The sequence below is a fragment of the Suricata suricatta genome, chromosome X (genome assembly GCF_006229205.1).
Source record: "Suricata suricatta isolate VVHF042 chromosome X, meerkat_22Aug2017_6uvM2_HiC, whole genome shotgun sequence".
NCBI lineage: Eukaryota > Metazoa > Chordata > Mammalia > Carnivora > Herpestidae > Suricata > Suricata suricatta.
Window position 1 is genome coordinate 86,555,054 of NC_043717.1, and position 71,849 is coordinate 86,626,902.

The following is a 71,849-nucleotide window of genomic DNA, read 5'->3' on the forward strand; positions in this document are numbered from 1 at the left end:
GAGGGGTGGAGCACTGTGGTTTCCTATTCTGACATTTTTGATGATGTCACTATCCTGTCCATTTGTTTTTAAAGAAGAATTACTGAGTAACTGATGTGAGTTTTCTCTTTGCTGTTTTGGAAAGCAGATCTGTTTTCTGTATAAAGAAGGTCTGTTTTCCAGGTAGTTCTCTCCTCTAGTGGCTGACTGGGAATTCTGACAGGGAGGTCTTTATGAAGGCAGGGCAGGAGGGACTGGTTGCTTGGCAAGGTTTGTTTTAGGGTGGGTAGGCTGGGAATTGACTGTCTGGCTAGGAGTCCTCTAAATGCCCAGTGAGAAGGGTATTTCTCTGAGAAGCCAATATCTAAAATAAAAGTCATAACTTTCCCCCTGGCATTCTAGTTCTTTAAGTTAAAAGCCCTCTAATTTTTTGTTTTAAAAATGATTTTTTTGCTTATTGGCAAATGCCAGTAACTAGTACTCTGGGCAAAGGACTTGGGGAGGAATATGGTGGTAGAGACTGATGCAGCTGTTCTGTCTTACAAATCTTCAATTAACTCCCCAGTTTAAATCCCTGTCTCTCATTTTTGCTCCCTTCTGTACTTGCTGACTCAGAGCCCAGAGTATCTCCAGGGTTCTGCCAAGCACGCTGGCTTCCATCTCCTCTGTAGCTTCCTCATAACATATTCTAGACTGTACTTTCATCCATCGCTTTTACCTGCCAACTTGTTCACATCCACTTTCATTCTTCCAGAAATGTGTGAGGATCTCTTTTGTTGGCAATACCTTCATCTTTATCTTATTATTTTTCCTGTTAGAGGTTTATTCCTTTATATACTGCTCTACTTATATTTTAATGGACTCTAGGAAGGATTTTGAGGATGTACCTAGTCCAATACCTTGAATTGGAGTCAATGAGGAGTTTTGAACACCTTCCCTGTCCCCAGTATTATGCTAGGTGCTAATGGTAGACAAATGAGTGAAACTTATTTCCTGGTGTCAAGAAGCTCATGGTGTAGTAATGGATACAATTTTATGCAACAGATATTAAGATGAGACTTTTCCTATTGCAGTTATGGATAAGAATCCAAAGCTTAAAACAAAAGGAGTCACCTGTTCTAAAGAGAGGGGACATATCGTGTTTATAGAATTTGCTAAAGGATGATTTCCATAATATGATCTGTCTTCCCCTGAGGCTATTATTTACCCCAAAGGTATATAAAGAGAAGTTAAGGGATTGAGACTGAGAGGAAGGTGGTAGAGAAGATGGTTTTGAAGAGAGTTGTGAGAATGCCTTGGAGTTTCTCCTTGTGGGAGTGTGAAGGAGACACTTTCTACTCACTTAAGTGGAAGTGGGGCTACAAGAGAGCGACTCCAAGGGCTTGACATGTATTCCCTGAAGACTGACATTTGCAGGGACTGGCAGCTGAATTACATTTGAAAATAAAGTCTTAAGGTGAGAGAGGCTATGGCTAGAGCAGCCTGTGACAATGGAGGGAAGAGAGAGGGCGACATAGTGGGGAGCTATACTTCTACCAACACATGGGCAAAGATGTCTGTTTGCCAGGGGCCGGAAGGAGTTGCCCTGGTGGGGATTTAGAGTTAGGTCATCTTATAAGGGACATACTCTAGGAAGATTGCTCATAGGTGAGAAGTGAGCTCAAGAGAGGAAGGGACTGATAGAAACCAGGCACAGAGGTGTTAAAAGAGGCCAGCCAGAGTAGGTATTGCCCAAGTTAAGGAAACTGCAGGTGAGAGATCCCCAGTGACAGGAGAGTTCCAAGTAACCCTCCAGAGAGAGTGTCAGCTCCGGACGTCTGTGACACTCTCGGATGCCAAGTGAAAACAGAACCAGTAAAGGAAAGCTTGTTTTCTTTCTTCCTTCCAGTCTTTCCCTATGCTTCAACCTTAGACGCAGGGTTTGAGGCAGCATGGTGATCAGGGAAGGAGGGACAGAAGAGAAAATGGGTGACAGGGAAGCCAACCATGCTTCCTACCTTTCCCACACTGCAAGTCTCCTGGCTGAGCTGAGGGAGGGGAGAGGCTTGGAAATCAGTAATGGGTTAAAGCTGTGATATATTAGACTAGACCTGGAATTTTTAATGCCTAAAAAACAAAACCATTTTTTAATATCTGAGAGTGACTGAAAAAGGTATGAGTTCTGTCTGAAATTTCATGCAGGGGTGGGGAAAAATGATTCCACAGAGCTTGTGGTGTGAAGCAGTCGTGTGAAAAATTTATATTGCTTTCTGCTTACACCCTACTGTGTCTAGCTCATTCAATAAACTAGTTTATATAAGTGCCACACTATATGTATAGTCAAGGTTCAGTGAGTAGTAGCACATAAGAGAAAGTAATAAACTCTTCCCAGGGAGGCTAGAAAAGGCCTGACACTTTCTCTCAGAGGAGTTAGTGCTTGAGCTGGATTTTAAAAACCAAGAAGGAATTTGCCAGGTAAGGATTGGGTTGGGAAGACATTCCAGGAAAAGGGAATAGCTTGTGCAAATGTAGGTGTATATGGACAAGTGCATGTACTTTGGTGATTCTGAATAATTGTAGTGTAAACCACCGTTGGATAAGGGAAGGAGGCAGGATAACATTTAGGAACCTGCTTATGAAATGCCTCTTTTTCTGAAAGTGACGGGGCCAGTTGAGCCTAGTATTTTAAGCAAGGGAGTGGCACGATCATATTTGCATTTTAAAAGATCACTCTGGTCACAGTGTGGTGGGTGGATTGGTGGGGATTGTGGGGATTGGGAAGCAATGCCAGGTTAAAACGGAGTCAATGAGATCTTTTGATTATCTAGAAATATCTTAACAATAGACTCATCTTGGGGCGCCTGGCTGGCTCAGTTGGTTAAGTGTCCAATTCTTGATTTTGGCTTGGGTCATGATCTCATAGTTCGTGAGTTCTAACATCTCATTGGGCTCTGAGCTGGCAGTGGTTTAACTGACTGAGCCACCCCTATCGGAGCTGGAATTGGGATTCTCTGTTTTCCACCCTCTCTCTCTGTTGCTCCCCTGCTTATGTTCTCTCTCTCTCTCAAAATAAATAAATAAACTTAAAAATAATTTTAATAATAGGCTCATCTATTAAAAAAAACATTTTATCTAAATATAGTAGGGCTCCCAGCTTGAGTCCTGGCTGAGATTTGACTTTGTCTGGGCTTATGCAATGAGCTGCAAGGATGGGCAGCTATTAAGTCTTTTAGTATAAAACCATGTAAGGACTTGTGGGCGCCAAGGCAGGCATCCCCAAGAGGGCCACTTTGGCATATCGATGATTTTAAATAAAAGTTACTTAATGTTAGAGGCAGTTAGTTAGGTTCTAATGGAATACCTGGAGGCCAGCAAAGAGGAAGTCAAGGCCAGCTATGGGGAAAGTCTGGGGGCTGGCGTGGCAGCATTCCACAAGCAACCGCATCAAACCAGACAGGCCCAAGATGGCAGGTGCCATGACAGGAAAACATTGACCAAATAAGGAAGAAAAGGCTTGAAACCCTGCTTCCAAGAAATCCTTGCCCCAAGGAGTGAATACTCTACCCTTTAGTTAACCACCATCAATAAAAGGTAGAAACCCAAACCCTACTGTTGGCAGCTCTCTCTTGAGCTTCCTGCTCTCACATCTCAAGAGTGTACTTTTGCTTTAATAAACCACCTGCTCATGTTGCTTGTCTACTGTGTTGCATCCATCTTTGAATTCTTTCTTATGAGGAAACCAAGAACCTTTGGAAACATCTTTGGGAAGGGCTGGGTCACGGTCCCAGGGACTGGGGTCTTCCCAGTTCACCTGGCAACATTAAGAGACAGTCTGTTGAAGAAGGACTCACAGACCGTCCTCTTTCCCGCTGAAAGCAAGAAATAAATCTCTCAATGTGAAAGGTCCCTTTCCTGTGCTGAGGATAGAGACATCCTTAATACCAGAGATGGGAAATTTAGGGCCAAGAAGGGTATAGAAACAACTCTTGATATTTTTTACTAATTTACTATCCCAGCCCAAATTCTGTTTAGAATTCCTTACCAGTTGAAGCTCCCAGTTTTCTTTGTCCTGTCAGTTCCTCACAATGTATTATTTCTTTGTCTGGAAATTATAAAAATTGTCTGCCTTGGTCATTTTTTAAAATTAAAATATTTTTAATGTTTATTTGAGAGAGAAAGAGGGAGAGAGAGAGAAAGACAGGGAAAGAGAAAGAGAGTGCGTGCATGCATGTGTACGGGGAAAGGGCAGAGAAAGAGGGAGACATAGAATCTGAAGCAGGCTCCAGGCTCTGAGTTGTTAGCACAGAACCCAACGTGGGGCTCGAACTTGTGAACTGAGAGATCATGACCTGACTTGGACGCTTAACCAACTGAGCCACTTAGGTGCCCCTTGGTCATTTCCTTAGGTCTCAATTTCGTAATTGGGCTTCTGTGCACGTATAATAAAACTTGACTTTTTCCCCCTCCTATTAGTCTGTCTCCTGTTAATTGAATTCTTATTCCAGTTGGAAGACCTTGAGGGTAAAGACGAATTTTTTCTTCCCTTCAGACTCCTTAATGAGAACGTCTTCTAAGGCAATGATTTATTTTCTTTTAGTAAGTTCTATGCCCAATGTGGGGCTTGAACTTATGACCTTGAGAATAAGAGGGCCATACTCTGCCAACTGAGCCAGCCAGGAGCCTCAAGGCAATGATGCTTAACCTGGGGTCTACAAACAAAATTCATGGGGGTCTGTGAACTTAGAAGAGAAAACAGTTACATCTCAGAAATTTAGCATTTCCCCCCATTATAAACATAAGAAACAAACCAGAATAGTAGTAGCAGTGTCCAGGACTCTGTCATGGATAGAAGTCACATATACTTTTATATCACATTGCAATTTTATTCAGAATTCTCAAAATATTATTTATTCATTCACTACTGTGAATTATTGTGGTGTTAGACTTGCTGCTTGATCATTTATTTAATGTGTTAATAAAAAGCAGCCACGTTACTATGTAAAATTTGTGTTAAAAATAGTTTGATAACTGTATTTCAATGTAATTGGTTTCCTTTGTAATCTGACGCATTTTATTTTACACATTTAAGAACATTATTCTGAGAAAGAGTTCATGCAGTTCAACAGACTGCCAAAGGCATGCGTGGCACATGAAAAGGTCAAGAACTCCTGCTTAAGGAAAAGAGAATCACTCAGATTTGTGTCCTTGTCCATTTACATGCAAGACTGAGTAGCATAGGCATGGAAAAATAATCCTTCTAGGTTCTTCACTGAGACTCCACCATAATAAAAGACAGGTTAACAGGAGAAAGATAAACATTAAGTTTAATAATATATATTCTATCTATCTATCTATCTATCTATCTATCTATCTATCTATCTATCTATCTATCTATCATCTATCATCTATCATCTATCTATATCTTGTATACATGGGACATACCCAGAAATATTGACTAACTTCCCGAAATGGCCCAAGCCAACATTTTATTTATTTTTAGTTTTAGTTTTTTCCAAGAGAACATTTTAAATACCAATACCAGCTAAAGACAAAAATAGATGTTGGGCATTGTTGGGTACACCAGTTTGGGGAGGTTGCCAGGAAAATCACAGTAAATGAAGGTATGGTTGGTATGTACATTTAAGTCTTCACCTTATCCTAGAGCTTATCCTTCACCTTATCTAGAGACTGATAAGAGTTTCTAGAATCTTCTTCTTGTTGGTATGGAGAGGGAGACAGCCGTACAATGAAAGGTTCCTTTTATAAATGTAAATTTCCCTCACAAAATGGTAACTTCTACTTAGTTTTCAGAGCTTCTCCTGTGTCTATTTATTAAAAATAACCAGGTGAAAATAATCCTTATGCCAAAGATGCATATTTTGTTTTTTGTTTTTTGTTTTTAAAATATACACGGAGTTCGTTTATATTCTTTGTTTTTAATTACAAGGGACATTTTGTTTTATTTTTTTCTTCCAAGATTTTATTTAAGTTTAATTTAGTTAACATATAGTGTAGTATTGGTTTCAGGAATAGAATTTAGTGCTGATCACAGCAAGTGTCCTCCTTAATGTCCATCACCCATTTAGCCCATCCCCCTACCCATCTCCCCTCCAGCAACCTCAGTTTGTTCTCTACAGTTAAGACTTTCTTGGGGCGCCTGGGTGGCTCAGTCGGTTAAGCCTCTGACTTCGGCTCAGGTCAGATCTCACGTTCGTGGGTTCGAGCCCCGCGTCAGGCTCTGTGCTGACAGCTAGCTCAGAGCCTGGAGCCTGCTTCCGGTTCTGTGTCTCCCTCTCTCTCTGCCCCTCCCCCTCTCATGCTGTGTCTCTCTCTGTATCAAAAATAAATAAAACATGTAAAAAAATTAAAAAAAAAGACTTTATGGTTTGCCTCCCTCTCTGTTTTTATCCTCCTTTATTTTTCCTTACCTTCCACTGTGTTCATCTGTTTTGTTTCTTAAGTTTGACATATGAGTGAAATCATATGGTATTTGTCTTTCTCTAACTGACTTATTTTGCCTGGCATAATACACTCTGGTTCCATCCATGTCATTGCAAATGGAAAGATTTTATTCTTTTTGATGGCTAAGTAATATTCCAGTGTGTGTATGTGTGTGCATGTGTGTGCATGTGTGTGTGTGTGTTACCACATTTTCTTTATCTATTCATCAGTCAATAGACGTTTGAGGTCTTTCCATAGTTTAGCTGTTGTTGATCGTGCTGCTATAAACATTGGGGTGCCTGTGCCCAGATTCGAATCAGTATTTTTGTATCTTTTGGATAAATACCTAGTAGTGCAATTGCTGGGTCACAAAGTACTTCTATTTTTAAAGTTTTGAGGAAACTCTGTCCTGTTTCCTGAAGTGGCTGCACCGTTTTGCATTCCCACCAACAGTGTACATCCTCAGCAGCATCTGTTGTTTCCTGAGTTGTTAATTTTAGCTATTCTGACAGGTGCAGGGTGGTATCACATTGTGATTTTGATTTGTATTTTCCTGATGATGAGTGAGGTTGAGCAGTTTTTCCTGTGTTTGTTAGTGATTTGTATGTCTTTTTTTTTGTAGAAATGTCTGTTCATATCTTCTATGCATTTCCTTAAAAATTTTTTTTAATGTTTATTTATTTTTGAGAGATAGAGTGTGAGTAGATGAGGGGCAGAGGGAGACACAGAATCTGAAGCAGGCTCCAGGCTCTGAGCTGTCAGCACAGAGCCCTATGTAGGGCTTCGAACCATGAGATCATGACCTGAGCTGAAGTTTGGCACTTAACCAACTGAGCCACTCAGGTGCCCCTCTACCCATTTCTTAACTGGGTTATTTATTTTTGGGGTGTTCAGTAAGTTCTTTATAGATGTTGGATACTAGCCCTTTATTTGATATGTCATTTACAAATATCTTTTCCCATTCTGTAGAATGCCTTTTAGTTTTGTTGATGGTGTCCTTTACTGTGTAGAAGCTTTTATCTTGATGAAGTCCCAATAGTTCATTTTTACTCTTGTTTCCCTTGCAAAGAGGCATATTTTGGAGTGGCAAATTCTGCTCTCCATCAGTAGTTCTATGATTAAAGTGATATTGCATGCTCCCAATAAGAATAATGAGGCTTTATGGGCACCTGTGTGGCTCAGTTAAGCATCCAACTTTGGCTCAGGTCATGATCTTATAAGTCTGTGAGTTCAAGCCCCATGTTGGGCTCTGTGTTGACAGCTCAGAGCCTGGAGCCTGCTTTGCATTCTCTCTCTTTCTCTGTCTCTCTCTGTCTCTGTCTCTCTCTCTCTGCTCTTCCCCTGCTCATTCTCTCTCTCTCTCTCTCTCTCTCTCTCTCTCTCTCTCTCTCAAAATAATAAATAAATGTTAAAAAATTAAAACAAGGATGAAGCTTTAGTTCACTTATACTACCCACTCTTCTATCTTTCACTAAAAAAGATAATAGAGCAAAAGCAGCCTCCTTCCCCATTTGTCCTGAGAGCACCCTACAGAGTTGACACCTCAAGGTTCTAGTGCTTTTGCTTCAGGGAGATATTGAGGAGTCTGGTGGTGTAGCTGGGGCCTCGGGGTGCAAAAGCACTTGGCTCCAGAGGGTCTTAAACAAACCAGACTTGACCACTCCAAAGGCCAAAGGCAGAGAGATGAGTGGTGGAGAAACAAGAAAGGAATTTATTTCAGAGAGGCCAACACTGGGAAGACAGTGGACTAACATTTCAAAGACTGTTGCCAAAGTGCTGAAAGTACTTCCAGGTTTATACAGAGAAAGTGTGGGACAGAGGTCAGTGCGTACATGTAGGTGGGCAGGAAAAGTCAGGGTGATAATTGTCTTGGGGTCAGTCACTCGAGGTCTTGCAGGCTCAGGGCAGCCCTCATTGCTTGAGGGGGTAGTTTTGGTTCCAATCAGAGGATGCTTTGCCTGCAGATTTTTTTTTTTTGCCTACAGTAAGAGATAAGCTGGAAAGAATCAGTACAAACGGAGGTCATAATGCAGGTAGTTGCAGTCTTCTTTCAGTAGGTAATAGGAGAAGATACCTGGTGAAGGACAGTGGTACCCGGCTGACGCCATGATGCCCAGTGGAGAGAGCGGGCAGGGGAGGTGGAAATAGGAGAGCAGAAACCCCTTGGTAGCTGATTAGATAGCTTGTTAGAGTCATTTGTGCTCATAGGAGCATATCCACTCCCCCAGGAGCACCTAGAAACACTCTGGAGGGCCCTTAATCAAAGAAACTAGGGTTTGGGGTGCACTGAATGGGAGAACTAGCAAAATTTGGTGATTTTGTTGAACAGGACCTCTAGTATCCACAGGCTAGAGAGGCCTGAAGAAATTTGGGTTCCAAAGCAATTTGTTGTGGGAGAGAAAGCCATCATATTGGCTTTTTAAAAGTAGTTTTTAATATAAAAGACAAAAAACCAAGTGAACTCTCCTTGTTGTGTTCAGCATTCCATTAGCTGAACATCCTCTATATGTGTTTACAGAAATATTTTTTAAGCTGAGAATAACTTCAAAAACTGAGAGCATATTTCCCCCAGCATTTGCTTTAGAGCTCATCAGAGTAATCAGTTCTCAGTTCTAGAACAACCTTTAGTTTTCTTGAACAGCAGCAGTATCATCAGTCACTCACTGGTGTATTTTTGAAGGAAAAAGTGCCAGGTATTTCGACTTCACCCCCAACAGGCTTACAATCAAGTTTACAAGTAGTTCACTATTGGTTTAGAAAGTTCATTTTTATTTTTATTTTTTTTGGTTTGTTTTATGCACATCAAAGAAATTCTATAACCCCTTTGGTGGAGATGTGCCAGTGTCAGTACTGCTACCCTGTGACGAAAAATGACAGCTTTACCATCAGCTGTGTCCACTGAGATTTATCAACCCTAAACTGAGGATCCTTGCATTAAAAATACAGGCCAGGGGCTCCTGGGTGGCTCAGTTGGTTAAGCTTCCGACTTTTGCTCAGGTAATGATCTCACAGTTGGTGAATTTGAGCCCCACATTGGGCTCTCTCCTGTCAGGACAGAGCCCACTTCAGGTCCTCTGCTCCCATCTCTATGCCCCTCTTCCTCTTGTGCTTTCTCTCTCTCAAAAATAATAAAGACACATTTTTAAAAATTCAGGGTATTCTTTAGAGTAGACCATGGTATTAAATAAAATTATATGTGACAAGTACTTGGAACAGTATTTATTGACACAGTACTTGTTAGCCACCGACACCATCACCACCACCGTCATTGTCCCGCCCAATGAGTGTGGATTGAATAATACTCCTTAGGCTGTTGTCCTATATAGAGCATGTATGTGAGCAGAGAGGCAGAGGAAAGGAAGAATTAGGCAAAGAAAGTTTTCTTACCTAGATGTGTGCTTGCACATATGGTTACATTTCAGTGGAAAAGGAGATACACTATTTTTCCCAAAACGTGTCCTGTGGAAAATTAGTCCTGAAAGATCCCTAGGAGAAAAGAGGTCCCTTGTCAAATAGGTTTGTAAAGTGATGCATACCTTAGCTATTCTTGAGCCCCCACCTTGGATGATTGCAATGTCCTTTAGCACCTTTAAGTGAGTAAAAAGTCCCTCTGAAAAAAAGCAATTTAAGTTTTGAAACTCAGTTTGACAAAGATCCTTGACTACATAACTCCTCTTTCTTGTAACACTTATTAATATCCCTAGGCACTAGTGTTCTGTATGTAGTAGGGTGTTGTGAGGTAATTATACTTTTTCCCCTTCAGAGAAATGACCTGTCAGTCACTCTCCATGCAGGCCGTCAGAAGGGCATCCTGGAGCAGGTCTTCAAGAGAACATATCAGTTATGAAGATGTTCACTAGACAGATGTACAGAAAGTCTGGAGCAGAAGTCCAAGGAAGAAACAGGAGTACATGTCCAACTCCTTTGTCCTGAGATCTGGTGTTAGGAGGATCTATTGAGGTAAAAAGGCTTAATGCCAGGAAAGGATAATAGGAGTCATGAAATAAAGTTACTATTTAATTTTTTAATGTTTATTTTTTTTGAGAGAGAGAGACAGAGACAGAGACAGAACGAGCAGGGGAGGGGCAGAGAGAGGGAGACATAGAATCTGAAGCAGGCTCCAGTCTCCAAGCTCCCAGCACAGAGCCTGATGTGGAGCTTGAACTCATGAAGCATGAGATCATGACCTGAGCTGAAGTTGGATGCTTAACCAACTGAGCCACCCAGGTGCCCCCAGATCAGTTTCTTTATTTTCTAGGCTGCTTTAACAAGTTACTGCAAACTAAGTGGTTTAAAACAACACAAATTTATTATCAGAAGTTTGAAAGGGGTCTCACAGGGCTAACATCAAGGTATTGGTAGGGCTAGTTCCTCCTGGAGCCTATAGGGGAAAATCCACATCCTTGCCTTTCCCAGCTTTTAGAGGTTGCCTGGGTTCCTTAGCTTGTGGTTCCCTTCCTCCTCCATCTTAAATTCCAGAGATGGTGCATTTTTCTGATCATTCTTCTGTAGTCATCTCTCCTTCTGACGCTAGTCTTCTGTCTCCTGTTTGCACTTTTAAGCACATGGGGCCCACCTGGATAATCTAGAATAATCTCCCTCTCTGCTGACTAGCAACCTTAATTTCATCTGCAACATTAATTGCCCCTTTCCAGGTAACCTATCATATTCTATATTAGATTTCAAGGATCAGGACTTCTTTGGGGGATTAGATGAAGGCTGTCCTATGCTCTTTCTGTCGGTATCCACCCACCAGAGAGAACCAGTAATCTGACTTCCAACACCCTATCAGTTTTATCTATTGCAAACCACTCTAAAATATAGTGGCTTCAAATAGCAACCGTTTTATGAGCTGCGCTCAGCTGGACAATTGTGCTCGTCTCACCTGTGATCACTCATGTGATTACAGTCATTTGGCAGCTTGACTGGGGCTGGATAACCCAAGACAGCTTCATACATGTGTCTGGTGTTTGGCATTGGCTGTCACCTGGGCCCCTCTCTCTCCATCTGCGTATTTAGTCCTTTAAGAGGTAAGACGGGGCTGCTTTACATGGACCTCTCAGGGCAGCAAGAAGGCCCCAGCAAATTGTCCAGAAGTTGTACACAGTCACCTCCACTGCATTCTTTGGTCAAAGCAAGTCACGAGGCCATCGTAGATTCCAGAAGTGGAGAAATAAACTCTGCCTCCTGATGGCAGGAGCTGCGAGAAAAGAGAAAAAAACTTGTGGCCGTTTTTTTCACCATGGTACGATATGATAATTAGGCCTGTTCTTGAACTTCATATAAATATGAAAGTACTCTTACTACCGGCTCCCTTTGTTCAATATTATGTATGAGAAATTCAACCGTGCTTTTATGGGTGGTAGTAAATTGTTCTCTTTTTATTGCTGCAGTTGATATTCTATTGTATGAACATACCACAACTTATTTATTCATTCTACCGTTGGTGAATATTTGACTGCTTTCTAGTGTCTGGCTATTATAAATAAAGCTGCTATTTTTGTGGATGTCTTTTATTTTTTTTTAATTTTTTAAAATGTTTATTTATGTTGAGAGAGAGAGAGAGAGAAACAGAGAGGGCAGGGGGAGGGGCAGAGAAAGAGGGGGACATAGAATTGGAAGCAGGCTCCAGGTTCTGAGCTGTCAGCACAGAGCCTGACATGGGGGCTTGAAATCACAAACTGTGAGATCATGACCTGAACAGAAGTCGGACACTTATCTGACTGAGCCACCCAGATGCCCCTCTTGTGCATGTCTTTTAAAGAATATATATACTCACTTATCTTGGGTATGTATCCAGTAATAGAATTGCTGGGTCAGAGGGTAGGCTAGTATTAAGCTTTAGAAGATATTGCCAAATAGTTTCCTGAAGTGATTGCACTAATTTACACACCCATAAGCATTGAAGATGGATAACATGGTAAGCAGTTGCCATGTCAAAAATATGGGAAAATGGTAAAGAGTATAGAAGCTCACTATTATTAACAGGCAATATACAATTTAAGGTAAAACTTATTACTAGAGATGAAAAAGGAATCTTCATACAAATAAATGTTTCTTTCTTTTCTTTTTTTTTTTTTACAAATAAATGTTTCAATTCACCAAGAGATATAATAATTAAAAATGTTTATGTTCCTAGCAACATAGCCTCAAAATTTAAGTCTTTAAAAATGTTTATTTACCTTTGAGAGAGTGAGAGCCAGAGCACAAGCGGGGGAGGGGAAGAGAGAGACAGAGACACAAAATCCGAAGCAGGCTCCAGGCTCTGAGCTGTCAGCACAGAGCCCAATGCAGGGCTCGAACCAACTAACTGTGAGATCATTACCGGAGCTAAAGTCAGACACTCAACCAACTGAGCCACCCAGGTGCCCCAAGCCTCAAAATGTAAAAGCAAACACTGAGCTTACTACAAGGAGAATCAAACCCACAATCATAGCAGTAGATTTCAACCTATTTCTCTCAATAATTGACAATCCAGACAGAAGAAAAACTCTTTCTCTCTGTCTCTGTGTGGACAGTGCAATGAATAAATGTGTCTTTAGTAAAATTTTAATTCTGGAATGTCTTTAAATATATATAAAAAAGTTGCAAAGATAGGACAGAGAGTTTCCATATCCTCTTCACCAAGGTGATATGGATATCTTTTTTTGTTTTTTGAGAGAGAGAGCACACAAGTCAGTGAGAGGCAGAAAGAGAGAGCACAGATCCCACGAGGGGCAGAGAGAGAGAGAGAGAGAGAGAAGCAGGGTTCACCTGAAATGGGGCTCAAGCTCACCCAAAGTGGGGCTTGTGCCTACCCACAGTGGGACTTGAACTCATGAACCATAAGATCATGACCTGAGCTGAAGTCAGATGCTTTAACTGAGCCACCCAAATGCCCAATATGAACATTTTAACTAACCATAGTACATTTGTAAAAACTAAGAAATTAACACTGGCACTTTTACTGTTAATGTGCAGAATTTATTCAGATGTCACCAAGTTTTCCATTAATGTCCTTTTTTAATTTATAGTATCGAGTCTAGAATAACACATTGCATTTAGGTGTCATATCTCCTTAGTCTCCTCCAATATGTCACAATTTGTCAGTCTTTCTTTGTATTTCATGACCTTGCTAATTTTGAATCATCAGGTGTTTTGTAGAATGTCCCTCAATGTGAGTTTGTTTGATGTTTTCTCATGATTGAAATCTCGGTTTCTCTGGGGTTATGAGTTTTTGGGAAGAATAGTATCAAAGTGCATCTTATTGCATAATATAGAGGGTATGACTTCAATATGACTTATCTCTGGTGATATTAATTCTGATTGCTTCGTTAAGGTACTGTCAGGTCTTTTCACTGTGAAGTTACTATTTTCCCCTTTCCACTCTCTATTCTTTGGAATTGTGCCTTTAAGTAAAGCCCACATTCAAGGAGTGGGGATTATGCTCTCCCTCCTTTAGGATAGAATATCTACATAATTAATTTCAAAATCTTTTGCATGGGAGGTTTGTCCCTTCTCCCCCATTTATATATTTATTCAATAACTTATTGATATCAGTATGGACACATGCAAAGTGAAAGTGCAAATTTGAAAAGAGTTGACACTATTTCCTGCAGAGATAATACTATATTGTTTGTGAATAAATACATATTTATAAAAGCATACACAGGAACATATACACGAATCTCGGGTTACTTCTAGAAAGAGAAGGAGGAAGCAAAAGAGGGAGAAAATGTGATAGAGGAGAGCTTTAAAAATTTCTTAAATTTCTTCAAAGGATCTAAAGCAAGTATGCAAGGTGTTCACAAAAATTGTAAATCGACCACTTCCTAGTTGTGTGTGCTTGGGAAAATTACTTAGTTTTTAGGTGCCCCAGTATCCTCATTTGTAAAAGGGAATAATAATTATACCTATAATTCATAGAGTTGTTTTGAAGATCAAATGAGGTAATACAGGGGCACTTGGGTGGCTCAGTCAGTTAATCAGACTTTGGCTCAGGTCATGATCTCACTGTTCATGAGTTCAAGCCCCAAATTGGTCTCTGTGCTGACAGCTCAGAGCCTGGAGCCTGCTTCTGTGTCTCAGTCTCTCTATACCCCACCCCAATTCACGTTGTCTCTCTCTCTGTGTCTCAAAAATAAATAAAGAATAAACATTTTTGCTCTCTTTGCCGCATTTACTGTGAGAATGAAGACCATTCTCAGCAATCAAACTGTCGACATTCAGGAAAATGTCGACATCACTCTCAAGGGACGTACTGTTATTGTGAAGGGACCCAGAGGAACCCTGCGAAGGGACTTCAATCACATCAATGTAGAACTCAGTCTTCTTGGAAAGAAAAAGAAGAGGCTCCAAGTTGACAAGTGGTGGGGAAATTGGAAGGAACTGGCTACTGTCCGTACTATCTGAAGTCATGTACAGAACATGATCAAGGATGTTACACTGGGCTTCCGTTACAAAATGAGGTCTGTGTACGCTCACTTCCTCATCAACGTTGTTATTCAGGAAAATGGTTCTCTTGTTGAAATCCGAAATTTCTTGGGTGAGAAATACATACGCAGTGTTTGGATGAGGTCAGGTGTTGCTTGTTCTATATCTCAAGCCCAGAAAGATGAGTTAATCCTTGAAGGAAATGACATTGAACTTGTATCAAACTCAGCTGCTTTGATTCCGCAAGCCACGACAGTTAAAAACAAGGACATCAGGAAGTTTTTGGATGGTATCTATGTTTCTGAAAAAGGAACAGTTCAGCAAGCTGTTGAATAAGATCTACATTGTCCAGCTACAGAAACAGCAAGATGCCGGATGATACTTCTGATATTTTAAAGATGCAATAAAGCTGTATTGATTTGGAAAAAAAAAAGATTAAACATTTTTTAGTTTAAATGAGATAATACAATTTTTTTTGCATAGTTACCATGTGAACATTCCTTAAAACATGGCTATTATTCTGAACATTCCTTAAAACATGACCAGCAGGAAAGTATCAAAAGCATTGTTCAGATGTGGGTGAGTAGGCACAGATGGAAACAGATGCATTCCAGAGATATGACATGTGGCACTTCAAAGTAGGAGCACCTGTAGGGGCCCTGGGCAGGCTGTCCCCAAATGTGCTACATGACATATTGATTACTTTGAATTAAGGCTACTTTTTAAATAACTTTTTTAATGTCTATTTTTGAGAGAGAGAGAGAGAGAGCGAGAGAGCGAGCGAGCATGAGCGGGGGAGGGGCAGAGAGAGCGACGGAGACACAGAATCTGAAGTAGGCTCCAGGCTCTGAGCTGTCAGCACAGAGCCTCACACGGGGCTTGAACTCACAAACTGTGAGACCGTGACCTGAGCTGAAGTTGGATGCTTAACCGACTGAGCCACCCCAGGTGCCCCTGAATTAAGGGTACTTAAAAAATAGCCTATACAAGAACGACACTCAGAACCTCCTTTTTCTCTTTGAAAGCAGGACATAAACCTCTCAGGTGACAGGTCCCCTCCTGACACCAGGAAGTAGAGACCTTTTTTTAAAAATGTAATTTATTTTCAAGGTAGCTAACAGTGTATACAGTGAGCTCTTAGCTTTGGGAGTAGATTCCCATGATTCATCACTTACATCTAACACTCAGTGCTCATCCCAACAAGTGCCCTCCTCAGTGCCCAATACCCATTTCCCCCTCCCCCTCCCACACCCTCCATTAACCCTTAGTTTGTTCTCTGTATTTAAGACTCTCTTATGGTTTATCATCAGAGAGAGGGGAATCTAGAGCCAAGAAGTCCATATAAACAAACCTTGTTACTTTTTACTAATTTGCTACCTTAGCCCAAATTCTGTTTAAAATTCATTACTTATTGAAGCTCCCAAACACACATTTCCTCTGTCCTGTCAATTACTCACAGACTTAATGTCTCTTTGTCTAAAATGGATAAAACCTGCCTGCCTTGGTCATTTTTTGGGTCTCAATTCTTTGGGTGTCAATTTCGTTATTGGGCCTCCGTGCGCATGTAATGAAACTGTTTTTTCTTCCTCCTGTTGATCTGCCTCATGTCAGTTTAATTCTTAGTCCAGCTAGAAGAAGCTTGGACAGAGGAACCGTCCTCCCCTTCACATCTCTGACGAGAGCACACTGCTGAGCGCGCCCTTGTGCAGAGAGAACAGGGTAGCAAGGTCTTCTCGGTGTGCTGCTCTGTTGGGTACAGGGTCTGTTTCCCCTGCAGGGTTTATATGACTCTGTGCTTATGAGGGTGGTTTGCAATGAGTGTCCTCATCCAGCACAAGATGCTGTGCCATCTAGGTTCCTCTAAACTCTGTTCCCAGATTTTCAGAGAATGGGGTGGCGCCTCCAGAGAGCGGTCAGTTGGCTTCGCCACTGCTTTGTGGAGAACAGGACAACAGTGGAGTGTGGGACCCAGGCATTGGCAGACTTTGTGAAGTCACCATCTTCTCTTCTCAACCTTGAGGCACATCTGGAGGGGTAACTAATTTCTATATCAGTGGCTTAACAGGACTATCCTTTTCAAGTTAGGAAGGTTTGCATAAAGTCCTACTCGCTTCCCCTGTTCTTTTCTAATAGCAAAATGCAGTCCACTGAGCAAGGCTAAAAAAAGATTATGGAAAAATCACAGGGATGCCTTAAGTGACATTTCAAAAACAGGCCGTGGGATGGTGTGATGGTGTGAGCTTAGGCTCATCCATACCACCCTCGCTGGTGAAAAACAGAAGTTGACCTTACCTCTTCCTGTTTATTCAATCATCAGCTATCACCAGTTGACCTTTAGGTATCCAGTGCTCTTGAAAGTCTACTCCTTGCCATCAGATCAAAACCAGAGCAGTAGTTGTCTTAGACTGCGGCATACATGCATTTATATTAATGACATAAATGTATTTTGGAGCGAGCACTAAGGACCTACCAATCTCCTTGAAGTCTAGCCCAGTGATTTTTCTCAAAGGCAGTGTCCCTACTCTTTCTGCACAAGTCAGTCTATGCTTGACCTGAGAGAAACAGCTGCTCACAGATCTGCTGCCCTGTTGGTTCTTCCCCTTCTGCTTCAGCCCCTTCCTTCTGCCCCACCTTTCAGACTCTCAGGTCCTGGGGGATTCAGAGTCCATTTGTCTTCATTTCATACCAAGACACTTGGCTGATGACTCATCTGTCCTCATCCTCCCTTCCAAGTACGGTGATCCAAGCATGACTTGCCAGCCAGTTAGTTCCCTGGAGCTCAATGTCCCGGAGTCCCCACTTCCTTGAGTTTCCCAGGGCACCCTGGAATGCGAGCAGATGTAAGAGATCATGTGTATGCGTGTATTTGTGGTGGAAGCGGGGGTGGAAAGACTTAAGGTTGTGAATGACTCCAGTGAAAATGATCAGTGGTGATGTTACTTACAGATGCTCAAGAACTAACAAGAAGAAAGGGTACAGAAATCCAGTTTGTCTGCTTACTCTTACTGATTTTACCGTATCCATAATAATAGCTGCAAATGTTGTCAATATGGGTTAGATGAAATTGATTGTAAATTATATTTACTTCCAATGTGACACTGTGTTCAGGTATGCTCACACTGTGTTGATGATCTATTATGGTGGGAAAAAAATTCAGGAGATGTGACTCTAGTATTTCTGAGATTAAATTTTCAGGTTCCTCATCTTTTTTCTTTTGGCATCTGCTGGGCAGCTATATTGAGGAGGTCACTGTGAGTGCAAAGTACCAGAAAAGAAAGCAAATATAATAAAAAGTATAAATTTTCCTAAAGCAGTATAAAACCGTTCCTCAGTACTCAGCACATACAGCTTATATTTACTGTATATGCTTTTTCTCTATTCTATTTACCACCTTTGATTCTTGGGAGATTAAATCTGCACAAGCGTAGATACATACTAATATGATGAATTTTAAAATGTTATTTTCCTTCCTTTATCATCAATGATTATCATTTAGACTTGTTATGAAGCCTTTGTGACAGAGGTTATACTAAAATTGAAAGTATATGAACTTACTGAAAATCATGTAAAAATTAGCTATGTTTTTAATGTGGTTTCTCAGATTGATTAATTTATGCAATTGAATTGTTCTACTCTCTTGTAAACATATATTCACACTTTGCAAACTTGCACACCTGCAAAGTAAAGTGTTGTGGCATTTGCGATATTATCATTGTTTCATCAAGAATGATAGGGTTTTTTTTTTAATTTGAGAGAGAGTGAGAGAGTGCTTTTGCGAGCAGGGGAGGGGCAGAGGGAGAAAGAGAGAGAGAGGATCTTAAGCAGGCTCCATGCTCAGTGAATAGTCTGATGTGGGGCTTGATCCCATGACCCTAGGATTATGATCTGAGCTGAAACCAAGAATTGGACCCTGAACCAAGCCACCTAGGTGTCCCTCACATTAATTTTAAAATCTCACTTTATAGGCTATTATATATCATTTTCCTGTTTTGAGACAGGGGAAATTGATTCCACAAAGGTCTTGAAGGTCCAAAGTATCTTGAATTTAATAATAATAGTTTTAAAACAACTTGGCATTTACAAGTGTTGTTGCATTAATTTAAAAATAGTTTCAAGTTGTTATAAAGTTTAACATTGTATGAAAGCACTCCTCCAAAAGATAAATGTATCGGTTTGGATGTGGTGAATTTTTTCCATTAGGGATATGTGTGTCTCTTTTAAAAAATTACATTTCTTTGGATTGAAACCATGGCAAGGATTTCACTTATAGATTTCAGTCTGCATTTTAATCAGGATTGTGAGACTCATGGACTAGTTTCTGTTTCTCCCACTTCCTTTCCTTCTCTCCTATCTTTTAGGATTCCATTGTCCCCTCCCTTTGGCATTAATAAGCATGGTGCTAGGAATCCAGAAATGAAAGTATATAGTCTTTGTTCTCAAAGGACTAAGTCTAGTTGTTGAGAAAGAAGAATAAAAAAAACTAATTATAGATTGGTTGTGGAGTAGTCAGGAATGTCTTCCTGGAGGAGGTGATGGTTGAATAATGATGAATGAGAGATGACAAGGAAATGAAATTAATCTCATTTGGAATATTCCTGGGGTGTTTTTTTTGGCTATGATAGTGTTCTTTATACAAAAAAAGGGGGGGGTAGAATAAGGAATTCCAAGGCTCCATCCCTCCATCAATGAGCTAGCAAAAACTGTCAGAATCAACTTTTACAGAACTCTGGAGTCTAGTTGAAAATTTCCAACCACCAGGGCAAAACTTAATGAAAGAAGCAGGTGCATCATAGCAAGAGAATTTGCTGATACTTTAAATTCTCAACTTCCCCTTCTCCACGTACCAGATCGGAGGTGGCCATGAAGACAGCAGCCGGTGTGCTTCTGCGGCAGGTTGCCAAGTACCCGAGAGAGCACTGCAGACCTTATTCTCACCAAACTGTGACTGTGTATTTCCACCTGTCTGGTGGCTCCCGAAGGAATGGTGCTCAAGGGGATTGCCTATGTTTTGCCCAATTCAGAGTGTTTCCAGGTCTGGGGCAGCTTCCCAAATGGCATTTGGCAAAAGCACTTGAAGGCAAAAGAATTGGCCCCAGCAGCCTGGGGAAAGGGATCCCAGTCAGGACAAGCAAGAGATCAAAAAGGCTAGGAAGAGAGAGAGAAAGGAAGCATGTGGGGAAATGGGGGCTTTTTTGAGAGAGAGAGAGAGAGAGAGAGAGAGAGAGAGAGAGAGAGAGTGCAAGAGTTGGGGAGGGGCAGAGGGAGAGGGAAAGAGAGACAGTCTTAGGTAGTCTCCACACTCAGCATGGAGCCCAATTTCACATCCTTGAGATCATGACCTAAGCCGGAATCAAGAGTCAGACCCTTTACTGACTGAGCCACCCAGGTGCCAACTGAAGCATGTGCCCAGGACTGGATGCCTACTCAGGAAAGGCCTAATCCTCAGAGAGGATCCCAAACTTTCACCTCCAGATGACCTTCAGGCTCTGTACAAACTGGAAGTAAGACTGAAAGCAGTGCTGTAAAGGGCCTGGCTAAGCACTAAAGGAGTGTCATAATGCAGAGCCGATCTTCAAAGAGTGGGGGAGCTTTGAAACTTCTGTAAAAAATATTTGGGGGCTTCAGGTGCTTATAGATATTCTGTCAATACATTAGCTTATCACCGAGCTAATGAAACACAGACCTCAGTGGCCATGTATGATAAAAAAATAGAAACTTCTAGAAAAGTAACTAAAATAATAACTTCAAACAAGCAGCAACCACAAGCAAAACAAAGAAAAATTGAGTTAATTTTTGTATATGGGCTCAGGTAATAGTATACCTTCATTCTTTTACATGTGGACATTGAGTTATATCAGAGCAGTTTGTTGGAGACTTAGTGCCTCCTCATTGAATGGTTTTGGTACCTTGTGAAAAATCGTGGGTTTTTAGATGGATCGTTTATTTCTGAACTCCCAGTTCTTTCACACTGATCTGCTTGTCTGTCTTTATGCCAATACCACTCTGTTTTGATCCTCTAACCGTGTATAGTAAGTTTTGAAATCAGGAAGTGCAAATTCTCCAACTTTATTTATTTATTTAAAGTTTATTTATTTGAGAGAGAGAGAGAGCTCAAGCAGCGTAGGGGCAGAGAGAAAGGGAGAGAGAGAATCTCAAGTAGGTTCTGTGCTGACAGCACAGAGCCTGACACAGGGCTTGGTCCCACAAACCATGAGACTATGACCTGAGCCAAGATCAAGAGTTGGACATTTAGGGACACCTGAGTGGCTCAGTCGGTTGAGTGTCCGAGTTCAGCTCAAGTCATGATCTCACGGTTTGTGGGTTTGAGCCCCACATCGGGCTCTGTGCTGACCGCTAACTCAGGGCCTGGAGCCTGCTTCGGATTCTGTATCTCTTTCTTTCTCTGCCTCTCTGTCTCTCTCTGTCTCTCAAAAATAAATAAAATGTAAAAAAAAAAAGAGTTGGACATTTAACCAACTGAGCCACCCAGGTGCCCCTAATTTTCTTTTTAAAGGTTATTTTGGCTGTTAGGGTCCCTTTCCCATGTTATTTTGGGATCAGCTTTTACATTTCTGCAAAAGAGAAAGGCTAGTGAGGTTTTAATGCAGATTTCATTGAATCTGTCAATCAGTTTGGAGAGTGTTGCTGTCTTAACAGTACGGTATCTTCCAATTCATGAGCACAAGACATCTTTCTATTTATTTAGGTTTCTTATAATAAAATTTTTCTTAACATTTATTTTTGAGAGATAGAGACAGAGTGTGAGTATGGGAGGGGCAGAGATAGAGGGAGGCACAGAATCTGAAGCAGGCTCCAGGCTCTGAGCTGTCAGCACAGAGCTCGATGCAGGGCTCGAACCCATGAACCGTGAGATCATGACCTGAGCCAAAGTTGGATGCTTAACTGGCTGAGCCACCCAGGTGCCCCGCTTTAACTACTTTCAATATGGTTTTGTAGTTTTCGGTGTATATGTCTTGTACCTCTTTGTTTAAATGTATTCCTATGTATTTTACTCTTTTGATGCTATTGACAATGGACTTATTTTCTTAATTTTTCTGGAAATGGAATTGCTAGTATACAGAAATACTACTAATTCATACATACTGTTCCTGTATGCTACTACTCTGCTGAATTTATTTGTTTTAGTAATTTTCTTGTGGATTATTTTGGAATTTTCATATAGAAGATTATGTCCTCTATAAAGAGAGAGAGTTTACTCATTCCTTTCTAATTTGTATGTGTTTTATTTTTTTTCTTGACTAATTGCTCTGGCTAGAAGTCCCAAGACAGTGTTGAACTGCAGTGGTGAAAGTAGCATTCTTACCTGCTCCTGATCCTCGTGGGGAAGTTTGGTCTTTCACCCTTGAGTATAATGTTAGCTGCTGATTTTTCACAAATGCCCTTTTTCAGGTTGAGGAATTTCCTATCTATTTTGGTTTTTGAGACATTTTTCTCATGAAAGTCTGTTGCATTTTTTGAATGCTTTTTTGCGTATCTATTAGATGATCACCTGGGGTTTTTCCTTCATTCTAGTAATGTAGTGTATTACATTGATTGATTTTCATTTATGGTGCCACCTCTGTTTTCCAGAGATAAATCTCATTGGGGGATTTCCTGTTTTTAAACATATGATATATCCTTTTTATGTTTTAACAATTTTTGTCTTAAAGTCTTTGTTTGATATTTGGAGAGCCACTCTAGCTCACAGTTGGTTACTGTTTGCATGGAATAGCCTTTTCCATCTTTTTACTTTCAGCCAGTTTGCATCTTTGAATTTAAAATGAATCTCTTGTATCCTGTTTAAAAAATACTGTCTCTTCTGTCAGTCTCTGACTGTTAATTATAAACTATTTGCATTTAATATAATTACTGATAAGGAAGGACTTCTGGCATGTTGCTGTTTCCTTCCTTCCTTCCTTCCTTCCTTCCTTCCTTCCTCCCTTCCTTCCTTCCTTCCTTCCTTCCTTCCTTCTTTTGAAAGAAAGCATGAGCAGGGGAGGGGTAGAAAGTGGGAAAGAGGATCTCAAGCAGGTTCCACACTGTCAGCCCAGAGCCCAGTGCAGGGCTTGATCTCATGAACCTCGAGATCATGACCTCAGCTAAAATCAAGTTGGACACTGAATGAACTGAGCCACTCAGGTGCCCTTTGCTGCTTTTTTTCTAATATGTCTTATATCTTACTCTACCCTAATCCCTGCACTACTGCCTTCTTTTATGTTTAATTGATTCCTTTTTTTTTTTTTGGTAACAATTTTTATTTCCTTCACATTTCCTTTTCTGTATATTGTTTAGTTATTTTCTTGGTGTGTGCTCTGGGATACTAATTTATAACAGTATATTTTGATTAAATACAGACTTAATTTCAAGTAGCATACAAAATCTTTCATTCTAGCTTATATTATTATTGCCACAAATCACATCTTTACAGATGTGTATTGTTTTATGCAGTCATCTTTTTCTGAACTTTTGTTTTGAGAGAATGTGCCCACGCACACATGTGTGTGAGTGTGGGAGGGGCAGAAGAGGGAGCGAGAGGGAGAGAGAGAATCCCAAGCAGAATCAACGCAGAGCCCAGCCCGGGGCTTGGGGGCTGCATCCCATGACTGTTAGGTCATGACCTGAGCTGAAATCAAGAGTCCTATGCACACTTGACTGAGCCACCCAGGTGCCCTATGCAGTCATCTTTTAAATCTTATACTTTAAAAAGAGTTTCAAAATGCATGAATACTGGTTTTTATACTTAGTTACCTTGAGCATGTGCTTTATTTCTTTGTGTGGATTCCAGTTATTATTCAGTGCAGCTTAAGGCACTTCAGCATTTCTTATAGGGAAAATCCAGATTATGAGAGGAACATTTACTCTAAAAGAAGAAGAGAGACACCCTCTGAAAAGCATTGATCAAGTAAATGCGAGAGTGAATTTATAGGGTGAGTTCAGGGCATTCAAGGCTCAATCACTGGATTTTCTTGATGACAGAGACTCTAAGTTCATCTGTTCAGAATGATGAAGGAAGTGTACAGACAGTGTGACTGACTGTATTGGAGGTTTGAAGGAGTACCAAAGAGTCATGGGAGATAGAGCTGAGCTACGAATAGAACTGCACCCACCTACGCAATGCTGACACCCAACTAGGACTTCATTTCGCGATGCTGGGTATTTGTCCTGAGGTTCTTTTTTTTTTTTTTTTAACATTTATTTATTTTTGAGAGAGACACACACACACACAGAGCATGAGTGGGGGGTCAGTCAGAGAGAGAGAGAGAGAGAGAGAGAGAGAGAGAGAGAGAGACAGACAGAATCGGAAGCAGGCTCCAGGCTCTAAGCTGTCAGCACAGAGCCTGAATGTGGGGCCCGAACCCACGAACTGTGAAATCATGACGTGAGCTGAAGTCGGCCACTTAACTGACTGAGCCACCCAGGAACCCCTGTCCTGAAGTTCTTAGAAGCAAATTCTAACTCAGGCTCACTGCAATACCCCGTGGGGCCATCCAGCCTCTTCGCCCTGTAAGGGGGCACTCTTCAGAGGGAGGTGGATCCCAGAAGGCCTTGCGAGGCGACTTAGAGATCATCTCTGACGTCTAATACCCTCGCCTGGTAGGACTGGTGTGGTGAGGGAATCTGCTTTACTCTTTGTGTGGCAAGTGGGGTTGTGAGAGAGGAAAGAGGCTGAGAAAGGAGGCCAGGACTGGTAAAGGACCGAAGTAGGACTGACTGGGGAGGTGAGGAGTGGACCTTTACTGGTGGCAGCAGCAGCAGCCTTGCCTGTGAGATGGTTGGTTAACTGGCCTTGCAGCCGTCCATTAACTAGGCCGCAGCAGCATGGCGGTGGACTTTGGGGACCACGCCAGCGGGTTCCGCCACACCGAGGTGATCAGGTTCATCAACGATGAAGTCCTCGTGAATGGCGGAGGTGCAGGTTTCTACATGGCCCCCAGCTCGCGGCCCTGGAACGAGGTAGAGGACCAGCTTCGGACCGTCCTGGCTGACCCTCAGGTGCCCGGCGCTGTCAGTAGAGCCTGTGCGTGGAGCGCGCTCGCCTTGAGTGTGCCCGTGGGCGCCAGGCAACGGGAGCACCAGGCGCGCCAGGTCCAGTGGCTACAGGACCTAGTAAATGAGCCCGACATGGCTGCCTGGGCCCTGGCCTCTGAGCTACAGCGGCTGTGCGGGGAGCGCGAGTCACACAACTGCGCTCCACAGGGGCTCCCCTGCAGCAGGTTCTGATCCAGTGTGATGTGCTTCGTGGGCGGCTGCTCCTGGTGGAGAGGTCATCCCAGGTCATCCCGTGGGTTTATGAAATTGCCTGGGCCTCGACCCGAGCAACCTGGGGCTATAGCATGGTCCTTGAATGCAGAGCAGCAGAGAGATGTGGTTGCCATGGGGTTGCATGCCCCAGCAGCTGTTCTTTACATGCCAGGACCCCCAAGTCCCTGGGGTCAGGCCATACAGCCCCCTCTGCCAGGGCCTGTGCAGTACTCGCCTCTATTCTATGCACCATTGCCCCTATGCCACCAGCAGTAGTCATGGATCAGAAGCTGCAGTAGTTCCATATCACATGCCTTCTCCCAGGATCGACCACCCTGGTCCAAGTGCTACAGTAGGCTACCAAGAGCTGGTGGCCCCACTGTGGGACCAGAGGAGCTACAACAAGGAAGAGGGTCCTGCAGTCCTCCAGAGTACAGCCCCCTCCCCTTCCCAGGGACATCAGAAGCTTTAGCCAAGAAGGTCCAGAGTGGCCTCAGGGGATGGTTCCTGTTCGGGAGAGCTAGAGCCAGAGCCAGCAAGAAGGGTCAGAGAGAGCCCAGGGGACTGTTTCTTTTGGGGATAGCGGGAGCCAGATCCAGGAAGAAGGTCCAGAGTGGCCCCAGGGGACTGTTCCTGTTGGGAGAGCTGGAACCAGAGCCAGGAAGAAGGTCCAGCATGGGCCCAGGGGTTGGTTCCTGTTGGGTATAGCTGGAGCCTCAGCCAGGAAGAAGGTTCAGAGAGATCCCAGGAGATGGTTGCCCTTGGTGCCAGCAGGATAAATAGCCAAGAAGAAGATCCAAAGAGGTCCCAGGAGATGGTATCCCTGGGGGCCAGTGGGAACCATAGACAGAAAGAATGTCCAAGAGACCCCAAGGGATGGCCCCCCCCACTTGTTGCCAGCAGAAGCAATAACCAGGAAGGAGATCCAGACAGGCCTCAGGAGCTGTTATCCTTGGGGACAAGTGGGAACTATAGCCAGGAGGAAGGTCCAAGAAGGCCCCAGGGGACTGGTCCCCTAGGGGGCAGAAGAAGCAATAGCCAGGAAGAAAGTCCAGAGAGGTACCCCTTGGGTTTTAGGAAGAGACACAGCCTGGAAGAAGGTCTACAGAGGCCCCAGGGGAACCCCCTGGGGGCAGCTGGAGCTGTGGTGTGAGGGAAAGCCCAGTGAAACAGCAGCCTCAGGGGCAGAAGGCCAAGCAACCCAAAGGGAAAAAAAGCTTTGGATTTCCTGCACCAGGAGAAGTCTGCCTCAGGCTCCAGTCCAGTGAATTGGGAGTGTCCATGGTGTAAAGCCATGAATTTTTCATGGTGCAAGACCTGCTATAAATGCAAGAAAGTCTGTATGGAAGTTAAGAGTAGAGGCCTGCGCCCAGGACAAACTCACTGATTTGAGGAAGGTAAGTAAGAGTGAAAACACTCCAAAGAAAAACCAATTTCATAAGACCCTCTTCTGTTCAAAAACTTATTTACCTCACAGAAAACTTGAAAACCAAAATTATCATAGAATTAAAACAATCCATTATTCCATTAACCAAACTAACAACTTTTTATCATTGTAGCTCCTACACACACACATAAATACATATGTATTTATATATTTTTTAAATTTTACTTGAACAACATTGCTTTTGAGTATCATACTTACTCTTTAAAAAGGAATTTCTCTTGATTGCACTTTAAGTTCACAGGTGGTGGATTCTGAATGGCTGATGCTGATTGGTGGACACCTTGGGGAAGCTGAAGTCATGAAGCCTTCCCCTGCCCCAACCCCCAACTCTTTTCTGTTTTCTTATTAACATCCTTTTCTCTGAAAATGCTGTGTCTTTGGCTGGGAACAGCCATGTGATTTTCGAGTTATAACTATATTGAATTTTTGGAGCACCTGCCTTTCTTTGAAAATGCTATTATTTCCTTCCTGGAAAATGCTATTATCCCTGCAGTAAAACTACTGCAGTGTTCATGTTTGCTTCTTGTTTTTAAGTTTTATAGGTAAGGGCCTGTTTTTTTTTGTTTCTGAGCCCCACAGATCTTATTTGTTGCCAAAGAAGCTGAACCTGTCCCATTAGAAGATCTCCCAAGAGGTTCAAGAAGTCACTCTTGATTCCTGCTGACCCACACCTCATTGAGACCCGCCCCATTGGCTGGAGCTGAGAAGAATGAGAGGAAGTCAGGGAAGAAGAGATGCTTTGGCCCTCATTAAGGAGGAAAGGAGGGCAAAATAACTTTGTTAGACTTTAATTTCTCTGTTGGGACAAGGAATTAATTTGGAAGAGTTGGGGGGGTGTTGCAGTGTTAAATTCTATAGATGATAGAGAATTGGATGGATTACATTTAATTCATTACACAAATCATTATTGTGTGATATGTGTTAAGAACTAGACTTACATGTTACTATCTGGAACACACATTATAACTTGATTTGATGAGTTTGGTTAGATCCTAATTTGGGACACAAATTATTTCAGGACTTTTTTGCCTTACATATAGTGTGGCTTTAGGGGAAACCCAATTGAACAGCCAGATATTTTTGCAGTTCTGGGAGTAACAGCAGAGGCTTTCATGAAAGGACTTCAGTCACCAAATTGCTCATCTCATTGTTCCCAGGTGAGACAAATGAGCAGTGGCAAAGATCAGGAAAGTGGTTTCATGTGATGGTCATGGAGGTGGGCACTTGTGCGGAAGAGCACTAGGTGTTATATGGAAACCAACTTGACAATAAACTATATAAAAGAAAAAAAAGAAAGTACAGGTAGGACATTTCTCATACTCTGCTGATTTCCTCCTTCAAGAGGGACAACTATCCTTCTGGTTGCCTGAAAGACCCACCCTGGTTGGCTGGGTGACTTAGAGAAAGAGAGTGCTTGGGGGAGTGTTGGCTACACACTCAAGCCCTCAGCTTTGGGCCACCACCATCCTAAGCCCCTTTCCAGTCAAGTGTGGATAAAGAACAAAATGGATTCTAAGAGTAGGCATCATGCTATGGATGGTGCTTCTCTTGGAAAGACTAACTGGATTAAAAAAGAACTGAACTGGCACAAGCATTTTTGAGAATGCCCCTCCCCCCATGGGCCCCTTCTCTTCCACTGGGTGTTTGTGTTCTTCACGGGCTCTCTGCTCCCCTCCTCCCCCCTCCACCTCAGGGGAAAGGAGAGCCTGTGAAGAGGAGGAGGGGAAAGTTAGATGGTCTCCAGTCTGAACATAAGGTGTTCTTGAGTTCCTCCAGGAAACCCCAGCTCACTAAGCTCAAACTCTTGTCAGAGGTTTTTGACTGTAACAATAAAGAGTGTGCACTGGCCTGCCGTGTCTCCTGTGTGGTGTGTGTCCTGGGGCAGGTTTGCTCCAGGCGGCAGTGTAAACCTGCATTCCCACCATCCCACTGAAGTATAGGAAAGTTCGGTCCCATAGACTGTTAGAGGGCCTCTCCTCTTCCGGCCAGTTGCCCGAGAATGGGAGGAAGAGGCACGTCTGCAGAGCCTTCAATCCATTGTGATTGTCCCTGCTCCCCTCACTGTCTGAATCCACCCAGTCTCCAGAAGGTAGGCCTCTCTGGGGTTCCTGGGCCCACTGGGCACTAGAGGTGAGGTGGGGAGGGGGCTTCTGTCTAGGCCGAGGTCCCAAATGCCTGTGTCCAGGCTCCCCGTGTGCACCAAGAAGTCATTTCCCTGAGGCTCTGCCTCCCAGACATCCAGCAAGCAGAAATTTCCCTTCTGCATTTCTGCCTCACAAGGCGCTGTCCCCTCCCTCCAATGCATAGTCCCATCCAGGTGCTCAGGATTCTGGAAAGCAGCCAGGTTCGGACAGAAATGTCCCCAGAGGCAAACGGAGTGGAGCTTGGCTGCCTGGTTGGTATAGGGACAGGGAAGGGGCCGAAAGCTGATCCTATGCCACCAGCTTTTTCTCTCCCCTCAGTCCTGATAACTGGCAGGCCTTGCTTCCTAAAAGGGAGCACTAGGGAGGAAGAGAACCATCAAGTACATCAGCCCAAAGCTAGAGTTTCTGGGTTACGGGCTGGTTTTGTGATACTTTTGTGTGTGCTGATAGCTCCCTGGAGTTTTGGGAGGATGGGACACAGGTGGGACTTGGGAATTTTCTAGAATAATCCATTTTGATGTAATGGGTCATTCTAGATGTCACTACAGTTACATCATTTATGGTTTCTAATGGACTCTGTTGGCATGCCTTTAGGTCTGAAAGCAAACTCACCCTGTGTACAGCTTTTATAGAGTTTAATATTATCACAGTCTTTTAGGGTTGACTTTTTGCAAAAAAGCCTGAATCATTTAGGTTGTCAAAGCACTACTTTTTTCTGGGCTGGGTACACACACAAAAAAGGTAGAAGGTTTCTGAGGCAAAAACTTGGGCTTTGGAGTTAGAGTCCCGCGTTACATACTAGCTCTGCTATTCACTAGCTGTGTGAACTTAAACAAGTTACTGAACTTCTCTGAGCCCTCAACAAGTGGTTATTCCTTTCCCTACCTTAAGGGTTCTGCTTTGGATGCTGTGGTAATGAGTACAAGAGATTAATAATGATGCCAAGAGTTACCACTGAGTACTTCCTATATGCCAGACACTCTAAGCATATTACCCCTTTTAGTGACTGTAATGTACATATAGGTACTCATACTAACAGTTCTTGAAGCATGCCTGGGTGGCTCAGTTGGTTAAGCATCTGACTTTGGCTCAGGTCATAATCTCACGGTGCGTGGGTTGGAGTCCCGTGTCGGGCTCTGTGCTGACAGCGTGGAGCCTGGACCCTGCTTTGTATTCTGTGTCTCCTTCTGCTTCTGCCCCTCCTCCGGTCACACTCTGTCTCTTTCTAAAATAAATAAACATTAAAAATTTTAAGAAAATAATTCTTCAAAGTGAGTAGTATTACTCCCATATTACAGATATGGTAACTCAATACCCAAATTTGCGATTTCCTAAAGCCTGGCTTCAAAATGAAATTTTACTTGTTCTAATGTAAAGTCTGTACCTTACCCTTTAACTCTTACTGAGTAGTATATTTGCACGTTGGCATGGATCATCAATGCCTAAATCTGATGAAATTATTATAATGGAGAGACGTGGAAGCCTAGTGGCGGTCTGGGCATTATGATCATGCTGTTCTTTTAGAATTTCTCAAGCTTTGTGACATGTGACCTCCTAGGCTGCCAATGAGTAGAACCACTTATCTCATGACTGCAAAATCAAGAGGGGGTGGTGGTGGTAATTTAGGTAGTGGAAGCGATTTGTATTTGATTCAGCACAGTGGCCTCATGAAAAGTTTATACACAGCTGAGTTCAATACTGTTAAGATAGAGCCCATCTTGACTGCCTATCTGAAGTCTGTCTGAATTACTCAGTTTTTGTTTTAAGTGGTAAGGTGCTAGGTGTAACAATCCAATATATATGCATGTATACTTTCCAGCGGGGAAGTAGGGGAAAAGAGACTTCAAAAGCTTCAGATTTGTATTACAAAATGGAGAATAGGATTGATGTTTTCTAAATCATGGTACTAAATCTATGAGAGAGTGGCAAAGAAATACATAATTTCCTTAAAGCATGCTTTGTAAAGTATCAACGTTGAATGGTAGCGGGTTCTCAGTCTGTGGTGCAGGCACTGGGCATAGCACTCCTGAGTGTCTTTGTCATTTCTAGCACATGATAGAGTGCATGTGTCTGCTGGAACTAAGCCTCACATAAACTTAAGGATACCCAAACAGTCCTGGCCTAGGACCGTATGAGGTTGCTATTGAACAGATTTTTCTCATTGACTCTGCTTGTTCTTTGACACTTAAGACCAGTGCTCAAGACCACAATGAAATAGGCATAGCAAGTGCTGCTGTACCGAGTATCTATACCCCTAGGGACCTAGTACAATACGTTGAGTGCAATTTCCTATTTGGTTCACACAAGATGTTCTCTACTCAATGAACCAAAGAAGACCTCCAGTAAGGTCAGATCCTGGCCCATCTAGCCCAAGTTCTCTGGGGCATAAAGTGACTTTGAAAAAGCATCATACCCTCCCTACTGTTAACTTTAGAGGCAAGAAATGCCAGTAGGAATCCCAAGCTGCTTTTACTTACTTTATACATTAAGTAAGCAGTGTACATGGAGAAAACACTTCCTATGTGCTGGGCACTGTGTTAGGCAATGTGGAAGTCCTTATTATTGCCCTCTACAATCTCTTGTTCTATTAGAAGAAATAAGACAAATCTACACCAAATAGTAGTTATCAGCCTTTTTCATCAATTGTTAGATCATATTTTCTGACCTGTAGATGTCAGTTTTCAAAAGGTTCTGTGTATCAAACAGCACTATTTAACAAATGATTATTTTCTCATTTAAAATTATGAAAGCATGTATCTCTCTAAGGTTCCCTTGCACAAATGATATAATTCCAACTAAAAGCAGTCATTTGTCATTTAAGTTTAGGATTTTTGTAAGGATTCAGTGAATATTACTATTACTATTATTATTACATGCAGCCTACTCACAGGTGAATGGACCATTTTACTAGGCTCTCTCTAATCCTCATAATACCTCAGAATCCATCATTATTATCTTCTTAAACTTCTGTGAACTTTGGGAGCACACATTAGGAACAGTCTATGTAGAAAGGTAGTAGTTTTAATGCATGTCAAATACTGGTGTTAAAGGATTTAAAAAAAATACCAGTTGAGTATGTATGATTTTGGGTTATATATGGACCGTCCAGGGTAGCAAAATGGTTTCAAACTGTGCCCCTAGTCAACAGAAACAGTTGCTAAGAAAGTTAACTTTGTTTTACTTGGAAATAATATGTAGTACTACAGCTTTACTTGTGATATTCTCCAGCTCTTCATCTTTTCGTTTATATCTCCTATTTTAGGTTTGATTCTTCGTTCTATACTACCTTACAAAAATTATTGCACACAAGACTGAAACCTATGATTACTTTTGTGGTGGGTAGCATGCATTTAACCTTACCCCAGTATTTATGACAACAAAGAGTTCTCTAAGGGTTTTGCCTGTATGTAGAAGTTTTAGGATATTTAATCTCATTTATTTTTTGCTTGATATATATTTACTTTGATAATTTCAGGGACCATATTGGTTCCAGGAAAGAAAAGGACTGAGAAAGTATTGAAAATTTCATACCTTGGGGTGCCTAGCTTACTCAGTCTGCAGAATATGTGACTTTTGATCTCAGGGTTGTGAGTTCAGTCCCATACTGGATGTAGAGATTACCTAAAAATAAAATCTTTAAAAAAAAGAAAATTTCATACCTTTACCACTACAATTCCTGATATTGTCCATACAGTTCTGAAACTTCAGAACATTATGACATGCTTTGTGAAAGAGTCCCAGTATTGAACTTCCCACTGATTGATTTTTCCAGCACTTTTTCATGAAATATTTATTACTGTGAAGGAAAAGAAAAATGATGCCAATGTCACATCTGTAACTACAGAATAATTCAGGAATCCTGGATTATAATATTTCCTTTGCCAAAGTTTGGTGTTTGTGGTAGCTAGATCAAAATGATCATCCATGTTTCAATGCATCAGAGGTTTCTTTAAAAATGTTAAAAAAATGTATAGGCAAAACAACAGTCTCTTGGACTTTGATCTTTAGGTTTAAGCTCCTGTGGTAGAACTTTATTTTTGAGCTTCCAATAAAGCGAGCAGATTTTTAGAAGAAAAACTGGTTCCTCCTTTACAATGAAGTGATATTTTCTCCCGTTACTATCATACCCAGACTGCCCCAGCTAAGGATGAAGATTCAGTCATGATCCAAAGGCAACTGGGTTGATGAAACCAGAAGGCCTACATGACAGTTTTTTTTTTCTTTTGGTCTGTCAGATGCCAAGGTGTGTGATGTGAAGAGTTGTTTCTATAAAGGAAAATGAGGCAGACCACAGGATAGATGTTGGTAAGCAATGAATGTGAAAGAAGGCAGTGTCAGAAGTGATATATTTCTTTAAGAAAACAAGAAGCCACACTCTCTGCAGAGGGTTCTCTCCATGCAGGGAAGGAGGAGAGCAAAACAAAGATGCTAACTAGGTCAGGTACTGTGTCAGGATCTGGATGGACCAAGAGGATATATTATTTTAGGTTCTAATCACGTCACATATGTTATTTCATTTCATCGTCATGGGGAAAGATAAGTAACAACTTCCAGAGAGTGGCCTTCGTTTGGTTGAGTAACAGGAGAAAAAGGAAAATTGGGCAACAAGACCTTACACGTGCATCCAGGCCCGCCTGGCCAGTCATGTTCTCTTACATTACTTTTATTTTTTTAAGTTCTTTTTTTTTTAAATGTTTTAAATGTTTATTATTTATTTTTGAGAGCAAGAGAGACAGAGCATGAGAAGCAGGAGAGGGGGAGAGAGAGAGGGAGATACAATTCAAAGCAGGCTCTGAGCTGTCAGCACAGAGCCTGATGTGGGGCTCAAATCCACGAACTGTGAGATCACCACCTGAGCTGAAGTCAGACACTTAATTGACTGAGCCACCCAGGAGCTCATAAGTTCTTATTTTAATTCCAGGATAGTTAACACACAGGTGTACACTATAGTGACTCAGTGTTCTATTACTTTATATGAATAAGCCAATGATCCAGACAGGCCTGGACAAATACACCTTGACTCTGTAAGAGCCTTCTAAAACATCCTAATCAATGAGGCCCAGGCTAAAATAGTGTCCATTGCACACAGATGGACAGAGACATACTACAAGTCAGGGCATGAGAACAGTTGACACTTGAGAGCTATAAGAATATTCAAGGAGTCAGGGCACCCAGGTGGCTCAGTTGGTTAAGCATCTGACTCTTGATTTCAGCTCAGGTCATGATCTCACTGTTTGTGAGATCAAACCCCACATTGGGCTTTGGGATTCTCTCTCTCCTCTCTCTCTGCTCCTCCCTCCCTCTCTTTCTCAAAATAAATAAATAAATAAACATGAAAAAAGGAATATTCTAGAAGTCAAAATTACAGTTGCTAAATAGGACACTGAAGCCCAACTAATTCAGCACAATAACCTCAGAATTAAGGTTGGGAGGCAGAAGAGGATATGGGTGAAAGACAAAGGCTCAGAAGTCAGCAGCCTGTATTCAATTCCCAGGCCCGACACTGATTAGTTCATTGTACCACGTTGAACAGGCTACTTAGGCTGTGTGAGTTTTGGCTTCTCTACTGGTAAAATGGAGGTAATAATAATAATAACTTGCCTCGTAGGGTTATTGATAGAAATAAATGAGATAATGCATGCCAAGTGCTTAACAGAAATGCCTAGAATGTAGTATGTGGTTAGCAAATCTTAGCTATTAATCCAAGAATGAGACCTCAGAAGCAGGTAAGAATTTCAGGTTGAATTAGGAAGCACCCTCTAAGTCACGAAGGAGGGAAAAGTAGGACACGTACAAGGAAGCATACAGAGCAAACAGAAAGATCAAGAACTTGCTGTCTCAAGTAGGCCGTGCAGGTTTGGAATTTAAGTGGAGTTCGATGCCCCACTACTGTTACCCTAGAGCCCTCTCCTTTCCTCCTGTTACAGCTCTTCTCTCTAACCTAAATACCTACCATGGTGTCTGTCACACAGTAAATGGCCATGATGTCGGTTGAAAGAATAAACATACTTAAAATAGGCTTAAATGCACACACCCCTATCTCTGGCTTCTCACACAGCAAAAGGGCATTTGAAAAATTAGCCTCATAGATAAACCCAGATATTATCAAAAGGAGGTGTTCTTCGGAAGATTTTTTTTTTCATTTTCTCATTTTTGTAAAGGAAGTGAATTTTAGTAAGTGCCAAGAGAATGTGTAAACTCACCACAGGTGCCAAATCATAACACTGTCACAGGAGAATTCACACCTATAGATGAGCTAGTTGAAGAACAAAGTTAGTTTTGAAAGGTTAGAGAAGAAGATTTTGAAATGTCAGATCCACTCTATAAAACTGACCATCCTTGGCATCATCCTTTTAATCTGCCTGGGTTTGAGAAAAGCCCAGGGTATTTGAAATGAAGACAATTAGCACCTCAGACAGGGCATCCACATGCAAAATTCTGTCACTTCTCAGAGACCTCAGGAGGTGACAAGTTTAGATAAGAAGACACTTTCAACCTTGGCTGACAGTTTGTCAGCGCTCTTGTATTTGACTTAAATGGCATCTATATTTTAAAAGGTGGTAGTTTGCTTTAAACTGTGAAGCTCTCTTCCTCTACCTCATGATTTTTATTTCTTAGGTCGTTGAAAAAACAAGAACAAAAATATTTCCCCTGTTGGATGAGATCTGAGGAAATAGCTCTTGCTTCTTGCACACAAATGAGCTCAGGCCATTTCCCTACCATTTCTCTCTCAAAAGTACTCTTGGCTTTGGTTTAAAACACAGAATGTGAAAGCTGGAAGTGGCCTTAGGGGTCATGTGGCTCAAGTCCATTTGACAGATGGAGAAAGTGAGGCTCAGAAAGAGAAAAGTGATTTAGTGGTAAAACGTGGAGTATAATTTGTCTCTCATAATTGCTGATTTAATCCTCCTTCCAACTTATTTTGCTATTCCACAGGTGGGTCAGAGGCATGTACAATCGTGTGTGTGTGTGTGTGTGTGTGTGTGTGTGTGTGTGTGTGTGTATTTTTCTCTTATTTTCTTGAAAGCACTGATTTCATTCATTCACTCACTCAAAAAATATATTTAAGTATCTAAAATATTCTCCATGGTGAGAGGGGGGTGCCTGGCTGGCTCAGCTGGTAGAACAAGAACATGCAATTCTTCATCTCAGGGTTGTGAGATCGAGCCTCATATACGGCATAGAGTTTGACTAAAAAATAAAACAATAAAACTGGATTAAAAAAGTGGTGGTGAATAAGGTACAGAGAATCCTGCTATCACAGACCCTGTGTTCTAGCTCAGGAGATAGGCAATAAGAAAATAATCATATAATTCAGTTTCTAAGTGGATTATGCTTATATTTGGGGCCCATTCTTCCTAACTCTTTCTCTGTTGATGCATCTACTATCTTCATTGTTCCCCTCTCTTATTCCCCCACTTCCTCTCTTGTGGGTATGGGGAGAGAGAGAAAGAAGAGAGCCATTTCAGACCCTCCTTCTCCACACTTTCAAGCTTTCAGTGTGAAGTTTGGAATTTGCTAAAATCAAGTTCAGTAATGGTGTAGCACTAGAGTGAAGATGTCAGTATTTTTCATCAACACTGCAATAGTGGCCTGGCCCAGCTGTCAGCTTGCTGGTGAGATGACAATGAGGTACTGGATGTGAGAGTTGTACTATTACCTTATAATTTATCTGTTCTTGTTTTTTTTTATAATTTTAGTTGTGCTAAACCCCATTGTACCTGGCTGCTTTGACAGGTGTGCTATTTTAGCAACACAGAACAAAACAGAGAACAAAAAGAAGAATGCATGGTGCACTTTTGCTGTCAAATCCAGGTTGCTCTGTTCCTAAGTTTGTGGATGATTTGTTCAGGGTTGTTCAGAGACAAAACAAAACAAAACTTGGGTTTCATTTTTACCTGTGTGACACAATGTTATCACAATTCACCTCACAAGTGGGCTGCTGTCCGTATGGACTGAATGAGGGCCTGGCTCCACTTTCTTCTCCTATCTTCTCCTTTCATGTTAGAAATTTCACCATTGTGATAAACTTCTCTGAGCTAATCATTTGTCAGCTTAAAGTATAAAGAGTTCAGGGCGGACTAACTTCTCAAGTCCTTAACATCGGAGTATGCATTCATTTATTAGATCAATTTCTTCCTTGGCCCAAAGCATGAAGAAGGGTGAGAGGTGGACTTGACCATAAGCAAGTGAGATAGAAAGCTTAGGAGACAGTCCTGGCTCAATTCTCCAGAGCTATCCCCAAATATCATCGTGAATGCGGTTTTATTTTCTTTGTTTATTCTTAGTGTTGTAAGAGGCTTATGTTTACACTTCATCTACTAAGGTCGATAGATTCTAAAGTTGGGTATGCTTCAATCAAGGAGAATCACGGGGGTGCCTGGCTGGCTCAGTCGCTAGAACATGCGATCTTGATCTCAGGTCGTGAGTTTGAGTCCCATGTCGGTGGGCAGAGCTTACTTTAAAAAAGAAAAAGCCGAGTCACTAATAGCTGCCACTGAAATCTCAGAGGGCTGTTCTCAAACCTAGGGAGGGGCAGACAAAAATCTGGCTTTGGTGCAAGGCATCTCTGTGCACCTGATCCATTAGTAGGGCTTGTGAGAATTTAAAAAATTGTTGTCTCAGCCTTGAGCTCCCAGCCTTGCCATGGTCACAAAGAACTAGGTACTGAAGTTGTGGAAGAGATACAACAGACACATGGCTTAGGTTATTTAAATTCCAGCTTTACAAGTATTTTACATAATCAAAAGGAAAAATGGAGAAGACCGCCCAGCTTCATGCATTAAACAAAGTTTTATCCCAGTGAAAGAGGAGGAAGTTTGGGGGAAATATTACTTAACAGCATGTTTTAAAATAGAAGCAATGCCTTATTTCAGAAAAGGAAATGAAAGTTGAAAGGTTTTAAGAAATGAATGATAGTTTAGCAACAACTGAGGAAAAAACATACTCTGTTCACAACAGAGTGTAAAATAATCAACACTTGCAACATGATTTGAAACAAGTTTTATGCCCCAAATGCTGAAAGGTGGGTCCTATATGTCAAAGGGCATATATGAGTCCACATAAAGACAAAGCACCAATGAAATGATTCATTCTCACATCTAAGTCTCATCAGATAAAAAAATGTGGAACTTCTTTGGACAGAGGCTGATTTTTGTTCCTCAATCGGCACTCTGGGATCTTGGACAAGAAAGTAAGAAAAATCAGTATTTGCTCGGGATCAGGATCACTCAAGAGGAGTAGGAAGGGTAGAAAAGGAGACTTGCTCCATGTTGGCTTTTCACCTACTCCTTGTGACCGTGGAAGAGCATCCTGGCTGTGCTCAGTAGTGACTGCACACCCATAGTGCTGGTAGTTTCTGTGCTGTGGTCTGAGAGCTTTGGGTTCTTTCATTCTCTGTCAGCATGTCTCCCCCTGGCATGAAGGCCATGTACAACTTGCCTCTATCATCAATCTCTTTGGGGACTAGTTAAGTGAAGTCATCCCTGGTGGCCCCTGGGAAACCTGCAAGAACGGAAGCATTAGCAAGCATTCCTGTCTGTGTGTCCGCCTTGGTATTCCACCCCAAATCTCACAAAGACCGTCTTCCAATGGGCCTCCCCTGTCCTTCTGCACCATGTGTTGGGGGTGGGGTGGGGTGGGGTGGGGTGAGGGGGACTGGGGTGGGGTGGGGTGAGGGGTGGGTGGGGGTGGGTAGGGGAATCGAACCTTAGAAGCTTGTGGCAATAACCAAGCTTCTAAAATGCTGAGCTGGTTTTCATTGAAGTGTGAGAAGGAGGTTTTAAGGCAGATAGACAACATCCTGTTGTTGGGGCGCTCCTCTCTCTTTTTCTGCACATCTGGCTGAACTGGGAGTCAGGTAGCTGACTCGGGCCCGGCTTGCAGCAGCGGTGGTGGCATCTGCCTTGGGTGGTCCGACGCCTCAGCGGCGGAGAGTCCCCCAGGCCATGGACACGGTGGCTGTGTACCACGGCAAAATCAGCCGGGAGACGGGGGAGAAGCTCCTGTTGGCCACGGGTCTGGATGGCAGCTATCTGCTGAGGGACAGTGAGAGCGTCCCGGGCGTGTACTGCCTCTGTGTGCTGTGAGTACGTCGCGGTGGCCAGGGGGGGTCCTGGCCTGAAGGGGGCACCTGCTGGGGGCGTCCGGGTGGTGTGGATGGGAGGCGGCTGTATGTGAAGTCCAGGCTTCCTGTAATGCCCACCTGACGGCCCCAAGGCCTTCCTCAAGTCCAGCCGAGGTCAGTGGTGGACCATGCTTTGGCTTAGGTCCATCACTGAGGATTTCACTTCCTGGGCCTTCACTCTCCAGAAGGGCCCACCCCCCACCCATGCCCGATCTTTTGTGGTGGCTGCAGAGAATGAATGCCCTGTGGGGTGGGAAAACGCAACCTAGAATTTTCCTTTGCTTCGAGAATGATCCAAGCTCCTGACTTCCCATTTTGACCTCTAGTTGAGGCCCGCAAGGTGGAGCCCTGGGATGGTGGACTGGGCAGAATGGGAGCCACCAGCTCCCAAGAAAAAGAAAGACCTCACTCCAGATCTCTTTAAATGGAATTGCAGGTGTTCTCCCAAAGAGGACAAGGGAGAGGAAGAAGACTAAGAAACAAAATCTATTAAGTGCAATGCCTGTTGGGTTGGGGTGCTGAGAGGGGAAAGTTTGTAGGAAAGCTGCCTCTCTGGATCTGCGTGGCTTCCTTTTGAGGAGCTGTGTGTGTGGGCAGGGGGTTCCAGAAGCTGGACCCTTGTTGATAAAAAGCTAGGACTGGTAAAGAGGAGTGGTAAAGGGCATGGAGGGAAACCACTCTTGTTATGATTCAGCTTTGCCCTTTCCCTAGGCATGCCTTAGTCTAACGCCCATTTTGAAACAGATGCACCTTCATCTTGGCTCCAGCGCTCCAGGGTCAGGGTCAGGATCCAGCAATCCTGTTCTAGTCTGATGGTAGGCTTGGGACTGTGGCAAGCTAACCTCTCAGTGCCTCGGTTTTCTTCTCCATAAAATGGGTATAATAATACTATCTGCTTCCTAGGATAGGGAGGATCAAATGTGATAATGCCAGTGAAGAATTTAGCGCTGGGCCTGACACATCATAGCTGCTCAGAAAGTGTAAGCTAGTATTATTATTGTATCTGTTTTCTCTCAAGTTCTTTCAGTACTCCTGGGGCATTTCTAAGGAAGGACCTAGCTCCATCACTTTTTTGTCAGCAGAATAAAAACACCCATGAAAACACCTACGCCGTGGAGTAGGTTCTAGTCAGAAACAAAATGAAGAAAGGGGCTTGGTAGTAATTTTGATACCTAATGAGACACTGCAAGATTGTGAAGTACTTTCTGGATCAGTGAAGAAAGATCATACTGAGGCGGGCCATGCTACATACATTGATTCTAAAGGCTTCAAGAGAAATACATGGAAGCAGGCAAAGCTCTTGGGCTCAGATGTCTTTTTGTTCCTTTTGAGATGTAGTTGACATCCAATTTTATATTAGTTTCAGGTGTAGAGCATGGTGATTTGACAATTCCATGCATTACAAAATGCTCACCACGATACATGTAGTCACCATCTGTCACCATACAAGGTTATTACGATATAGTCCCTGTGCTGTGCTTTTCATCTCCGTGACTTATTTATTTTATAACTGGAAATTATCCCCTTCATCTAGTTTGTTCATCCCCCCATCCCTCTCCCCTCTGGCAGCCACCAGTTTGTTCTTTGTATTTAACACGATGTTTACCTCGTTTTTTGGATCCGTATATAAATGAAATCATACGGTATTTGTCTTTCTCTGCCTGACTTATTTCATTACCATAATACCCTCGAGGTCCATCCGTGTTGTCACAAATGGCAAGATTTCATTCTTTTTATGGCTGGGTAATGCTCCATTCTATATAAATACCACCTCTTCTTTACTCATTCATCTGTTGATGGGCACAGGTTGCTTCCATATCTTGGCTATTGTAAATAATGCAATAAACATAGGGTGCATATATTCTTTCCAAATTAGTGTTTTTTTTCCCCTTTGGGTAAATACCCAGTAGTGGAATTACTAGATTATGGTATTTCTATTCCAATGTTTTTGAGGAACCTTCATACTGTTTCCCATAGTAGCTACACCAACTTACATTCCTATCAACAATGCAGAAGGGTTCCCTTCTCTCCACATCCTTGCCAGCACTTGGCATTTATTGTCTTTTTGACACTGGTTTTGGGTGCAGATCATTATGATATGCTTACATTATTGTTTTTCCCCACTGGAAACTGGGGTAGGTAGGTCAGTGAAGGCCAACTACTAGTCTTAGGCTCTTTTCTTATCAAAAGAATGTGAAGGAAGGAGTGGGAAAATGAAAGCAGCTTCTTTAGAGAAGCTGACAAGGGACGTAAGGAGCCCCTTAACCTAGAGGTAAAAAAGAAAAATAAGGTCCAAAAGAAGCCTGGGCAGGAGTAAGATGAGAAAGTGTGTGGCAAGATGCACCTAAGGCTCGGCCACACCAGCTCCTTTCTTGTTTTTCACACCTGTGAACTATGCTGTCGTCTTAGGATCTTCACAGTTTGTTACTTTTTTAAATTTTATTTTAGAGAAAGTGGGAGTAAGGGAGAGGGGCAGAGGGAGAGAGAACAAATGTTATGCAGGCTCCACACTCAGCATGGAGCCCAATGCGGGGCTTGATCCCATGATCCTGGAATCATGACCTGGCCTGAAATCAAAAGTTGAATGCTCAATCGACTGAACTATCCAGGCACCGCTACAGCTTATTACTTCTTCCTCTTGCTTCAGAGAACACTTCCTTGACCACCGTCTCTAAATTAAGTCACTTCTTCCGGTGCCTATTGTACTCTATCACTTTATTTTTCTTCAAGTTAACTTTAAACTATCTGACATTTGATTGTTTACTTCTGTATTGCTGTGTTCTCCAGCAAAAATGGAAACTGAGTGAAGGCAGTTGTCTCCCACACCAGGAACAAAACCTAGCATATAATAGCCATTATGAGGCACATTATGAGGCACATAATAGACACACAGTAGATATTTTTGAATTAATAAATGGATTGCTATAGGAAATAGTCTTCCTTACTGCAAAGAGCTTTGGATCAATAATCAGGAGGCCAGGGTGTGGACTCTGGGGAAGTCACTCAACTTCTCTGGGTCTTGGTCTCCATACCTGTTAAATAGGAATCATACTGTGTGCCTACTTTCTGCATAAGAGTTGTTGGTAAAATTCGCAAAAGAGAGAACAACTTTAGCCTTTTGCCCATGTAGGTCAGGGCCACATAAGGAATTAATTTAGGCAGTGTGGGAAATTCTCAAACATTTATGTTTTTACCCAAAGCGAATCTTGCATAAATGCAGTTTTTATGACTCTTAGTTCTCCATGCAAACCTCCCTGTGAAGTAGAAGAATAAAGTAGGCAAATTGGGAGTCCCATACCATGTCTTTTGATGGGCACACTGGGGCCCCAAAGTCTTAGAGTGTGATTGTCAGGCTGAGCTATAGAGGGAAGACACGAAGGTACTTTGTCTTTTATGAGAGTTTTTCAATCTTTTTGAGCTAAGGGTCCCTTTTGATAAACATAAAAATTTCATGTCCCCATTTTAGTACTATGCTGTAGTAACAATAATCAAATTTTATCTTGAAATAAACCACATACTCATTTCAAACCAAAACCTATATGCTTATGCCATGCAGTATAAATAACAATGTAAACGGTGTCGTATACCCATGAACAACAAGATCTTGCTAATGAACATGAATTGATTATAGAGTTCACTCAGAATAGTTTCTTATTCTATTCTTTGTTTTTTCCCCATTATCTAAGGTTTGGTTGAGTTTTAGTTTCTGTGTTTTTATTGTAGAAATAACATATTGCATGTGCCTTTCAAACTGTACTTTAAACTACACTTTCAAGCTACATTTGCTCCTTTCCATGGTTCTGAGCCCCCCAGTCAAGGCCTTTAGATATGGCCTTTTCCTCTGTTCAGTTTTGGAAAATTGAATCTTATGAAGTACTGAAGGTGTTTTCCATTTATAGAATTTCTCACCTTCCTTTAAAGTGAGTTTTCCTTTTGGTTATTTTCAATAAATAAATCTAGCTTTTTGTATAATGAGTCTATTAAAAATAGATCCTAATACCTATTCATATTATAGAAAACTTGAAAAATGTATAGCATGGAAATGAGGGAAATGATCTAGAGTTTCTTTAAGCTAGAGACAATTGTTGAAAGTTAAGTGAATTTTCTTCCTTATTTTAATAAAATCAACTATTTTGTTAACACACATGTGCTCTTATAATATTGTATTCTACTGCATTTTCCGTTTAACATGAAAAAACCCCATTCATATGTAACATTCTTACAAATGATTTTAAGACATTATTTTTAATGCTGTATGATAGTTCAGCCAGTGAATGTACTATATTTTCCTTAACCAGTCATCTATTTTTATACCTTTGAATCATTCCATTTTTCTTGCTGTTATGTCATCATGATTCATGTTTCAATCCATAAAGGTTTCTTTGTATTTATGATTACTTCCTTGTAATGAATTTCAAGATACACAACTTCTAGTTCAAAAAACATTAGCAGCTTAGGATTCTTGATATATACATGATCACCAATTTTTTTAAATGGTTATGCCAGTTTATAGATATGCTCACCAGTAATGCATGAGAGTGTCCATTGCACTATCCCCTCCCTAGAAATGGGTATTCTTGTTAACAAAAATTTTCATTGAAACTTGGTGTCTTACTCTTTATATCATATTTCTTTGATTAGTGAGTGAGCATCTTCTCTATGGTTGGTAAGCTGTTGTATTTCTTTGTTCATAAATTGGCTCTTTGTGTACCTTGCCATTTAACCATTTGGATCTTTCTATTTTTGTTAACACATTATGAATTTTTATATACAAATCCTCAATGTGTTGCAAATATCTTTTCTCAGTTTGGTGCTTACCGTCACTTTTCTCTGATACACAAAAAAAGTTAACATTTTTAGTAGTTAAATCTGTTGCTAATTTTCTTTGTGTGTAATTTCTTCCTTTGCTTCCCAGCTTAGAAAGTTCTTTTTCCTCCAGAGATGTCATAAAACTTCACTTCAGTTTTTGTTTTCAATTTATGGTTTGGTTAATTTACTCTTTAATTCCATTTGGAATTTCATTTTGATGTGGGGAAAGGATATAATTTGATTTCATTTCAAAATAGCTAACAATTGTCACAATATAATTTATAAATAGAACTTCCATTCCCCATCAATTTCCTAGACTACTTTATCATATATTAAACTTTAATATATAGCAATTATTGTTTCCCGTATATTCGATCCAACTGATCTATTGTTCGTGTATTACTGGCGCTGTAGTATGACAATGTTTCATACATTTAAACAATTATTTGCTATTCTTTTTTTTTCAAAGATTTTATTTTTACGTAATTTCCACACCCGATATGGGGCTCAAACTCACAACCCCAAGATCAAGAGTCATGTGCTCCACCGACTGAGCCAGCCAAGTGCCCCAATTATTTGCTATTCTTACTTGTTGGTTCTTTGAGATGAAATCTAGAATAATTTTGTTAACTTATTAAAATCCCATTGGGACTACATTAAACTTATTAATAAATTGAGGAGTTGTCATCCTTAAACAATGTAGTCTTTCCCATCAAAAAACCTGATACATCTCTCCATTTCTTAATTTTTAAAATTTGTATCTATTAACAAAGTTTTGTAGTTTTCTTTTTATAAATCTTGCACATTTTTAAAAGTTTGCTTCTAATCATTGTGCGTATGAATGTGTGTGTCAATTTTTTTTGTTTCCATTGTAAATGGGATTTTCTTTTTCTATCATATTTTGCTGTTGCTTAAGAAAGCTACTGACTTTATGTATTTTTTGTATGTTCATCATGTGTCCTAAATGCTCTTATTAATGTAAATAGGTTTATTTTATTTTAGTGCAGCTTTTTTTAAGTTTATTTATTTATTTTGAGAGAGAGAGAGAAAGAATGAGCAGGAGAGGAGCAGAAGGAGGGAGAGAGCCATTGCAGAGCCTAACATGAGGCTCGAACCTGAACCGTAAGATCATGACCTGAGCTGAGATCAAGATTTGGACACTTAATCGACTGAATCACCCAGGTGCCCCTCTTTTAGTGTAGTTTATTCTTTTTGGTTTTCTATGTATATTTTCTTTTCACTAAGGTACACATGAACTCTCACAGTTCTTCCCTTCTTACCCTCAATGTAGACAGCCATTGGGAAAGTCCTAAATGCCCAGTGGGATTGTTTGATGGTGATAAGAGGAAAACCAGTTTAAAATATTTAAAATCTTTAGTTTGCAGAAATAGTTTATTTCCATAAGTAGCATTCTGTACATCCCTGACTTTGTTTGCTACCTATCTGATGGCAGATTTAGAAGCAGAAATGCTGTTGTATTCTTTAGCTACAAGGGCACATAATGAAGTCATTTGACATATATGGCTTTGGATAAAAGGATAATTATCTTTTTGTCCTCGGAGATTGAAGGGATGACTGGGAATAAAGTGTGTATCAAACCACTGAACTGGAGAAATGGGGGAAGGAGCAGTGACGAAATCAAATTCCAGTTTACCAGTTGCAATAGAGGGGAACATTGTAGCAAAGAACTCAAAAGAATGAGAAATGATTATTTACTTTACAGTGAGTTTTTGAATACAATTGGATATGTGTGTTGGTGCCGCATTTATCTTCATGATAATGTAGGTCACTAGAATGAATTAGGATTTTCTGAGTGCAATCTGTTAATGGCAGAACAAGCCTGAAAGGCAGCCTAGGATTAAAGGGGCATCCCCCACACCACCAAATGGACATTTCATAGGCCAGTAAATCAAGTGCTGATTCTGGTTGACAACGTGAAATTGAAGTTGCAAGAGTAATCTGAGGATGTCATTTGTGTAAGTGAAGGAGAAGTCTGGGTTAACCTTTTCTGGGCTCTCCTCAACTGACCTTGTCCTTCCAGCCCCTACGTTCCATCTTCCCCTCAATGTTCGCCTCCAGCCCTGAGGCCAAGCAGGCTCTTCCCTTTCTGAGACCTGTGCTTTTGGAACATCTTAAGACCAATGTATTAATTCATTCCCTCTGATGTAAGACAGAGACAGTATAGATCTTTCAGCCAGACTCTTGGTATGCATCCCAATTCTGACCTTAAACTAGCTATTTTACCTTGGGCAAGTTACTTAAACTTTCTGTATCTTAGGTTCCTTATTTGTGAAAAGGGAAATGGTGATAGTAATAGTACTACTTACCTCATAGGGTTAATGATCCTCAGAGGATTATTACGTGAGTTAATATTTTTAAACCTAACATGTGGTAGGTATTTGTTAACATAAAAGGTCTACAGATAATTGCAATACAAAGTTAAAACATCGTAGGAATACATGCATATGTATGTTAGTGGCAGTTCAGGGGAAGAAGAGGTGATATTTATTGTCGTGAGTCATCGAAACTGGTTTTACATATTTTTTCCATCAAACTTGAAGCTGAATGACTTGACGGTTCTGAAAATTCAAGTTCACTCTGAAAAAAATGAAGATTGTACCATAGGAAATTTGGAAATCTCTTGAATCAGGATATAGTCTCAATAATGATGGCTTTGTATAGGACACCGTTTTTCTGGGTATAAAAGTTCTGAAATATTTGTTAAAAAGTCATTCTCATTATAATTGTGCCTTGAATTTTGCACATAGCATTAAACATTAGTTTGTCTAGACAGAGACCGTATGGGCGCTAGCTTGCTTATTTGCAGTGTCATGAAGGAGTCAGATGTAGCTAAACTTTTTCTTCTGTGGAGACCTTGAAGTGGTAAAAAGAAGGAATTGATGTGGTTTTGTTAGTTCTAAACCAAGATCTGTCCCCAAAGCTGACCCCTCGAGAAAATAAGTAATAAAGCAAGTTGCTTTCTTCTCATTCATTTTTTTCATTAAATGATTTCTAGCCCTAACATGGGGCTTGAACTCATGACCCTTAGTTCAAGAGTTGGATACTCTACCGACTGAGTGAACCAGGCACCCTGATTCATCTTTAATCAGGGCACTTTTTTAAGGGTTGCGAAGGCTTTTGAGAAAAATAAAGGCAAATTTTAATTTTGGCTGAGACTGAATCAACACATGCTTTGTAGTCATTAAAATGCAAAATATTTGTTAAGAAAATTAATGACAGTAACAGCAATAGCAACAAAAAAACCTCTACTGTTTTCTACCAATTATTTGTTTTCTAGTTTGTTTTTTTTTCCTGAGAGATTTTGAATTCCAGGCTAATCAATAAGTTCAACAAAGATTTGGTGAAGCAAGGAAGTTAAAATTACACCACATTCTTGGTTTGTCTGTATGAATGGGAGGAGTCGGAAGAAAGATAATCCTAAAAAGGATGCAACAGTTTTTTTAAAGGGATGTAACAGTTTTAAAAAATAAATTATATTTTTCTGATTTATAACTTGCTTAGACTAGATTTGTAAAGCACAAAATAGTAATTTTGCTCATTTTTCTTTTAAAAAGATGTTATTAGTCATGGGGCACCTGGGGAGGCTCAGTTGGTTAAGCAATAGACTTCAGCTCAGGTCATGATCTCACAGTCTTTGTGTTCGAGCCCCATGTCAGGCTCTGGGCTGACAGCTCACAGTCTGGAGCCTGCTTTGGATTCTGTGTCTCCCTCTCTCCCTGTTCTCCCCCTGCTCATGTTCTGTCTCTCTCTCTCTCAAAATTAAATAAATATTAAAATTTTAAAGCTGTCGTTAGTCACATATAACTTTATAAGAAAATTAATATGCAAGGATGCATTTATATGAGTTTAAATTTACTTCTAGTTTGTATACATACAAGAATGGTTCTGAATAGTTGTAATTGGAGTGGGGTCACTGTGGATCCACTTCTTTCACATACTATAATTTTATATGAACATAATCCATGTGCATAACATTCTCTGAAAAGTGTAAGGGGACTCTAATACCTTTGAATTTTGGTATAATTTTGAACGGTTCTTTCTGCTACCATTTTCTTATTTTGAATAACACTTCTTATTTTGGGGTACTTAAGTTAATTCTATGTTTTTCACCATTAAAATAGAACTACTATGAAAATCTTTATGAAACTGTTTTGTCCTTTGATTCCTTGGAGTATGTGGAGATAAGCAAGGTCGTTCAGTGGGTCGAAAATACGCACGTTTTTATAGCTCTTGTTATAAGTTTATTTCCTAAAACAGTGGTTTTTCAGTGGACAGGGAGAGAGTATGTGCAGTTTGAAAAAAGCATATTCAGTATTTTGGTTTAATTTTATGTTATAAAGTGATCATTCCATAATTCAAGCTACAGAAAACAAAACTATGAAACGTTGTTGGAGAAGAGGAAGTAAGTGGTTCAGAAACACTGCTCTGTGGAGACTTTTGAAATCATTGAAAAAGCTTCAGCTTCTACTTTTTCTTTTAAGCAATTTATTTATTAATTTCGAACTTTAAAATTTTCCTATTGAAAGTATAATTGACATACAGGGTTATGTTAGTTTCAGGTGTACGATATAGTGATTCAACATTTCTGTACATTACTCAGTGCTCTTTGCGGTGACTGTCCTCTGAATTCTCTTTGCATTCTTAAAGCAGAGACTGAGTGATGACTATGGAGGAGGTGGCACAGAAGTGCCTTGGGTAAGTGGAAAAAAGCCAGCTTGACTTTGCAGAAATTGCTGTCAATAATCCCACAGGTGTGGGCATTCTCTTTGCATTTTAATCTGTCTGTCTGTAACGTCAATGTTCTTACACATTATCTGGAGATCTGGTTAAAGTACAGATTCTGATTCAGCAGTTCTGGGGCAGGGCCTGACATCCTGCATCTCTAACAAGTTCCCAGGTGATGCTGATGTTATTACTCTGGGAATGTCACCGGGATGGCACTGTTTTAGAGCTCTTCCACCCACGACCCTAGGATAACAGGAGTTGACACAGGGGATCCTGGGTCAGTTCCTTCAGTGACTTAAAAATGGAAGAGATGAACTACTGGCTTATTTGAGAGGTGATCTGATTCTGCTCATTCAGAAATTCGAGGGGCGGGGGAGTAGGAAATTGTTAATATTAAATGGGTTTAATCACAAGAAGTTTTAGGCGCCACTGACATCAGGTTGTTCAGAGACTGAAGGAGGGAAGGGCTTTTGAAGTGGTACTCAGGTTCCTGCTGCTTAACTGAAAGTGAGATAAGATCAGATTCGTTAGGAAACAATTTTCAAAACAGACTCATTTATTTTGACTAACTGAAGCTGAATGATAGTAGGGAGATAGATTCGTTGTATTTTTTAGAGACTTGCTGTTTTAGAAAGTGAAAACTGGTCACTTACGATTTTGTTTGCATTGGTGCTGAGATTTTAAATAATGCGTTTCCACATCGGCTTTAACGATGGTGAATTACTGCCGTTAATCGCTTCCCGTAGGGAAAATGGAACTAAGGACCTATGCTGTTTCTCTGCTTCTATCTCCATTTTGCTCTGTGACTTTAAGAAAATCACTTAAAACCCTATGTTTTGAGTTCCCATGATGAAAAATGGAAATCAAAGCCCTTGCCCTGTTCCCTGTAGAGTACTTACTGAAATCGGAGGGCTTTGGGGTAGATTTTATTGCTCAAAAAAAAAAAAATAAGACTTTAACAATGTAATATTTTATATTTATTTAGCATGTTATATATATGCATATATCAAGCTATTTTATATGTGATCTAAATATGCTGGCAAACCTTCATAATGAAAATGAAACATTTCATTTAATCACACCAGCAATTAAATAGAATTTTTTTGATTTCACAAATTGGATGAACTTATTCTAGTCTTTTAGATGTATTTTTTTGTTCTTTAAGTAATCAGTACTGATGAACATTGATGAAAGAGATAGTAATTTAATCCACATATTTAAGGACTTTTAGTTCTAAAGACTATTGATGGTAAGTGAAGTCAGTTATTCGGGGGTGACCTTCTGTCTGGAATGCTTTGGAATCATCTGTTCTTTAAAGTTTAAATACATTTATTTATTTGTTTGTTTGTTTATTTACTTATTTAGAGCATGAGCTGGGGAGAGGGGCAACAAGAGAGGGAGAGAGAGAATCTTAAGGAGGCTCCATGCTCAGCACAGTGCCCGACATGGGGCTCGATTCCATAACCCTGGGATTGTGACCTGAGCTGAAATCAGGAGTCGGATGCCAAACCAACCGAGCCACCCAGGTGCCCCAAATACTTTTTTTTTTTTTACCAGAGTTTAGCATGTTCGAACCAATGATCTATACTGACCCAAATTTGTACCTAAGAATAACAATCAGAAAATGTCTAAAATAAAACTCTGTTGACCCAGAGAATCGGATCCATATTCATATTCGTAATTTGAAATGATGCAGAAGAGAGTTTACCCTACCAAAGTTTTCTATGAAGTGAAGGTTTGTTAGGCAAATTAAATACCATTATCGTATACACTAAAATATAATAAATAATCTACATCCATTATAGTATGGGGACCAGTAGCCGGGGCTCTAGAGTCAAACAGGCCTGATTCAAATTCCATCTTTGTTGCTTGGTCTCTAGTGTGGTTTTAGTTACTTAGCTTTTCAACGTCTTGCTTCCCTCATCTATAAAATTAATTTCACAATAGAAAGCTCATAGGATTGTTGTGGTGTCCAAAAGAAATAATTCATATTCTATGGACTGAATTATGTCCTTGTCAAATTCATATTTTAAAGCCCTAACCCTCAGTGTGGCTGCATTTAGAAATAAGCCTTTGGAATATAGTTAAGGTTAAATGAGGCCATATGGGTGGGGCTATAATCCAATAGGATTAGTAGCCTTATAAGAAGAGGGGTGCCTGGGTGGCTTCGTTGGTTGAGTGTCTGACTCTTGATTTTAGGTCAGGTCATGTTCCCGGGGCGGTGGAAGTAAGCCTTGCATCTGGCTCCATGCTGAATCTCTCCTTGAGATTCTCTTTCTCTCTCTGCCACTCTTTCCTGCTTGTGTTCTCTTTCTCTTTCTAAAATGAAAATAAAATAAAATAAAACTCTTGGCATCAATTACACAGATACCAAATATGCTTACACACTGAGTAATGGGTAAGAATCTTTACCCCATCTAAAGGCCAAGCTGCATTCAAGTACTTTAGCACAACTCTTTTTAAATTCAAATTACTATTCTTATTATGTTGTGTTGTAAAGTAACCATAATAGTAATAACATAGAAATATAGTATTATATTAATTAAACTTATAATTATAATTATTACTATAAAGTGAACCTGATAGTACCTTATCCTCATGAAATATTTTTCACCTTAAGGTTCCATATGTACTTAAAAATAATTTGATGACACCTTGTTAAATCTATTTAATAATTCGTGATTTTTACCAATTATACCAGGTCTCTAGCTTCTTCTTGTCCAAAAAGTCTCCCAACCAGACCAATTCTTAGGAGTATCAGCTCCCACATTTTATTTTATTAAACATTTAAAAAAATGTTTATTTATTTTTACGAGAAAGAGAAAGAGAGACAGACAGAGCATGAGGATGGGAGGTGCAGAAAGAGAGAGACACAGAATCCAAAGTGGGCTCCAGGCTCTGAGCTGTCAACACAGAGCCCAATGCGAGGCTTGAACTCAGGAACCGTGAGATCATGACCTGAGCTGAACTCAGAGGCTTAACTGACTGAGCCACCCAGGCGCCCCTATTTTATTTTATTTTATTTTATTTTATTTTTGAAAGAAATAAGATTATTTTATTTTTATTTTTATTTTTATTTGAGAGAGAGAGAGGGGGAGCGTGAGATGGGGATGGGCAGAGAGAGAGGGAGAAAGAGTCTGAGGCAGGTTCCATGCTCAGCTCAGAGCCCGATGTGAAGCTTGAGCTCCAAATCGTGAGATCATGACCTGGGCTGGAATCACGAGTCGGACGCTTAACCAACTGGGCTATCCAGGTGCCACCTGATCTGCTACATTTTAAAGAAAGGAAAAGATAAAGAAGACTCTCTGGAAACTGTGATTAGCGAGATATAATATGCAAGCAATGCAGAAACCTCAAGCTTTTCTTCCTATGAATGCAATGGTGCCCATATATGTGTGTCCCAATATATGTAACATTTATATGTAATAGTTAAGCACAAATTTAGAGCATCTGTTGTTCTTTTGGAATTTTTCAGTAATGGAAGTTTATTCTTTCGCAGGTATCAAGGTTACATTTATACATACCGAGTGTCCCAGACAGAAACAGGTTCTTGGAGTGCTGAGGTATAGCTCTTTTATTTATTTTTTGCTTCTGGGGGTATCAGGGAGGTGTTTGAAATTTAGGCTGGCTTTATAAAAGAGTTGTCAAATCCTATGGTTCCCAAATATTCATCAGATTCAAATCACTAAAGCTCTAACCCGAAACTGTTCATGGATCATTAAGAAGGATTTAGAGAATTTTGGTTCCAGTTCTGTTCAGCCACCATTGTACAGTACGGTCTTACTTTCGGGGAAGATAAAAAAGTTGAAGGATCATGTTCAACTTTTAGTGCCTATGCAAAATTTTGGAAAACATATACAAAATGTGTAAAATGATTAAATAAGCAATTATTTACCAAATGATAGCAATATGAGTGTTGGTTCTATAGTGGATTAAACAAAGTGACTCCTGTTTCCTAAGAGCCTGTAATATGCTTGGGGAGATAGATACAACATGAATTAAACAGCGACGTGAGCACTCCAGGTTTGTTGTCAGGTAGATCTGGGTTCCAGGTCTGGTCCCCCCCTCCTCCCTGACAGGTCTATGACCTTCGGCAGATTACTTAACTTTTCTTTGAACAGATCTCTCCATCTGTGGAATGAGCCTAAAAATAGTTACTTATTCGTAGGGTTCATTTTGAAGATTAAATGAGATAATGCATATAAAGAAAGCTCTTAGCCACAGGACCCGCACAGAAAGCCCTCAAAAATGTGACCTCGCCCAAATTGCTGAACGATATAATTGTATATGTTCAGTGCTATGTTATTTAGCATAGGGATTCAAAGAAGGGAGGATGTTTCAAGTTTTAGTAATCAAGACTGCTCTATATGTGGCAGCCAGACTGCCACTGAGCCATGTGGGAAGGACATGGATAGGCAGAATGAAATTAGAGGGAACACTGCAGTGGTTTTCAAGGTATGCTCCACAAAATTCTAAGGTTCTTCTACCTGGGTGCCTCGGGGTTGCCAGGGGGTGGGGGCCAGAGAGAGAGGAAGGCAAATGGGTAGGCTTTTGGGTCGGCGATTCATCTTTGATCTGAGCAGTTTACTTTTGTGTTGCTTATCAACTCAGGCTCGAATAAGATTTCATGAGAAAAATGGGCTCTGATGGCTTTGAAAACATTTGAAATAATGCCTGCAGAGTGAATCTGTCTCCATGTACCAGGGTAGTAGTACCTCTTACCGATGTAGAGGTCTAAATAACTCAACCTTTTGACCTCAAATGCTTTGTCTGATTTTGGACTCCTTAGAAACAGTCTGTCTTTATAATGATAGCACTTCATTATGAGCTGTTTGAAAACATTAATGTGAATATTGGCTTCTGTTAATAATTTAGTCTGTGCGTTTAGGGAATTCTACAGTCTAAACTTAAATACCTGAAACCTTTACAAATTCATCGGTAAACTAGAAAGCCCAAGTTACAGACTACAAATATTTTGAACTACTGAGATGAAAACTGGGGGCAAGTTTTCAAACACACTTTTGCTTTATATCATAAACAATTTATTAATAATTATTATAATTAATACTTATTTTATTATTATCACAGATAATACTGTAATACTAATTAGAGGAAAAGCAGTGCCATTTATAATCACAACTATTTATACCTGTTTATATTTAAAAACTCTCTGCATCGCTGCAAAGATGATTGAATAAGAAATTAAATTCCATTTATCATGAAGCACAATTGTGTGTCCTATCTACATATATATGTATACAATATGAATAGAATAAACCATCCTCCCTACAGAAGTAGCCTTCAGCTACTGAAGAATACTCTATGGAAAGGATCTTAAATTATAAGGGTTTATCTAATCTTGTCTTTAATTTTGTTTTCTTCTATTTCAAGTATAACATTGTATGCCGACGGTTACATACTTGTGATCATGTTAAAGAAGAAAGGGCTTATTGGACATAAATGTCCTTTCATCCTGTTGTCTGGTTTGACCCTGTTTATATAATAATATTATAATTATCTGCACCAGGAGAGCAGAAGATTGGCATGTTTTCTCCAAAGAGAAAACAGTTTTTGAAAAACGCTTTAGGTTTATTTTTGAAATGCATATTGCATTTTTTTTCTATCTACTAAATTTCCTTTCTTAGTTACGTTTTTGCTAAGGGAATATTAAACTAATGTGTGCTCTTAGAGCTCATATCACCTGACTGGAAGAAATTTCTCTAGAGCATATTGAAGACCAGCTGTGATCAAAAACATGTTTCATGGATAACTAAGAGATGGCAGTATGGGAAATGTGCAAATTTGAACAATAGCGGAGTTCAGTGACAGAATGGGAGTCATCGGTGGTACAATTCTTATGGTGAATGTGTTTTTCAAAATTGGTTAAATGACAGGTATTTATACTGATTTTTAGTACAGTGCTTTGGTTTGCCATAGTGCAGCAAAAATCATGGCAGGAACACTCCACCCTCCGTGCAAAGATTGTACTAGAAATCTAAGTAAGTCTGAGATTTGTTTCAAAGAGTGGAATGAACTTTGAACCCGGATCCACTGAATTATGAAAGACAAATATTATGTGAATTTCTACTTTTAGAAAGACTCTTAGGTTTTATCATTGCCTAGTGTGTTAACTTATCTCATGTGACTCAAGCTGAAATTTTGCTAAATTGTTAATTTAGAGAATTCTACAGACAATCAACTATTATTTATTAATATGTACATTGTCATCATTACATTGTAAAAAAATGTACCAACCTCCTCCTGTAGACTTCAGTGCCTTTAGGCTTTTCTGGATATTTGACCATCAGTAGATGCTAAATAGGTTTACGTATTAACCTAAGCAAAACAGTATAAGTTAGGGCAGTCATTGGCCAGCAAAACATTGCATCCCAAATTCAAATTACACATCCAGTGCTATTATTCCTTTCCATTAGTATGGGTAATCAAGTGTTAACTATGTATAAGTCCCCATAAAAAAGATGCTTCTGTTGATAAATGGTTTTACAAGCCACAAGAACAGCTAAAATGATGTGTGGTTTGAAATATTTCCACACTGAGGGAGTGTATAGTTTCTCTTCTGGCTGGTGACTCAAACTTCTCTAGAAACTGTCTGCTCTCATCCTCTCTGTTGGTGAATTCATTGTGGGTGTTGGCTTGAAAGACGAAAGATTGGGTTCTGTGTGTGACCGTGGGCAGGCTGAATTATCCCTTTGTATTTGCATTTTCTTGCCTGTCAGATGGGAATAACCAAATCGGCCAATCACTGCCAATTTGTGAGGAAATAGTGGAGGCAAATGATGGGAAAGTGCTTTAAAATGAAAAAGCGCTGTAAGGAAGATACGAGGAGGTATTTTGTGCCTGTGACCCGCCTGTGCCATTTAGCGATTCTGTCTCGGAGCCCACACTCTGTTTGGAGCCCTGTAAGAATGGCAGTGATACTTTGGGTGAGGTCTCAAGTCAAATTCTGGGAAGGTGTTTTGACCCAAGGAGTGGAACCGAGTGAGAGAGTTTACCGAGGCTCCAAGCTGTGTGAGCCTGTGAGTGGACACTAATTTAAGGCTAAAAAAACTTTTTTGATGCTGTCAAAGAAAATAACTTACCTTAATGGAGGAAATGAGGGAGTTACTGTAGATGGTGTGCTGCCTTCAGCTTTTACTGTCGTTGAGCCGAAGATTTCATGCCAGCCTTCAGTTTTTTTCTCATTAAATACCAACAAACAAACAGATCCCACCTCAAAAGCCTCGCAGATGGAATACCTAGAGAACAGCTTTCTAAAACAAACCTAGTCATTGTTCAATCGCTTATAGCAATGCTATTTCACTTTATGTAAAATGACACGCTTGAGCTGATGCCTGGACCTGGGCTCATCAGCTTTTGCAGGAAATTGTTGTTGATTTCAGCTGTGCCTTTGCAAGTGAATTGATGTCAGGAGAGGAATACATTTTAATAGTCACTTGCAAATAATGATCTCCTCAAAAGCAAGCAAACAAATAAATAAAGGTGACCTTATATAGTCTTTCATTTTTGTGTCATAGAGAAAATCTTGTCACAGTGAAGGGTTGGCAGAGAGCAATTTTGGGGAGGATAGGGGCGTTTCCTAAGGAGGAAAATATTTCATGTGAAGGACGAAGCAGGACATATGGTGAGGGCAGAGATAGCATAAGGACTAACTAGCTATGCATTGTGTCTCTCCTTACAGTCAATTTTTAATTTCCTGTGTAGCATTTTATATTGTGGGATGATGACAGGGAGGATGGGTTGGTGGTGGTGGTGGTTTGGTTTCTCAGGCTTTTTAATTAATGACCTGTATGATCTGTGTTTTCTCTGTGTTTAACTGCATCCTCTCTGTTGCTGCATTCATTGTGGGTAGTGGTCTGTATACCCTTAGAGGCTTGGGATGTATGATGGGTAGCAGCAAGGAAGGGCAGGGCGATGAGCGAGAGCTTGTACACACTAATACTGCCCCTGGGAGAACTGAAATGACAGCTCATTAGCTCCTCTTGCAGGGAAGTTCAGCCAACCAAAGTAAGCTCTTCTACGAATGTTGTTTTTCCCCCTTTTTCCTTGTGTTTTCAAATATTTGAACAAGTCACACAAATGTTACCTTTCTAGGCATCCCTCACACATTTCGTAGGCCTGTTGGTATCATTAGGAGGTACGTGAATAATTTGCTTGGCCTTTTATTTTCCAGACGGCCCCCGGGGTTCATAAAAGATTTTTCCGGAAAATAAAAAATCTCATTTCAGCATTTCAGAAGCCAGATCAAGGTATTGTCATACCTCTGCAGTATCCAGTTGAGAAGAAGTGCTCAGTTAGAAGTGCACAAGGTACTACAGGTACGGTTTACTGTTAGTTTTCGACAGGGCTTGGAAGCTGGGGCTAGGAGCTAACCTTTTCACAAACACAGAGTTATGGGAAGTTTTGTAAAAAACATGCAGTGAGTGTTGCCGGCCAATCAAGAGAGAGGGGACTACTCACGTGCTATGACTTCAATATGCCATATTGTACACTTCTAGTAAAACTCTGGGAAAATATAAAGAAGTAGATGAGCCCACAGGTAAACTCCTCTTTCCCCATCAAAACAGAAGTACCATTTCCCTTCACTGATTCAGACACAAACAAATGTGAAAGAGGGGACAACTCAGAAAACAACCTGGGCTGTCCTTTACCTTTGCTTGGTAAACTCTATTTTCTCTTCAGGGATGGAAGCGCTAATGTTAGCTTCGCCCACGCGATCTTAAGTTCTGAATTTGTGGTGCTTGCATTAATGAAATTTTATCGTAGCAAAGGAAATTGAATTAGTACACTTTATGATTCCATAGGCACAAATTGTTACATCTCCTGAGCAAAGCTCTTTTAGTGTATGTATCCAGCTAACAACAGAATATTGGACAATGTCTGCAGTTAGCGGATATGTGATTGTTTACCCATCTGTTGAAACGGGTTAATTGCTTGTTTGGAGTAAGAGGATACGCCTTGATTGAAACAGTAAATATATATGATAAAGAAAATGAGTTGTTATGTCCTTCTTTGACAGGGACCCAGGCTTAGCCATAAACTGACAATTAGACTTAAGTGCCAAATTAAATTAATGAGTAGTTAGCCTTTATAATAGAAATGTAAATAGAGCTATAATTTACAGATTACAAACTACAATTACAAACTATCCCTTTCTACTCAGTATTCCATTGTTCATAATTCAGGTGTTTTTCTTTTTTTAAATGTTTATTTATTTTGAGAGCGAGAGAGGGAGGGAGGGGCAGAGAGAGGGGGAGAGAGAATCCCAAGCAGGCTTCATGCTGTCATCATAGAGCCCCACACGGGGCTTGATCCCACGAACCATGAGATCATGATCTGAGCCGAAATCAAGGGCTGGATGCTTTACCGACTGAGTCACCCAAGTGCCCTTTTAACTCAGTTTTTAAGTACTGGTTGCTTGAGCTATACCACTGTGTTATATCTTTGTGAGCTTTATGCCATTGGAAATATTATGATTATAAGTTCAGGTTAACCTGTTCAAGTTAATAGCTTCTAAGTTTATCTTTTCTTGATTTTTGTTATTATTTTTCTTTAGGGAGAAGAGAAGATCCTGATGTCTTCCTGAAAGCACCATGAAGGAAAATAAAATACCTTGTACTTTATTTTCTATAATTTAAATATATGCTAAGTCTTATATATTGGAGATAATACAGTTCAGTGAGTTTCAAATGTATTTCTAAAACCATCATCATCCTGTAATGGAAGTGTCTAGCATGATGTAAAAGCTGAAATGGACTTTGCTGAAATGAGGAACTTTGAAATGAGGACTGGGAAAAAAGAATTCCACATGTTATTTTCAGTTCTATTTGTGAATGGGAAATGATTCAAAACACAATGATACTTTATAAAACATTAATGTCAATTCTTGCCAAATATAAATAAAAATAACCCTCAGTTTTTCTCTAAAGCACCATGTTTAGTGAAATATTATTTGACAGCTACTGATTCTAAGATGTCTTGCTTGATTAGATGGCAGGAAGCTGGTTCGTGTCCCTCGTCTTTGCCGTGCGTGGTTCTAATTAGGTATTATGCTCCCCGCTAGCTATGGTGGTGTAAACTCTTAAGGGGAATTTATGAACGTGTGCACTGTGTGCTAAAACAAGTACTAGATAAAAAGTGAAGAATTTCTGTTTAATTCTGAAAGCAACCTTCTCGCCTAGCGTTCTGATATTGGATAGTAGAATCCACAGACCAATCTGGAGTTTAAAGATCCCGTAATTTAAAGTATGCCCTAAACATTTGTTATATTTGAAATTACATTACAAATCCCACGAAATGGACTTTCCTTTTATCATCTATCTCTGCCCTGGTTGTTGCTACACCATGTAAATAAGCAGCTGGTTTACAAGTGGTCTCCGTATTAGCTCAACGAGAGCATTGGAAACCGTATGTTATGTTAATTTTTTAACAGTTCCAAGTGATGGCAACCTGAATGAGAGCCAAGATTTTACACGGTGACAGAAATTTATATTTTTTCACATTTATATTTTCATGACTTTTGTGATTTGATTATATAGCAAGCCGTTTTAGGGCTCCCACAGTTCATGCACTCGACGACCAGAATAGGCACTGAGGTAGAGAAGTAATAACCCCCGGTCCCTGTGCTCAGGCAGTGCACTGTCTAGTTGGATGAGGAAATGATAATGATTTTGAAAAGTAACAAGAAAAGAGAAAAAAAGACAATAAAAAGTGATAAGCACATGGTAAGTGAGGTTCCCAATGTGTAGGTAGATCTGTTGTTAGAGGCCGAATGAGTCAACACAAATACTCCGGTCCGTGGTCTGTAGGAAAATGCTAAATTCTATTGTAAACTAATAAATTGGAATTCTGACTTTTAAACGAGTGGGCGTGGGCTTGATGAACTGCCAAGAGACAGAGCTACTCTCTGTGCATTGGCAAGATCTGGTTTCTGAGCATTTAGCATGGATGCAATGGGAGTGCAAAGGTGGAGGTTGGTCATAATAATGTATTGTGGGCCATTTACCGTTTCTAGAAATAAAAGCATCACTTTAACTTGTAAAGGAATTCGGAAAGCTGACTTTCAAAACAAAATGTGTATGTTTAGGTAATTTTCCCTTATTTGTAGCTTGGGTTTAAATTTTAATAGGTGTAACTAATTTTTACTCTCTCTAACTTGTTCATTCTGGAATGATCTTAAATATATGAATTACGTTTGCATGTTTCTTTACCAGAGTCTTTTTTGAAAAAGCTTTTTTTGAATCATGAATGGTCTTTCACATTTTAATAAAGTATTTGAAAGCTTTATTTACCTAATTTGTCTTAAAATATTTTTTAAAAATATTCAGAGAAGATGCTATAAATATATTACAAAATTGATGAAGACCATCTTACTTGTCTTGTTGGAGAGATTCCCTGCAAAAGGTAAGTGCTTTTCTGAGTTTGCTACTGTCGAACTTTCAAGTTGATGTGCCTATCCACTATATTCTTTTGCTGGCCTTTTATTCATAAAGTTTTTTCACCTTTTCTCTCCCAACATAAGCTTTCTTGCTATTTCTCAGTACATAATAGCTTGTGCCTTTACAGAAAGGTCATATCCTTGCCATATCTAAAATATTGCCATGCTAACATATACCTGTAAGATGCTGAGTCAAGACAGAAAAATGCACATATATTTCTAAGTGTACACCTTTCTTCAGAAAAAAAAAGTGTGTCAGCAAGCTCACGAGAACATGACAGTTCATCAAATACTCATTCATTTCCTCTGACGTTTGTTCTTAAGAGATAAGGTCAGTAAGGGAGACAAGCTTAAGTAATTGTCAGTTTGGCTATTACAAGAAAGTAAGCTTTGTGGTAGTACATAGGTAGAAGAAGTCTATAGAGGATGCCTGTGATGAAGACTTCTAGTGTGAATGAAGGGCTCGATTTAAGATGTTATTTGTGGTACAATGGGTAGAGAATTCAAAATGTGAGAAAATAGCTTTAAAATCTGTTAAGGTTTAGACATCAGCTCATGTTTTATTGGATTCACTTTATTGAGTTCAGAATCCAGAGTCTATTAATAATAAAATCCAGATTTGCCCTAGAGCATCTCAAGGTTACAAGATACCTAGTCTTCCTATAAGTGAGCTATAAATTCACTGTTGTCCCCTATGTTTGTCCTTGCAGCAAGTGGGGTACCATTATTTTAGAGTTTGCAGCCAGGTGTGAAGTTAAACTACCCAGTTTGGACACTTTTGTAATTTGGGGTCATTGGCCAAACTTGTAGTAAAAGGCTGAATTTTCGTCATTAGATAATTTGCCTCTTAAATGAATATTTTTATGCAGAGAGATACAAGAAAACTGATTGACTGGAGACAGCCCATCAGCATAACACCTGAGATATGAATTTTTTTCAGCTTTGTCAGATTATCCAAGTGACCTTAGGTAAGTCAGTCTGTTACCATTGTTGCGTTTGTCAAGTTGGAACAATGAAGTCTCACTCACCTCCCAGGATTACTCAGATACTAGAATTATATAAATTAAAGGTAGTAATATTATTAAACATTTAAATAGCATTGATATTCAAAGATCTCTAAAAGTGAGGGTGAAAAGGGAAGGAATATGGATAAATCTCTTATATCCTTCAATGATTGTCTCAATATAGGAGCTCTTGCCCCTCTCTTTTTGTTTTTGATTTTTTGAAGTTTTTCTTTATTTTAAGAGACAGAGAAAGCACGAGCAGAGGAGGGGCAAACAGAGAGGAAGGAGCGAGAATCCCTAGCAGGCTCTGCACTGCTAGCATGGAACCCGATGTGGGGCTTGAAGTCATGAACCACAAGATCATGACCTGAGCCTAGAGCAAGAGTCGGATGATTAGCCGACTGAGCCACCCAGAACCCCCTTGCTCTTTCTTTTTGTACTCTGACGGTGGTGTGGGATGGGTATGTTTAAAAATATCACCAGGTGATACTAATATTCTCACCCCTTCACTGACACCATTGCTTTTTGCTGATTGGTTGTGTTGAAACAATCAGGATTGTCTTCTGCTCCATGACTCTTTTCACTGTATTTGTGGGCAGTATTTTCCCCTCAGCTGTAGAAGATACATTCCAAGACCCCCCATGACACCCGAAAACATGAATAGTACCAAATCTTGTATATAGTGTGTTTTTTCCTATGTGTACATATCCGTGATAGATTTTAATTTATAAATTAGGCACAGTGAGAGATTAGCAATAGCTAATAATAAAATAGAACAATTATAACAATATACTGTCATAAAAGTTACATGAATGAGATTTCTCTCTCAAAATATCTTCCTGTCCCGTACTCACTCTTCTCATAATGATGTGAGATGATAAAATGCCTACGTGATGAGGTGAAGTGAACGGAATGACAGAGGCTTGTGACAGGAGGGTTAGGCAAAACGTCAGGAGGAGGATCTTCTGCTTCTGGACTGTGGGTGACCTGTGGGGTAGCTGAAACTGTGGAAAGTGAAACTGTGACTAAGGAAGACTGCTGTATAAGGGGCACCTGGGTGCCTCAGTCAGTTAAGCATCTGACTTTGGCTCAGGTCATGACCTTGAAGTTGTGAGTTTGAGCCTCACGTTGGGCTCTCTGCTGTTAGTGCAGAGCCCCCTTCAGATCTTCTCTCTCTCTCTCGCTCTCGCTCTCGCTCTCGCTCTCTCACTCTCTCTCTCTCTCTCTCCCTTCCCTGCTCAGGCCCAAAATTCGAAAATAAATAAACATTAAAGAAAAGGCAGCAGGGCACTTAAGAGTGGTGTAAATTCCAGAATTCCAAGCAAGTTTCAGAAACAAGCAGGTTATTTGGACTATGGGTGCCCCATTACCATTGAAAGGACACGGGTACTCCATGACAGGCTTCAAGTTTCCCCTCTGACTTTGGAGGCCTAAGTGTCGGTTTCCCAGAATCATTAGACAATAAAAGGGCATAGCATGCTCAACCAGGGTCCACCCTAGTAACACCCAATCAGAAGCAGCCAGCTAAAATGCTTAACATTCCTAAGGGCAGGCCTAGAGATAGAAGCTATAGGTAATCACTTATTGCTTAAGGCTAGGTACACCCTACGTGGGGGTCCTGGGCCCACTCTGTAACTGGTTATTTTCAAAGATACGCTAAATGTTGTGATTGGGTCCCGCCAAAAGTAACGAACACTCTGGACAATGTGCATGGTTAAAGTTGCTGCCAATGCTGTTACCTGATAATGACTGGATCACTGTACCTGTGTCTCAATTTCCTGTAACTCCCCCTCCCCAAAGCCCATAAAAACCCTGCTCAGCCCTTGTTCGGGGCTCTCAGCACGGATCCACTGCACTGGTGAAGGCTGTGAGCCCGAGCTTGAGCCCGAAATAAAGCCCTTTGCTTTTGCATGCGTGACTCGGTCTCCCTGGTGGTCTCTGGTCTTTGGGGACGATATTGTGATCTGGGCATGACACCATCAAGTTGAATTTTGCAAGATCTATTGGGCTGCTCTCCCAGTGTTGCTTGTAAGTACCTTCTTGTGAAAAGTAAGTGCCAAATGGCCAGTGTAATGGCCCAGAGCTTTCTTTTTTCTTTTTTTTTTTTTTTTAGTTTTTCCCAACTGCCTTTTTACCCCAATCACTTTTTTGCCAATACATCTGGGTTCCTGGCTCTCCTAGCCCTCCCCCACAGTTTTTGAATTCTTCATTTTCTTTCCATTGTTCAGAAACGCATCAACAGGAGAAAGAAACCTTTTTTTTTAAAGTAATAGCCTAGAGGCATTTAAACTTGCAACAGTTACTCTTTTTTTTTTTTTAATTAAATGGGCATTTGTGTCTGAGATCCTATTTGCATGAAAAATAAAAATGAAGAGACATCTCCTTAGGATTAGTGCCTTTTTGATTTCTGCACCTACGTTTTCAAGATGATGCGGTTTTATTGTTCCCTGTTAGGGAGCTACTTTTCATATCTTAGGTGACCAGACACACTTGAGAATGCAGTTTGGCGCATGAATAACATGGGACACACTGTTCATTTGCAATTTTATTTTTTAAAAATGAAATATTCAAAGTACTTTTTTCTTTCAAATATCGACACATAATGTTTAACTTTAAATATTTACAGCATGTTGTTGTGATGCTCTTGTAGAAAAATGCATGCTTCTGGCCTGAAAGCCAGAGCAAAATGCAAAAGACCATTTAACTGCAGCCAGAGAACATGAACCTGTACAGTATCCAGTCACTTTTCAGCACAAGAGTGAGAGCAGGAATACAAAATTGGAACCTATTGTTTCCTAGCAACACGGCTCAGGCCATTATAACACAATTTTCAGTATGATTAGAACCTCTAACTGTTGTTATATAGAAACTGAAAATCTTGGCATACACTGTAAACATCTTTACTTTTCATGAGAAAGTAAGCAGCTAAAAAGAATATTTTTCTGACGGTAAAGGCTATACTTCTCTTTTTCACCTTCTTTCTTACTGATGCTTTTGCCAGAAGAATAGTAAAGATTTAGACATTGTCATGATTCATACAAGGAAAATATTTTTCAAGGACACAATCTGATATACTAACATTTATTTAAGAGGTTAAAGTCCACCACTAAATCTAAGGAAAGATTTTTAACTGCCAAACACATTTCCTTTGACAAATAATGTAAGATGACAACTGCCAAGACAAAATCCACAGCAAGTTTAACTAACTATTTTCAGTTACTGTTTAGGAAGTAATTTCTTCTTACACACAGTAGTAGGTTTGGTCCTTAATAGCTTTCACATGAAGGACACACTGAACTAACAGTCACTATTTTGTGGTTGAATTCTTTTTTGTTGTTTGTTGTTTTCTGTTTTTTTTTTTGTTTTGCTTTTTTGTTTTTTTTTGGTTTTTTTTGTTTTTTTAATGTTTTTTAATGTTTTTTTGTTTTGTTTTGGTTTTGGTTTTTTTTTTTTTTTTTTGTTTTTGTTTTCTTGTTTTTCCCTTTTGCAGAATAAAGAACCTTACAGAAGGCTGTGGAAGAGCCGTCTGAGATCTGAAGTACTAGTCAGGTCAGCCATGAGTATGTGAGTTCCTCCAAGAAAACAAGAATGTTGCATCCAATCTGTAGGCTTCTGTCCTTCCACAAGCTATAATACATTCCAGTCTCTCCAAAACATTCCTTCAATACTTGATTACTGTACATTCGCTTCTATTGCAATTGCCCTTACAGGAACATATCTTTCTAAATGCAAAAACACTGTCCTGCCTCTCTCACGTGATATCACAGTGGGGCCTGGACTGGTGAAAAATATATTTTAAAAGAAAGAAAGAAAAGAAAAAAGAGTAGGAACAACATGATAGGATGCTTGACATGGTGGCACCAGTGATGAAAAAAAATCTTAGAAAAATTATCATTCAATTTTATACCTCTCTATGTAGTTAGCATGTGAATTCCAAATTATACATCATCAAGTTTTTATACATTTGGCTATGTGGTATATATATTATATTCTATATATATAGTCTCTGTATTATAGATCTTCTAGATAAATTGACAGTAAAGGACACGCTTATTTTATACAGTGTTTTGCTGGGTTAAAAATAAAACATATGCCTATTTATAGGGAGAGTGTTTTTGTTAGAAATTAGTTTATGAATTGAGCTTTATTTCCCTTTCCTTCAGGAGTCATGCTTCTAATCAATAATGATTAGAATGACAACTAAAAATAAATATATTTAAATGTTTGTTAAACTGAACTTTGCAGTTCATTTGGATTTCTAGACTGTAGTGCAAGAGTCAAAACAAAACAAAACAAAACAGAACAAATAAAATGGGCCTAACTAGGAAAAAGAAACAACCACAGAGTATTCCCTGCCTCCAGCCCAGAATGTTCTTCATGAGAGCCCCACTAGTGTGCCCTCGTTCTAACTTGAATAGCGTATGGCTGTCCAGCGTCAGCTGCCTGTGCTCTGGGTGTGAGAAATTCGTATATTTCTCTTGAAGATGCATTCACTTTCATCAGGAAATGCAAACGAATTGTTCTTTCACTAATTTAAACTTCAAAATTACAAATAACTGACGGCATTCTTTGTGTTCAGCCAAACGATGTACCTGACATCTCCACGTTCTTACTAAGAAAGGCCAAAATGTTTCTCTTAGATTTACTGTGCATTAGCACTAACCTTTTGGGTTTTTTCCCCCCTTTTTCCTCCCAAAACCTTTGGAAGTGGTAAAGAGAATAATAATAGTTCAAGGCAGTATTAAAACCACAGCTGTAAGTGATAAAAAGTGCATTTCCTGAATATAATACAAATATAACTTTAAGAAACTAAAGGCACAAACTAAATAAATATGTATTACAAACTAGAAATGCACAGTTCAAGGTAATTACTATTAAGTAAAAGCCTCACATATTTGTTTCTAATGGATATTTAAAGCAGTTTGAAAATGATACATCATTAGTGAATTTCAAAAAGTATAATAATCGCTTAAAATATAAGCAAAATAGACTCTAATATTGACATCTTGGATTAGTGATAAAATACATCATCACATTTATGAATGCACTCTCTATATACAGTTCACAAATTATTTTTCCATTGATTTAAAAGAACATCAGAGGTTCTAGGAACATAAGGTCCATTTTTAGGCTGGTGTGGAGGTATTCAAATTTTCAACAAGTTGGTTCATAATTTTAGAATCCCATCCTGAATAAACACTGTACCACGAACACAGGCCTGCTTCAGGAAAAAAACCAATAATATGATTGTAGTCTGGATTAGTAATCTCTTGCGCTGGTGTGCTTCCAATCAAAAAGAGAGAGGAGTTCATCGTGAATTCCCCCTCGGTCTCTCTGTCTCTCTCTCTCTCCGAATACGTGTGTAAGAATGTGGGAACCCCAATCTGAAGTTTTTGAAAATGAAATGTTCAGATACATCCTCCTCTACTGTCTGCGGGTCCTTGCCTTCCCTCCCTCTATTTGGTGGAGTAAGGAGCCAGACTCTCTCAAAACCTGAACATGAGCCTGGAGTCTGACTTCGCGTATTTTTAAAGAAAACTGTCATCACCAAGCAAGGAAATGAGCCCACACTGCATTTAGGTAGTAGCTGGAAAGAATCCAAACTGTAACACTCCATCATAAATCCTCCTTCAGACATAGCAAATGTCCAGACCCAGTGATGAAAGTGCTGAAGCTGGCTCAGGGGAATTTTCTGCAGGCCACATTGTGCTGTCATGTCTTTTCATTTGTGGTAACTTACAATTACCCAGCATTTTGCAAACTGTCTCTTTGTCACTGGGCACAAATCTCCCAGCTCACCAAGGGGCTTCGTTTTGCTACAGGATTCATAAAGATTCAGAAACCACAGCTGATATTAACACTAATCCAGATCTTTTTCCAAAGTTTAAATGATCACGGAACAAAAATAACCCTTCCTGGAAAACAGTTATTTTCCTAGGCAGGACACATGATTAAATCAAAATAAATGGGTAAAGACAGAGAACTAAAATAACTAACTGTATAAATCGTTTTAGTAAAAAGCAGTCTGCCTCTCTATAATTAGTTGAAATGTTTTAGATTGGAAAGGGTTCGCTTAATTAAATTTCCTGACTATGGAGGGGAGATGTTTAATACAGAATTGTACATTTGAAAGATAAATCTAAGTGGTATGAATCAATGTGGCAGCAGCTACTGTGATGTTTGGTTTGGTCTTCCCTTTGGTGCTTTCCTTTCATCTTAGTACTAGGTCTTTTTTTTTTTTTTAAGGTTTTGGCTCTTTGGAATTTCTGCAGTAGTAGTGAATGTATTTATCCGCATCCCAGGCATGTATGCCTGCTAAAGCCTCTTTTTGTTCCTGTACCAGAATCATCTGTAGTAAATTACCTCTCGTGTGCACAAAACCATCGGATTAGTGTATAAAGACGGAATCACTAATGTGAAACTATGACCAAAACACACCCTATATATAAATGTGTAATTCCTACCCAGGTTAATAAACGCTATGTTTACCTGACGCCAATACAGCCAGACAATTTGGTTTAAAAAAATGGAGTCAAAACAGGTTGTGCAGGAGAAGTTCCATTGGCCAGCTGCCTTGGTATCACGTACACACGAGCAAATAGTGGCAATTCAGTCTGGTTACCACACCCACAGGGAAGCATAGTAGGCAGAACCTGGCCACCACACGCCAAAACACAGCACAGCAACATGGCATTTACTTTAACAAGCAAGGAGGAATAATCAGGGGGGAAGGGCAAATGGGTCGTGACTTTGGGAGATGGTGGTGGAGGACATTTTCCACTTCTTCTTAAGTTTCCTATAACAGATCTGGAAAATGTGAAAGGGCCGGCAGTCTTTCGAAATGCAAGGCTCAGAATACTAGTGCACCACCTTTGCAGCTAGCCCGCAAGTTCTGCCAACAGTTAAACATGAAACTTTCGTGTCACAATAGAGATATATAGAACCTTGGGTTCTTTATACTTGAACATGTGCATGGTTTGACAAATTTAAAGTGGTGCTTTCTGGAAACTTTTTTTAAGCTGTTTTACTTGTGTTATTTTGAATACTGCCACACAAGAACTAAAAATCTCTCATTTCTTAAAGAGTTTAAACAAACAATATTAAAATACCATCTTCCGTCACATTGAAAGGCAGTTGGATATGTTTTTCCTCCATATTTACATATACAGAGTTCTGATCTAGAAAACCAATACAACAAACCATTTTATGTTTTAAAAACAGGCAGTCTTTGGTGACGCAAAGGCAGAGATTTTTTTTGTTACCTCCTGCCTATTTCGCTCTGTCTCATAAAGTGAATATTGTTGGCACTGTCAGAAAGTTCTAAATACTGCTCGACAGACAAAACAAAATACCCATCATAACCTTGTACCCTCCCAGTACTCAGAAGCTGCTGCTTTTCCCCCTCTGTCCATGCTCGAATACCCTCTTCCCCTTCTTGCAGCCTTCTCTGTTCCTTAGTCCAGGCCTGGGCCACAGCGCGTTGTCTGGCCATCTCCAACACGTGATTCTTTTCCTCTTCGACAGTTGTCCCATACCGGATGTTGAAGCACAGAGCCCCGTGCTGGAGCTGGATATCTGCAAACCGTCTAGTCCTCCCATTCAACACAGAAGTCATCTGGGACACAGTGACATTGACACCATTCTCTAGAATCCGCCTCCCCCCAGTGTTCCCGATGAGCACCAGGTCTTCCTCCAGAGATCCAAGCTTAATGAAGTAGTGAGTGTCCCTCCCCTCTATGGTAAAATGTAGGTTTTCCAGGTAATGAGCATTATTGAGAATGGCAGCAAGCCGCCTGCTATCTTCATTGGCTACTCCTATAATATCGGCTGTTACTATGCCATCCTTGATGGCGAATTTTATACCTTTTCCAAAAACAGAAGGAACAGCAGCAAACTTTGGTTGCTTCCCTCCTTCAAGGCACCGTCCATCATTGTATCGGGGAGTCATAGGAAGTTGGTCCAGGGAAATGAAATTCCTGAGCTGTTTCTGGAGCTCACACTGAATACCTAGGATAGTCTAGGAGAGAAGAAAAGCACAGTACAAACGTGCAGCACAGAGTCAGACACCTGTCATGCTTGGGGACTGTGGAAAGCACCTTCTTGCTTTATGGTGCTGGTGAGTGATTTCAAAACAAGCCAAATTTAGACTCTCTTCATCAGAGATTTGGCAAAGACTAATGGGTTCCTTGGCCACCTGTCTATATTTCTTGATGTCTTGGTGAGTTAAACCTAAGGAAAAGTTCTAGAATCTTGGAGCTAGAAATCACTTCAAGTTACATGGGGCCCGTTCCCCCAAAATAAAGACCTTGTGTTTTCACCAATTTAATGAATACTGACTAGCTATTTGTTATCATATGTGGTGTAGTATGTTAGCCACAGTGAGTAGAGAATGCTTAAGGCATTGTTTTTGCTTTTAAACAGATTATGACCTTATAAATAACCACAGCAAAGCAGCTAGATCACTGGGCTTCTTACATAGATTTAAAAAAAACCCAACTCTTTATATTGTGGACATTTTCAAACATACTAGGAAATAAAGAGAAGAGAATAGTGAATCTCCACGTATCCATAACAGAGCTTCAGCAATTTTCAACATTTTGATTAACTTTTTTAAAAGGACTTTTAATGACTTTTTAATTACAAAAGTTACTTTTACATATTATATGTATTTAGGGATAGGCCTATAGTCCCCATTTAAAATTGCCTTTCCCTTATAATTTTTTACACTTAAATTTCAAGCCCTCCCGCCCAAATTTCAGTTTTATTTTGCTGAAGTAATTTTTTTTTTTTTGCAAACCAACACTCCTCCATTTCTTTCATTTGAAAGGAAAAGTTACTTCATGCTTCCATTTGTTCCTCATGCTCTTGATGAAACTACCTGCTAAACTGTGAATAGCCTGGCATTCCTATTTTCCCAGGGACTGTATCCTTATACTCTATTATTCTTACTTCACTGATCTTATGTACTTTTCCTTTGTCAGAATAATTTGATTCTGTTCTTCCCATGCTTTTAACGCACCACACCCTAAATGATTTTGCTGTTGGAAATCTGACAATTTTCTATCTGTCAGTGAACAGTTTTCTCTCTACAGAATCCATAATTGCCCTTGGGAGGCCATTGCAGAATTTTCAAAGTTGAGTTCCTCTTGTCTGTCTACTTTGGCAGTCACCAAGTGCCATGCTGGTCTTGTCTTTTCTAATAGCTCTGATTCCCTGATCCTTTCCTCATGGAAGCTTTTTTCTACCTCCTCATTAATCATGGACATCTTAGTGAATATTCAAGATGAGTCAAAATAAGTAAGGAAATATATATTAATGCCATCTCATGGTGTTGGATGCTCTTCTGTTTTGTTTTTTTCCCCAGAAAAATAGAGATGGTAAAAACTTTACTAACCTTTCCGGGATCCCACTCTGGAGTTTTTGTCTGAAGCTGTAGAAGCTCATAAGTCAACTCCAAATTTTCTAACTCTGGCTTGGGGAATCCAGGTAGAACATTGTGTAGCTGGAAACCAAACAGCTCCAGCCAACTTCCAATGTCTGCGAGGCACAGAACAGAAAAGGAAAACAAATGCTGAAGTCCGTACTTTACAACCTTTGAGGAAAGCTTGAACAATGCCCCCCCCTGCCTTCAATATGTTCAGCCAGGGGGAAGTTAGGGATAGAACTCCCCCTTCTATCACCTGCTCTAAAGCCTATGAGCCACTCTCTACTGGGAAACCTTTTGATTCATGGAGAATCACACACAAGGGTTAAGTTTACGGCAATGAAACTTTTTTTTATAAAAATTTTTTAATTTATTTTTTGAGACAGAGACAGAGCTCGAGCAGGGGAGGAATAGAGAAAGGGAGCGAGAGACAGAATCCCAAGCAGATCCCACACTGTCAGCAGGGAGTCCGATGTGGGGCTCGAACTCACAATCCGTGAGATCGTGACCTGAGACGAAACCAAGAGTTGGATGCTCAACTGACTGAGCCCCCCAGGCATCCGTCATTGACACTCTTAATGTGGTGGCGGCACTTGAGGCCACATAGACCGTAGTTATTAGGTTTATTTGACGGAACATAATCCTGGAGTTTTTAAATGAAGTCACTCGCCTGAAGCTTTGAACAAACAGCAAGCTGAAAAGGAAAGAAAAGATGTACTGGGATGCAAGAGCATCGTGTTCTATGCCACCTGCACAGCTTTGCTCTCCCTAGAAAACTAAGGAAGCAAGTGACTGCATAATAACTTGGGGGCAAACTGGCAGGAAGAGGAAGCATGTTAACAAAGGCACTGAGATTATGTGATAAACATCACCGAGTTATTTCAAGTTTAGTGTAAAGCTTTGTACCTGTGGTATACTTTGCAACATCTTGAATTTTGCCAACCGGGTAGTTATTTTCAAAGGAGTAGAGGTTGAATGGTTTTGGAAGGAGGTTCAACTGTTTCCATATGTGGTGATTAGGTGTTGTCCACCTACCAGCAACAACATCATAATCTCTTTGCCCCAGGTGCACTAATTTGGTAAGCAAATCATAGAGTCCTCCATGAAAACCAATGATGACCTGAAAGTCAGGGTAAGTGTCATGGTAGATATCTCCATAAGGCGTGTACAATATCTCTTTTATCACCTGACCTCGACTGCTGAACACAGCCAGCGGAGTGCCTGTATTATCACAGGCCACGTAATATTCTTCACCACTGCTTAGCTCCATGGCAATGAGGTGACCTTGGAGATCGTAATACAAGGATGTGATCTCTGAGCTCGTGTGGTTGTACAAATGAGTAACTCTTATGGGATTGGCAAGGTCTGCATAAAAGAACTGAAGGTGTTGCCCTAGGCTGGACTTACTGGCGACACGTCGCCCAAGCCCATCATAGTAATACTGCACAGTCCAGCCAGAAGCCTTATTATAAGCTTTCTGCAGCAGACCATTAGAATTATATTCAAATATGTCATTTCCCCTCTGCCTCAGAAAGCCATCTTCATCCATTTTATACTGAATTTCTCCCAGTCTGGTGATGCGGTCTCGGAGGTCATATCGGAGAGGAGTAAGACGAGCACTATTTCCATGGCTTAAGAGGT

General features: G+C 40.3%; 3 protein-coding genes and 1 pseudogene across 5 annotated transcripts in view; 3 read left to right on the plus strand and 1 right to left on the minus strand.

Annotated features, from left to right (window-relative positions):
- Positions 1-14,562: 14,562 nt before the first annotated feature.
- LOC115283690 lies at positions 14,563-15,149 on the plus strand (annotated as a pseudogene).
- A 9,481-nt stretch (positions 15,150-24,630) lies between these two features.
- On the plus strand, positions 24,631-25,761 carry TEX13D (TEX13 family member D). The gene is given in 3 exon segments (XM_029929697.1): positions 24,631-24,985; positions 24,988-25,280; positions 25,378-25,761. Coding segments are annotated over 3 exon segments (1,032 nt in total).
- Positions 25,762-38,435: 12,674 nt separating this feature from the next.
- Positions 38,436-58,275, plus strand: SH2D1A (SH2 domain containing 1A). Its single transcript, XM_029930001.1, has 4 exons — positions 38,436-38,728; positions 51,825-51,888; positions 56,517-56,661; positions 57,900-58,275. Exons 1-4 carry the CDS (start codon positions 38,592-38,594, stop codon positions 57,938-57,940), a joined length of 387 nt encoding a protein of 128 aa, XP_029785861.1. The 5' UTR covers positions 38,436-38,591; the 3' UTR covers positions 57,941-58,275.
- Positions 58,276-64,225: 5,950 nt separating this feature from the next.
- TENM1 (teneurin transmembrane protein 1) overlaps positions 64,226-71,849 on the minus strand; it is a 552,583-nt gene continuing 544,959 nt past the window's right edge. For all 3 annotated transcript variants that reach the window (XM_029930000.1, XM_029929999.1, XM_029929998.1), the window contains 3 exons: positions 71,115-71,849; positions 70,179-70,321; positions 64,226-68,801 (listed from right to left, as the gene is read on the minus strand). The exon at positions 71,115-71,849 is cut by the window's right edge and continues 486 nt beyond it. In XM_029930000.1, coding sequence (XP_029785860.1) covers positions 68,043-68,801; positions 70,179-70,321; positions 71,115-71,849 — 1,637 coding nt within the window. In that variant the 3' untranslated portion in view covers positions 64,226-68,042. The remainder of the gene's footprint in view (positions 68,802-70,178; positions 70,322-71,114) is intronic.

What these genes read in the sequence shown, in the direction of transcription:
- SH2D1A (XM_029930001.1), top strand. Translation starts at nt 38,592, where the DNA reads ATGGACACGGTGGCTGTGTACCACGGCAAAATCAGCCGGGAGACGGGG. An exon ending in GTGTACTGCCTCTGTGTGCT is followed by an intron (nt 38,729 to 51,824) that starts GTGAGTACGTCG and finishes ATTCTTTCGCAG; the next exon opens with GTATCAAGGTTACATTTATA. An exon ending in CAGGTTCTTGGAGTGCTGAG is followed by an intron (nt 51,889 to 56,516) that starts GTATAGCTCTTT and finishes TTTATTTTCCAG; the next exon opens with ACGGCCCCCGGGGTTCATAA.